General features: G+C 50.3%; 3 protein-coding genes and 1 long non-coding RNA gene across 8 annotated transcripts in view; 2 read left to right on the top strand and 2 right to left on the bottom strand.

Annotated features, from left to right (window-relative positions):
• The window catches only part of LOC122473163 (aldo-keto reductase family 1 member C1-like), a 25313-nt gene extending 20843 nt beyond the window's left edge, over positions 1-4470 (top strand). Inside the window, exons 8-10 of one of the 2 annotated variants that reach the window (XM_043563354.1) lie at positions 545-710; positions 1264-1347; positions 4239-4470. In XM_043563354.1, the coding sequence (XP_043419289.1) occupies positions 545-710; positions 1264-1347; positions 4239-4280 (292 nt within the window). In that variant the 3' untranslated portion in view covers positions 4281-4470. Of the gene's footprint in view, positions 1-544; positions 711-1263; positions 1348-4237 lie in introns of both variants that reach the window. The other variant, XM_043563353.1, reaches the window with a different exon arrangement.
• A 5509-nt stretch (positions 4471-9979) lies between these two features.
• On the bottom strand, positions 9980-24568 carry AKR1E2 (aldo-keto reductase family 1 member E2). 4 transcript variants are annotated; one of them, XM_043564784.1, is made up of 11 exons: positions 24438-24515; positions 23831-23907; positions 20509-20676; positions 18615-18731; positions 18400-18477; positions 16577-16699; positions 14371-14468; positions 12374-12446; positions 11810-11893; positions 10627-10709; positions 9980-10366 (listed from the first exon to the last, which is right to left on the bottom strand). In XM_043564784.1, the coding sequence occupies exons 2-11, from the start codon at positions 23870-23872 to the stop codon at positions 10324-10326; spliced, it is 909 nt and encodes a 302-aa protein (XP_043420719.1). In that variant the 5' UTR covers positions 23873-23907; positions 24438-24515; the 3' UTR covers positions 9980-10323. The 4 variants fall into 4 exon arrangements, with proteins under 4 accessions (XP_043420719.1, XP_043420722.1, XP_043420720.1 ...); XM_043564785.1 differs by lacking the exon at positions 9980-10366 and adding an exon at positions 10387-10534 and having other exon boundaries at positions 24438-24543; XM_043564787.1 differs by lacking the exon at positions 23831-23907 and having other exon boundaries at positions 11804-11893; positions 24438-24567.
• Positions 24569-39839: 15271 nt separating this feature from the next.
• On the bottom strand, positions 39840-41758 carry LOC122474071. The gene is made up of 2 exons (XR_006294777.1): positions 41266-41758; positions 39840-40474 (listed from the first exon to the last, which is right to left on the bottom strand). It is a non-coding gene; the product is annotated as an uncharacterized LOC122474071 (long non-coding RNA).
• Positions 41759-41857: 99 nt separating this feature from the next.
• Positions 41858-42709, top strand: LOC122474070 (malignant T-cell-amplified sequence 1). The gene has a single exon (XM_043565050.1). It carries the CDS (start codon positions 42000-42002, stop codon positions 42543-42545), a length of 546 nt encoding a protein of 181 aa, XP_043420985.1. The 5' UTR covers positions 41858-41999; the 3' UTR covers positions 42546-42709.
• Positions 42710-69974: the final 27265 nt, after the last annotated feature.

Genomic DNA, 69974 nt, shown 5'->3' with positions numbered 1-69974 from the left:
AATAAAATCACTGATTAGAACGTTCACCCAGTTCAAAAGCTTTGGGCTTAGAGAGTGGCAAAGGGAGCCCGGGCCACGATCCGAACACTTGATAGTTGAGGGACGTGAGACAAGTAAGAGCTTCTGTGAGTTTGGGTTTTTGTATCTCTTGAAGAGGAGTATAAAAATGCTCCTCTGAGCACTTGACGAAGCAGATAATTAGTTGAAAGCATTATTGAAATAGCAACTTCTTAGAAAACAGGTGGTTTATTTATTATAATGGAGATTATCGGGTCTTAGTTGGGACAAAAATTTTGCCCTCTTGGCTTATCCAGTCTTACCGAATTTCTCAGAAACGTGTAAAAAATGAGCAAATACCTGAGAGTCCCTTTCTGCCTGCCTCTCTCTGGCCCTTCTTCTTTGGATTGGCCAAAAGAAGCAAAAACAGATGTTGAGACAGCCAGAGGGTAATCGGGCGGATTTTCAGAGGATGGAACCCACCCAGCCGTCCCACGTAAGATGGGCATACAGCCTCGGACACATTGCACCTCTGCCTCCCTTCCAGGCTGAGCAAGAACAACCCAGTTCTCCTGGAGGATCCAGTGCTCAGTGCCATTGCTGCAAGGCACAGGCGAACCCCAGCCCAGGTGGCCCTGCGCTACCAGCTGCAGCGGGGGGTGGTGGCCCTGGCCAAGAGCTTCAATGAGGAGAGAATGCGGGAGAACTTCCAGGTACACGGGAGGGCTGTGGGCGGCAGGGGACTGATGGAGGCACCTCGTCTCCCTCTGGTCTGGGTCATCGGCGAGGCACCCAAGGTATATTTGGGCCAAGCTCACCTCCTTGCCTACGCTATGCACGCGAGTGCGGTGTCTAACTATCCCCCCCCTCCGTCTGCTGCAGGGAGGGAACGAGGAAGTGGGAAAGAAACCCAGAAGGTCAGCTTTGGGTCTCAGTCCTGTTTTTTCGCCCAACAGTATGGCCTTGATTTCTTCAGCTGCAGAATGAAGGAGCTAGATGAGATGGGATTTAGGCTTGAAAAGGTGTAGGATTCCTTTGCTGCGGCCACAGTCACCCACCCAGAGCCCCCGAGGGTGATCTCAGTTCAAACAGCCAAGGGGACGCACTCCTGACTCTCGTTTGGAACGAGCCCCCGGGTTCATGAAAACCGTCTCGTAAAACCTACGTACATTCCTACGTAAATGTGTGTCTGGGTTGGGGGAGGGAGGAGAAGGGGACAGTAATTGCTGCAGGGAAACTGAGTCAGTCTCCTCACCTTTCTGACAGGTTCGGGATTTCCAGTTGACACCAGACGACATGGAAAGTCTAGACAGTCTAAACAGGAACATTCGCTATTTTGTAGATCCTTTGGAAGTAGCTCCTTTTGTCTCCGTAGACCCTGGGGAGCAGGACGGAGAAGAAGTCCAGTTATTCCAATCCACAAAGGGGTTGCCTCTTCTCGGAGGCAAGCGGCTGGGAAACACTGTCTCTTCCAGCCCTTCCGTCCCCCTTTCCCTTGGGACTCTAATGTCCTGTGTCCCGACCCTGCTTGCGTTCCAGCGTCAACCGATGTGATGGCGTCCTTTGCGGGCACCCTCGACTAATGCCTCTCTCCCTCTGCCTTACTCATCGGTCTACATGAAACCTGGTTAAATCCCACTGTCTGCCTCCATCGTCAGTTTTTCCCTCCCCACGAAGTTATTCCTAGAGGTACTCAAACCTGCTCTCGTCTTTAAAAACACAAAAACCTCCCTTTGAGCCGACTTCACTCTACATCCCGTTTCTCCTTTCACACGGAAACTTCCTGAAGAAGGCTGTCCTCGCTTCCTCTAGCTTCTCTCTTCCCCCACTCTTCTGAACCCACGCCAACCAGACATCTGCTGTCCACTTTGCCAAAACTCTTCTCGCCCAGGTCAGCCACGACCTCGTCTTGTTTTAGCGGGAGGAACACTCTTTCCTAGAAACACACTCCTGGCTTGCTTTCTGCACAGCCGATCTGATTTCCCCTCGTCTCCCTGGCCATGTCCCTTGTCGTGTTCTTTGCAGGTTCCTCCGCAGCAGCTCGACCTCTTAACTTTGGGGTGACCAAGGGCGCCATCCTTGGACCCCTTCTCTTTTCCGCCTGCACCCACATCCTCAGTGGTTTAATCTAGTCTCGTGCTTTAAACACATCTAAATATACACTCCCCCAAATTATACCCGACCCCGACCTGAGCCCTGGACCAACGTTTGCATATCCCTTTATCCAACGACACTTGGGTGTGTGACGGGCATCTCAAAACCTGTCGTGTCTACACTGAGCTCCCAGTGGCAACTGCTCGCAGGTGCCCCCACCACATGCACCACAAACATGCTCACACCGAGGTCTTCCGGCTCAGGTAGGCAACTGGCTGCCGTCTGTTCTTCCGGCCTCTGTACCCGACGTCCATGCCCAGCAGCCAGAGTGACGGGCACCCCTCTTCTTGACATCCGGTAGCCTATTGCACTCAGGGAGAAGGCCACCTTCCTTACAGCACCCGCAAGGGCCAGCAGGACGCTGCCTCCCTGGCCGTCTGCCTCCACGTCCTTCTGCTGTGCCCCGCTGACCCCACGCAGCCCGGTGGCCTCCTGGCCGTCCCTCTCATACACTTGTGCCGGGGACCGTTCTCTCTCTGCCTGCGACACTCTTCCTCCCGCTCCTTCACCACGCTCACGTCCGCACTCAGGGCTCACTGCCGTGACACCTTCTCTGTCACCCTTCCTAAAAACGCAACCCTTTCTCTCCGCTCTGCGTTTTTGTGTTGGTAGTCCTCATTAGCATGCCATCCAGGTTCTTGATTTACCTTGCTTATTTTCTGTTTACCTCGATTGAAATGCTAGATTCCCAGGGTGGGATTTTTAAAATTCTGTCTCCCTGAGTGATAAACACTGGTTGAATGAATGATATCGTAAAACGATGGAGAGGGAAGGGTAAGGGAGGGTGGAGACCCAGGCAGTCATGCTTAGTGATATCAGCAATTTTAATCAATATCGATGGTGATTTAGCACTTTATGGCTCAAAATTTTATATATATATATATGTGTATATATATGTATATACACACACACACATATATATATATATATAGAGAGAGAGAGAGAGAGAGAGAAAGAGAGAGGGAGGGAGTTTACCTACCTCTCAAAATTATATTTAAATTTTTTTTTTCAACGTTTGTTTATTTTTGGGACAGAGAGAGACAGAGCATGAACAGGGGAGGGGCAGAGAGAGAGGGAGACACAGAATCAGAAACAGGCTCTAGGCTCTGAGCCATCAGCCCAGAGCCTGACGCGGGGCTCGAACTCACGGACCGCGAGATCGTGACCTGGCTGAAGTCGGACGCTTAACCGACTGCGCCACCCAGGCGCCCCTCAAAATTATATTTATATATATACAGAGAGAGGGAGAGGGAGTTTACCTACCTCTCAAAATTATGTATATATATATATATATATATATATATATATGAGAAGAGGAGTTTACCTACCTTGCTACAATGGAAGTCCCCTGATGAACTGACTTATATCATAATCACCGTATCCATCCCTAGTTCTAATATATAATTTCCCACCAAGTAGAGGCACAGATGAAATATTTCCAAGTGCTTAAAAGAAATGCAACAAGTGGTATTCTTATTACCTTCCTCATCATCACCATGAAATATTTGTTAATTTTATATATTAAACCAGACTGGCATTGTTTTCAAAGAAGCAGAATGCGGGGTCCCTGGTGGCTTAGTGGGCTAAGCGTCCAACTCTTGATTTCGGCTCAGGTCGTGATCTCAAGACTCATGAGTTTGAGCCCCACATCGGGCTCCGTGCTGACAGCACGGAGCCTGCTTGGGATTCTCCCTCTCTCTCTGCCCTTCTCCTGCTCGCACTCTCTCTGCGCCCAAAAGAAATAAACTTTTTTTTTTAAAGGGGCAGAATTCATCTCTGCCCTCTTGGGAGTTTACAATATCAACACAAATAGCTTAGCTCCTTAAGGTGTAGAATAATAGAGTACCTGAAAAAGAAGGCAACATATTGGTTTATTTTTATAGTGTGCTCATGAGCATGGAAGTGTATTTTCTACAGTGTGTTCATTACAGTGTCATGCGATAGTATGCGGTTATTAGCAAACCGGTTGGTTTTGTTCCCAAAAGAAAATTACGTTAATTTTCATCCTGAAGCCAATTTAAAAGAAACGTCTCTTTACCCAGCACAGAAACAGTTCCTTAACTAAGACTCTCCCTTTACCTTTTAGATTTAGCCGTCATCCGGATTTCCCATTTTCTGATGAGTGTTAACAGCCATGTCTGTGCTCCCTCCAGAGTTCTTTGATTTGGTTCAATCTTTGGCGAACACCAGGCACTTGGTTTATCCCCTGTTGCTGCCTCGTCAACCACAGTGTGACTCTGCAGGTTAGGAAATGAAAGTCTCTAAACCAGTCTTTTCCCTCCAAAGTAAATGAGAACACGTTTCAAACAACCTAACCTATCAATGCCCTGACTTTTTAGTCTGTTTTGCTGTTTCCTGTGTCACTGAGGTTAAAATGCTGATATGCACTGAAGTGATCACAAGGAAAATATAAAGCCCTAAAAAACAACAACAACAACAACAACAACAAAAACTAACCATTTAGTTATTTCCAAAGTCTAGCTTTTTACGTGTTCATAAGAATTTTTTTCTCTTTGGCTCTGAGAATTTACCACACTTATACAATTTTATCAGACCTTTTAAAGGGATCTAAAACTCAATTCACAGGTAATATAAAAACTGTCATATTTCCACAAAAAAATTAGTCATAATGCCACAAACAAGGAAAGTGTCAAGCTGAATGAAAAAGGATGACTGAGATCTGAAAATTATCTGATAAAGATTTTAAAGCCACCATTATAAACACTGTTCCAACGAGCAATGACAAACACACTTGGAGCTAGTGGAAAGATAGAAAGTTTCAATAAAGAAACAGAAGATATAAAGAATTACAAAATGGAAATTTTAGAGCTGAAAATTACAAGAATCAAAACAAGAAACTCAAAGGATAAACAGAGGGAGCGCCTGGGTGGTCCAGTTGGTTGAGTGTCCAACTCTTCCATTTCAGCTCAGGTCATGATCTCACGGTTTGTGGGCTCAAGCTCTGAGTCAGGCTCTTCGCCGACAGTGGGAAGCCTGCTTGGAATTCTCTCTCCCTCCCTCAAAAATAAACTTTAAGACAAAGACATTAAGGGACAGAGGAAATAATGTACTGGAAGATAAAACAATATAAATAACCCAACAGGAACAAGAGAGAGAAAGTCAGCTGGAAAAAACAAAACAAAACAACAGCCTTGTGGACCTTGAAGAAGAACAAAGTTCTAACATTGTGTCTTTGGAGTAGAAGGAATTTGGAGATGTTGGTAAAAGATACGACTTTTAAGTTATGAGGACCTGATGTTCGGCATGGTAATTACAGTTAATGATATTGGACTGTATAATTGATATTTGCTTAAAGACTAGATCGTGAGTGCTTTCACCAAAAAAAAAGGTGACCAGGGGCGCCTGGGTGGCTCAGTCGGTTGAATGTCCGACTTCAGCTCAGGTCATGATCTCGTGGTTCAAGCTCCGCGTCGGGCTCTGTGCTGACAGAGCTTGGAGCCTGCTTCCGATTCTGTGTGTGTGTGTGTCTCTCTCTCTCTGTCAAAAATAAACATTAAAAAAAATTAAAAAAAAAAAAAAGTGACCATCGGAGGTGATGGGTGTATTAACTAACCTGATCATGGGAGTCATTTCATAATGTCTATGCTTATCAAATCATCATGTTATGCCCTTTAAATACATACAGCTTATTTGTCAATTATACCTTTGATAAATGGGGGGGGTGGGAGAAGTGGGGGCAGAAACAGAAGAGGGAGGGGAATAGCTATAAAAGGGAACATGAGGACCCTCGTGGTGATGGGCACGTCCTTTCTTGATTGTGGCAAAGGGTTCGCGAAACACACACGTGAAAAAAATCACAGACGCGAATCAGTACACAACTGGGGAGGTCCGGATAAGACCAGCGGATTGTGTCAAGGTCCGAACCCTGGCTGTGATGCGGTGCTATGGGTTTTCGGGATGGTAACGTTGGGGGAAAATGAGTAAAGAGTATCTGGAATGTTCTGTATTATTTCTTACAACTTCATGTGAATCTACAATGACCTCAGAATAAAACGTTTGCTTTACAAAATAAGAAACCGGAAAATTGATTCCAGATCCACACCTTCCCTCTCCTTCTGGATTCTTTTCTGATCCCTGGTCAAAAGAACAAAAGAACGTGGGTGAGACTCTAGCCTTAGGCCCTGCCACCAGCCTTTTGTAATCCCAAGAATGTGCTGCTCAGAGCACAACCTGGAGGAAGCGGAATTAAAAACAAGAATAATTTATGGGCCACCTGGTGGCTTAGTGGGTTAAACATCCAACTCGATTTCTGCTTGGGTCATGATCTCACGGTTCATGGGTTCAAGTCCAGCATTGGGCTCTGTGCTGACAGTGCAGAACCTACCTGGGATTCTCTCTCTCTTCCTCTCTCTCTGCCCATCTCCTGCTCATGCCCTCTCTCTCTGAATAAATAGATAAACATTAAAAACAAACAGACAAAACCAGGAATGATTTAGCCCAGCCAGTGAAGCCAGTAACCCGATACACATCCCCTTCCCCTGCTCTGAAATTGAACCATGGGGATGTGAAGCCAGTCGTGGGACTTGACATTGCTAAGTTACCAAATGGTGGGATAAATGAGAATTTGGGGTGAGGAATTCAAAAGTCCAAATGAACCCCAGGGGAAGAACAATCCTTTCTGGAAACTGTTGTTAAATTCGATTTTTAATTTTCCCCCACATTCAAATGATCAACCATAAATACTTTCCTTTTTTAAAATATATTTTATTTTTTAAAGCTTATTCATTTTTAAGGGGGGTTGGGACAGAGTGAAGGAGGGAACTCCAAGCAAGCCCCCGAACTTGTCAGCGCAGAGCCCGATGTGGGGCTTGAACTCACCAACCACGAGATCATAACCTCACCCGAGATCAAGAGTTGGGACACTTAACTGAGCCATCCAGGCGACCTGGACCATAAATACTTTTCTTCAGCAACAGGAACTCTCCCACTTGAGAATATAGAGTTGGGGGCGGGGGGGGGGGGGGGGGGGGGGCACTCTTTTTCCTAAACTTCAGTGTCCAAAAGCTCAAATGCTATCAGTTCATAGACACATTTGTAAGGACTTCAAAATAGAATACTAACTTTCCTCCAGGAGATCTTTATAAATTTCTCGTCCTACTCAAAGTTAGCGAAAGTGTAATTTTTCAAAAAACTTCGCATCTATTGGAGAGTCCGAATTTCAAAAATGGTGTCATTGGTAAAGGGGACTGAGAAAGAAGGGCCATGATCTATTAAGAGCACGGCACCACACGCTTCCTCCATTTGCACCCACGCGTCTTGGGGGGAGTCTTCAGCTCCAGCTGTCTGCCACGAAGACCACGTTTCAAAGGAAACTGCATTTAGAATCAGAACTTCAAATTTCTATATCACAAAGTTATCGAATCAAGATTAACAAAAAAACAATAAAGCATATTCACACCATTGCTTCGAAAAGAATTTGTTACCAAACACAATAAATTAGCGAGAACAGAGTTTGGACCATGATTAAATTTCTTTTCAATTTTTTTTTTTATTTCATCTCTGGCTCAGCTTAACATTTTTTCTATTTTGAGGGGTGTTTTATGATGTACATAACACATGAGTAAAGAAGTGCATTTACAGAATTATGACCTAAATAAGCACACAGGTACTTGGGTGCAAGTTCCAAAACTAACAGTGGAGGTTCCAGCAAGAACGTGGACTCCAGGGGCGCCCGGGGGGCTCTGTTGACCAAGCCTCCCGACTGGGCTCAGGTAATGATCTCACAGTTGGTGAGTTCGAGCCCCACATCCAGCTCTGCGCTGACGGCTCAGAGCCTGGAGCTGCTTCGGATTCTGTGTCTCCCTCCCTCTCTGCCCCTCCCTGCTCAAACTCTGTCTCTCTCAAAAATAAACATTAAAAACAATTTTTTTTTTTAAACGATGGACCTCAGTTGAGAGGTCCGTTGGTCCTGCGAGCGCGGCGGGGGAAGGCAGTGCTGTCCCCTGTCACGGAGGCCGTGGGGAGCACGGAGGACCCCGACGGCAGCCCTACCGACCTTTGTTCGCTCCAGCAAGGAGCGGGCGGGCCGGGCCTTTCACCGAAGCGGCTGGGCGCTCGCGGACCAGGTGATGGGTGGGGCGCGCCTCAGGGAGAGCTGCCCCGCCCCCCCCGGCGCCCCCGCCCCCCCCCGGCGCCCCCGCCCCCCCCGGCGCCCCCGCGCCCCCCGGCGCCCCCGCCCCCCGGCGCCCCCGCTTCGCCTTCCCGGCCCGAGGCCCCGGCGCCGGCGCACCTGCCGACCCGCAGAGCCGGCCCTGCGTCCCCGCGCCGTGCGCGCTCTCGGCAGCGCCACGGGCCGAGGCTGAGTGGGCGTGGACGTCCCGGGCCGGGGTCGGCGGCCTCTCCCTCGACCCCCGAAGAGAGCCTCAAGTCCACAGGCGCGGCAGCGGCGCCCTCTGCTGCCGGAGCCGCGAACGCACCGCCGAGTGGGTCAATGGCGCCCCTGGCGGTCAATCCGGCGCACAGCGCGGAGCCGGGCCGCCAGACCCTCCTCCAAGGCAGGGCAGGTCTGGATGTGGCCTGGGGTCCCACCTAGGGTCAGGCCTGGGGTGCGGCCTAAGGCCCTCCTGGGGTCCCGGCCTACTCGCCTACATTTATCCGTAGGGTCCGCCCCGGTGATTTCCTGATGTTTCTCGGAGACTCAACGGAGCCTTCCAGCCACCGGAGCTGGTTTGCAGCTGAAGGAGTTCTCATTGCGTGACCACGTCCTTGACTCAGTGATTTAGGACCAGGTGTCCCTCATCTTTGCCACACTTGCTGGTGCTCTTGCTCTTTCAAGTGGCTCTCGTAAAACACGACATAAAAATCTGTATTCCTTGTTTCTGTAGAAAACAGAAGTGTCTCCACCAGGCTTGCATTACACTAAGGACTCTGTAAGATGTGGAAATCAGCAGCCGAGGGAGGAAGATCAGATCATCAGTTCAAGTCCGGTAGCTTTAAAGCTTACGAGTTAAATCTTCAGTATTTATTTACTTGCTGTCTTATCAAAAGACATGTTAAGTGAACAGGTACATGACTATACATCCAGTATATAATGCATATGCCTTTTAAAAATCAAATCACAGACCATGTGTGCTGTGGGACAGGTTTTGCGAAGTGTTCGTGCACATGTGTTATATATGTGTATGGATCACGTATTTTATGTAATTTGTTTCTCTACATGGGTCATAGACATGGGCATAGATTAGAAGGACCCACTAGAAAGAGCATTCTTCTTAGATATTGCTAGTTTAGGCCATTTTTACTTGTTATAATTGAGCTTTTCTCAGTTTTCTTTACATTCTGAATCCGGTAGAATTACTTCATTAAATAGCAAAATTCGGTAAGTATTAGTAGAAAGCACTATTAGCCTATATGGTGAACTTTTCTTTCGTTTAACATAAACAGGGAAACATCCTGCCATTCATTCATGAAAATGAACCTTTTTCGTGGAACATAATAACTTGTAGCAGATTTTTAAGACAATGGCGCAAAGCATAGTGCTCGAGTGCCATCCGGTGAGCAGAGAGGACACGAGTCACACACAGCCCTGAGCGAGCCCACTGGACGGACCCCGGACGCTGAGCGCAGGAGGGCAATGACCCACGTGTCCTCTCTGCTTGGGGTTCCCACAGCCGTATTTAAGTAAGAAAAGCCTCTGTGTTGAACTGAGACCCTCTCCCGCCTTCACCCAGCTTGTCTCTGCACGTGTGAACGTAAAGATTTTGCTTTAAAACCATCTGGGGGGATTGAGGGAACAGAGCCACACAGATGGCGGGAGGCCGGCCCAGGGTCTCAAGCAGGGCTGGGTGACACAGGTAGAGACTCGTGCTATGGTCTCAAATCCTGTATTTAAATATTTCCATAATACAACCTTTTTTCCGAGGGTAGAGGCCCGCCACACAGCCTGTCTGGTCAAAATCCTGTCACACTGTGCTCAAAGGAGCCGTAGGACTGGGGGGTTCTCCACAGAGAGCGAGCACCGCTCCCAGGGCGGCTCCCTTCCCATCACCCACCACCGGAACTGTGTGGACCTCTCAGGGAGCGCAGCTCTGTTCCAGGCAGGAATCCACCCAAGTCAAAGCCGGTCGCCCCCACCTCCCTGGCAGAGCCCTGCCTCGGCTCGGGCCTCGTGGACCCGTTGGGCCGGGCCGGGGGGGAAGAGGGAGGCTGTGCTCAGTATTCTATGTTGAAAGGATAGTCCTTGTGGTTTTTAGCTCTGAAAAACAGGAAAACAAATCAAAATGAAATGTTTATTACGTTTAAGAGAAACCTTCTAAAAGACACAGCTGTGTGTTTTCAAGCTCCCGATGTATTCAGTTAGTCTTGGGACTCATTCAGAGGCCCATCCTCCGAGGGGAAAGCCTCATGAGAAGGTTTAATTAACCTAAAATGCATACGATCAACACCTATTCGGAATCGCCTCAACCCGAATACTGTTCCCTCCCCCTGGAACGGAGGTAAAGGAGACATATTTACGTGGGCAAGGTGCACATTCGGAAATTCCTGTCCAGATCGAGGATGTCGTTCATGTCCCTTTCTGATAATTCAAAGTCAAACACCTGCACCCAAAACAAAACGTTCATGGTGAAGTCAGTCCAGTGACCATCTCGTTGAGCACACGTCGCCTGCAAAGCGCTGCACCAGACCTGCCGGGGACACAAGATGCGGAAGAAACACTGCACGCGGCACCTGCAACTTCCCCGATCATCAGCCTTCCTCCGGGAACCGCGGCTGTGACCCTGTGCCTGACGCTGGCTGCCCCGGGCTGGGTGAGAGCCCCTGCAAAGACAGGACGTGTACTGCAGTCCCCCCCACCGAGGGGAATAAGGGACGAGCCGGAATCAAGAGGTGGGAGGTGAGCAAAGAATTTTTCCCGTCGCTCAAAAACAAAACAAAACAAAAAACACAAAAAAAGAACCCCCCCCCCCCAAAAAAATGAAAAACACCAAAAAACCCCTCCAAAACCAAATAAAAGTGAAAAACCAAAAACATTCGTGCCCCACGCCCTCCCAGCTCGGACACTGGGTCCCCGGGACCACTGGCTCTGACGGTAGCCATAACACAGTGTAATTCTTGTTTCTTTCCTCATAAAGCAGAATTCTAAGCTGCACCCCCTTTGCTCCTAATACCCGTGAGGACTATGACCCCCACTCCTGAAACACGATCTGTTCTCACAGGAGAGCCAGCCCCGGTCCCCAGCTGAGGAGCCGGGAGGGAGGGTGCAGCGACTCCCGGGAGGGGACCGGCCGGGCCCGGCCTCTACCCACAGGAGACCCTCCACCCGGTCTAGCAGAAACCAAGGGCTCCGTGTCAGCAGAGGCTCTGACTGGAGGGCAGCCTTCGGTTCTGGAAGGGCCCCACGAATCCAGGCAGCCGGGCGCAGCGGTCCTGAGACTTGGGGACCAGGCACCCGGCTCGGGGGCACAGCCCTGCGAGCCTCTGGCCGGCACCCCGGCTGTTTTGGGACCTCCTGTTCGCCGGATCCCGGGCTGGGTTCGTGCCTGTCACACCCTGGGGTTCCTCGTGCTGTGGCCGCAGCTCCGCCCGGCCCCTCTGCTGCGTCAAAGCCACACAGGGCCTGCTTGTGCGGTGGTCAGACCCCCAGCTGACTACCGTGTGATCCCAAACCCTCCGAATAAAAGAAGAAAAGAACCCTTTCCTGGATATTCTCACGGATCCGTGTTGGGGTGACAGATTTGGGGATCACAATCACATTCCTCTGGATCTGAAATCGGATCACAATCTGCAGAAAAAAGATCTCGTATCAAACAAGGGGAATCACAGATTCACACTTTACTGTGCAAAGTCCCAAAGTCAGGACAGCCGGAACTTTTATTACAGGCTCTTCTGTCCCAAAGTCCCTCAGAACCCCAACTGTCATTTTCTGCACAGTTCCTCCAATGTGTGTAATGGCCACGACTGGTCCATGGAAAAGCTCAGAGGACCTGCCAACGCCTTAATGCCAGTTCACGGAGACGCCCAGCCCCCAAACACTGGACATGAGAGCAAGGAAGTCTTTTCTGTTCCACTCGGCCGGGGGGCCCCACATTTGGAGTCCCGCCCACGGGCCTCGCAGCCTTAGTGGGTGGGAGCAGGCGCCCCCTGTGCTGGTGAATTGGAAGCTTGGGGCCAGAGTGAGCAAACCCTTCCTCCGTCCAGTCCCCTGCTCCGAGAGGAAGCGGGGAGACCCCCCCTCCCCCAGCCTGCGGGTAGCCCCTCCTACCTGGGCGGGAGACCTGTTGTACTTCTGTGCGATCCTCTGAATCACAGGGTCATCCAGGAGGGCCACCCCCTCACTAGAGGGAGCAGGACAGGGCAGGGTTCAGGGGGGACAAGGCTGGGTGCCTCCTGCTTTCAGACACACAGTACCTCCTCCAAAACCAAGACCTAGGTTTATTTTTGTCTGATCACAATACTTGCTCCGGGTAGGAAATTCAAATGATGTACAGGAGCTCATCACCCGCATCCCACCATCTAGAGAAGACATTTCGGTGGGGACAGCTGGGCACGCTGCTTTTCCATGGACATTTGGTGTTTTCTCGAGAGCCAGGGGGCAACGTGAGAGCGTAGGAGGCAACGCGTTCTCCGGGCTTTGGAGAGGCCCTGGGCAGGTAGGGCTGACTTCTGAGCTCTTACTGCGGGGCCTGGGGCGGGGCCTCTAGCGCTGCTGGTAAATATTGTCGATATTCACGATGGTAATTTCAGAACAGTTCAACTCAAATACCAAAACCGAGGGGAAGCTTCAGTGCAGAGAACTGGAAGGCTGTGGCCATGGCACTATCCCTCAGGGTTTGTCCAGCAGGGACAGGCCCTGGTCACCCTGGAGAGCCATTGCTTTGGCCCCTGCCACCCACTGTGGCTCCAGTACCCCAAGTTCAGCCGCAGAACAGGACCCCGCCTTCCAGCAGCTCCCCAGCCGCTACGAAGTTCAAACACATGTGCCCCACTTCCCACAGGAGACACACAGGTCATAAGAGTCAAATGCTTTCAGCCCTTCCTGGGCCCCTAGTCTGCCCAGGTCCTGAGCCAGGGGCTGTTGGAGAGCCACAAGTTACATGCGGCCCCTGTACTCACGCAGCTCTGACAAGTGGGAGACCGAAAAGAAAATAATGGCAAGACAGTGTAACGAGGGTTATGGACAAAACCTCGATAAGGGGAGTCAGGAGGGCTTCCTGGAGGAGGTGATGCTGACTTGAACTGGGCATTAGAAATCAGAGTTAGCCAGACTTTAAAAACACAAGATGGTAACAAGATCTCTAGAGGGACGCCTGGTGGCTCAGTCGGTTAAGCGTCCGACCTCGGCTCAGGTCATGATCTCACTGCTCATGAGTTTGAGCCCCGCATCGGACTCTGTGCGGACAGTTCAGAGCCTGGAGCCTGCTTCCAGTTCTGTCTCCATCTCTCTTTGCTCCTCCCCTGCTCGCTGTCTCTGTCTCTCTCTCAAATATAAAATAAACCATTAAAAAAATATATATATAAACAAGATCTCTAGGTAAAGAGACCAACCTATGCAAAGGCACAGGCTAGAAACACGGGGGTCTACTCCGGGAGCCCCGCGTGGGTTCAGGTGGTGGGTGCACACTGTTTGCGGGAAGACACGAGGCCAGAATTAGGCCGAGGCCAGACTGGCTGGGGCTCCTAGGCCCTGCCAAGAACCGAAGGATTTTCAAGCAGGAGAGTGACCTGATCAGACTGAGACGGCTCCCTCGGCTCCCGCGCGGACAACGGATTGGAGCCGGGCAAATCGGAGCGGACAGGCTGCTCTGATTACCGGAGAGAACTCCCACTTAACTCGGGCCGTGATGGCGAGAACAGAGATCAACAGACAGATCCCGGGTTCTCTGGCAGAATCAGAGTGGATTCTGGGGGATGGGCTGGAAAGGCAGGATTGCCGGGTGTCTGGTCTGGGGGTGCCGAGCGGGTGGGGGCTCGTGAACGGACGCAGGGCGCACAGCACACGGTTCCGGTGCTGGGGAAAGAGGACGCGTGCAGATGGAGGTATCTGTGACCCATCTCGACCGGAAGGCGTAGCAGCGGGCCCGACATGCTGGTCAAGAGCTCAGACCAGGCTGCTGCCCTCCTCTGGCCGCGGGCGCCGGCCCCTCCCCCAGCCCACACGCCCCGCCCACACCTGCCTGTGTTAGGCCCTCCGATAACTATCCAAACCCAGCAGGAGGGGGCATCTCTCCCCCCCCACCCCCACCACGGACACACCCCCACCTGGAACCGCCGAGGGGCCGGTAGGCTGTCACGGTCACATCTCTGGATTGGCAAAAGTTGATCAGATTCTTCTGGGTAAGATACGGGTGGCACTCGACCTACAAGGAGAAGCACCGCTTACCGAGAAAATTCAGGTCACCGTACACGGGGGAAGGGCACACTCTTCATGTCTCGGCTGTCGCCGATGAGCTCCGGGACCGCCTCGGGGCTCAAGCGTCCACACCTAAAGTAAAAGCCACTGAGAACGGGCAGGAGGAACACCCCGTCGCCGGACGCTCGGCTGGCACCTGCTCCGGGAGGCCCTCCCTCTGACCCTTTACTTTCCGCTCTCGCCGGCGTCACCATCTGACATCTTCCACATCGTACTTATTGGCTGTTGTCTGTCTCCCGCCGCTTGATGCGAGGTCCACAGAGGCAGGGGTCTGGGCTGACTTTGTTTTGTTCCCAGACACGCCCCCAACATCCAGAATAAGCCGGCCAGAGAACCCTCTGTCAAGGCTCGGCAGGTGCATGGAGGACGCTGGGGAGTCATGTGGGACACACGTGCTCCAGGGGACTCCAGTGGACATTTTGAGAAACTTGAGAGCGGGATTTCTGCCTGCACATTCTGCAAATTCTTACGTACAATTCCAGGTCATCAGTGGGCTGAAAATACTCCTTTAGAGTGAATAAAGAGCTGCAAACAGTGCCCTTGAGGGTCAGGAACGTGCTGGGCACAGCCACCACAAATAGCAAGGAAAACTCTTCTGAGGGGACGTTGCTGGGGGCTCAGAACCCCAATTAGGAAACAGCCCCTCAGGCCCCTCCCACCCCACAGAGGAGGCAACAGCTCTCCTGCCCCCCCCTTAAAGTGCTGCTCAACAGGAACCCCGGCAGAACGGCGGCGTATATCATGCACATGAACATTCTAGGCACGCCAGGGTTTAAAGCAGGGAAGCTAAGGGGCACCTGGGTGGCTCAGTTGGTTGGGCAGCTGACTTTCAGCTCAGGTCATGATCTTGCGGTCTGTGGGTTCGAGCCCCGCATCGGGCTCTGTGCTGACAGCTTGGAGCCTATTTCAGATTCTGTGTCTCCCTCTCTCTGACCCTCCCCTGTTCATGCTCTGTCTCAAAAACAAACAAACAAACAAACAAACAAACAAACAAATAAAGCAGGGAAGCTAAGGCATGCCTCGCGTCGGGACAGGTGCCGCTCTGAGGAAGGCGGCTAGGAGAGCTTCCAGAAGGCAGACGCTGTTGGGCTTTGGGCTCCAGGCGCTGACCAGCACGCTCCCCTGTGGAAACTCGCTGAGCGATGCCCGACCTCTCCTGCATCCACGCTACACCGTGTTTATAAAAAATGGAACGTGATGCTCTATTCTCAATATCCCCAAGCGGAAACTATGCAAGTGGCGTGTGCACGCAGCAGAATCCCACGCAGAAATCAGAACGACGGACGATCGTACAGGAATACGGAGGAATCCAACAGACGCGATGTTGGAGGAAGCCAGATGGGAAAGAGTACGTAATGGGTCACTTTATCTACATAAAGTTCAAGAGCCAGTGTCCGCTGTTAGTAATCGGCACACGGGCTGCCCTTTGTCGGGGGCGGTCAACAGGAGGAAGCGTGGTGGGGCTTCGGGTGCTGGTCACGCGCTGTTTCTCGATCTGGATGTAGGCACAGAGCGAGACTCGGTTTACGAGAATTTACTGAGCTCTACTGTCATGGGTGCACTTTTTAAATGTACATGACACCTGAGCAAATGTTTAGGTAAAAGAATGTACTGCAAAAAGGCCCTTTCTGCAAGCGAAGCCCTCTCCTCACGAGCCAGCTCTCTGCACAAAAGTCCTGGCAGAGTCCGTGAACCTGGGGTCTTTCGGCTGCCCGCCCCCCAGGTGGAGGGACGGGGAGGGGCCCAGGTGCCTTCCCAGGAAGCCGCGAGCAGCGACGTCAGGGAGGGAGGAGGGCGAGACAGGAGTGTCACCACTTCTGCACGGAGAGGACCAAGCTCAGCCCGTGGCCGACCTCCCGAGGACCCTACCTAATCGAACAAGCCTTTCCAGAAGCTCTCCGGCCTCGGCACCCGTTACTTGCCTCACCGCTCCCTAAGTCACCATTTTTGCAGCTACGGGAGAAAAATGCCTACTCTGTGCCCCTTGTTTCGTTTCCAGCGTAGCCAGGGGGAACGGAACGGCTGAAAAGCCAACTCCATCTGTTAAAGCCTCACCTGGTTCGTCAGTGGCTTGAACCTCAGGTTGGGTTTATTCAAAAGCCTCTCGAGCTGCTGGTGGTTGAAGTTTGACACCCCGATGGCTCTCACCAGCCCCGTGACCACCAGGTCCTCCATGGCCTAAAGACAACAAACAGTCATTCTGCTTCCCCCTCCCCCCACCATCGCCCACGCCCCTCCCTCCTCTGCACACGTCGCTAAACCGGCTCCGCTAAACCGGCTCCACCGGGGCTTCTAAATATCCCACCCGATGCCCCACAGGCATTTCTGCCCCCAGGGCCTCTAGTGGCCGGGGACCCTGGGCACGTTGTGTGACCACACTGAGCCTCAGTGTCCTCATCTGCAAAGTGGGGACGAGCTTGTTCATGTCACAGGGTTGTTTTAAGGATCCCATCAAGTAACACACACAAAGCATTTAGCGCAGGGCTAGAATGTGGCCAACACTCAACACTTCAGCTGTTATTTCTCCCCTTCCTCTGAACATGTGCGACACAGGGTTCGGCAGGGATGCCCGTCGCTCGCCGCTCTTTCTACCTAGCGTATACGCTTCCTAAGCGCAGTGACGTGCCATCATCCTCCTGCTGGCCGTGAACTTCAGGAGGTGTCGGGCTGGCGTGGGGCACCTCGTCAACAGTAGGTCCTGGGTCCTGAGCGGCCACGGGCCGGGGACCAGTCAGCGTGCACCAGCCACTGCCTGGAGGCACCAGCATCGCCCGGAGCCTCACCCGGGCTGCACGCGGCCCGGACCCCAAGCCACAGCCCTCCTGAGGGGCAATGCCGTGGGACAGAAAGCGCTGGGGCCCCTGGACGCTGGTCCTGACAGCCCAGATCCCTCATCTAATCTGTTTTGCCGATTGCCCTGTTTAAGAGAAATGGGGGGAGGGAGAGGGTGGCCTGACTGGTGCACCTGCCGACTCTTCCTGGTGCTTAAAGGCCTTCTCTCGCCCATCTCCCTGGACTCAGCAGGCTCCAGCGGGAGCTCACTGTTTCCCAGGACTCACACCGGCCCTCCTCGGTCCCACACCGTTGGTGAGATTACACGTGCCAGGTCAGCGGGGCCCCACGGGAACACCGTCCCCTTCCACACCTGCACCCCTCACCCACGATGCCGCTGCTCGCTACTTTATTCCAGGTCTCTTCCCCCTTTTTGCCCGGAAACCTGCCACTCGGCCTCCAGCCCCACACAGGCCTGGCTGGGCTGCCGGACCTCGTTCCGAGATGCTCGAGGCCCAGCGGTCCGCAGCCACACGACAGCAGTGGTAGCTACGGCCAGGTAATGGACAGGGGGATTCTTAAATGTTCTTTCTCATACTCTTCCGTATTTCTGTAACGACCAAGTGATACTCTCTCATCAACAAACAAGTGGACACCGGGGTGCCTGGGTGGCTCAGTCGGTCAAGCGTCCGACTTTGGCTCAGGTCACGATCTCACAGTTCCTGGGTTCGAGCCCCGCATCGGGCCCTGTGCTGACAGCTCACAGCCCGGAGCCTGCTTCGGATTCTGTGTCTCCCTCTCTCTCTGTTCCTCCCCCGCTTGTGTTTTCTCTCTCTCTCAAAAATAAATAAACATTAAAAAAAACAAAAACAAAAAGTCGACACTGAGACTAAAACGGGGGGGGGGGTCTGACTTAGTCATCCCTGCAACTGACGTCCTGGCAGAGGAACCAGCCGGAACTAGGGCGGCAGATGAGCAGCCGGGATCCGGTGCTGGTTTCCCGGCCACAGCGCACACGAGTGTGTCGGGGGACAACCGCACCCCTCCCCCCACGCATGCACACGACCCGCCGTCACCTCGCCCGGGGCCGGCAGGACGCGCCTCACCTCCCACGTGTCCAGGAAGTCCGTGTCGCTGGGCAGCACCATGCCGTTGCGGTCCAGGGGCAGGTCTTCCTCCCCGGGCTGGGAGGGGCAGAGGCGGGGGCGGACAAGGGACCGTGGGGTCCTTGAGGAGGCCTGGGGAGAGCTCCCCACACCCCCCGCCGGGCCTGACCAGAGGGAAGGTGCTGCCCCTGGGCTCTGCGCCTCCCGGACGGTACCTTGAAGCCCATGGGCCAGTGCATGAGGTAGAGGTCCAGGTAATCCAGCTTCAAGGCCTTGAGACTCTTGGTGCAGGCCGCCTTCACCAAGGACTTCTCATGTCTGGTGCACCAGAGCTATGGGGGGCGCGGGGGGAGGAGGAAGCCAGCGTCAACTTCTGCCCCTCAGTCCCCCAAGTCCGGGAGCAGGAAGACAGACGGCATCTGGGACCAGACGGCAACGAATACGGCGGGGGCAGCGACATCACCCTCAGATGGTTCCGGAACTCTCTCGGGAAGGGGTCTCCAAAAGCGGGCTCCTTCTGCCTGACTCCCACTACAGGGAGACAGGGCCACTGTGAAACATTTGGGAGGGGGCGGTCTGGTTATTTGGATCCACTAGGACCAGAATAAACAACCAGAACCAGACCAAAGCAAACGGCTGTAAGCAGAGAGGAGGAGAACTCTGGAGAACTTGTACGTTGCTTCCCACCTACGTCTCCTCCACGTTCAAGGGCCTCTGTTCTCAGGGCCTCGTAATCGTGCAGGTTAAATTAGGGAAGTTAACACCCACTGCCTTGTATTGATTTAGAGATTTCCAGCCACACCCCCTGTGAAGTAGAAAATTTGCCATTTTCTCCCTCCCATTTCGTCCCCTGTTACACTATTTAGTTCTATGACGGAAGCTAATCCGAAGACTCTGTCACAGCAAGAGAAAAACCAAAAATAAATAAGTACGAGAAAGAGAATTAAAAGATATAAAAACAGACTCTCACCATAGTATATTGATGACAAAAGAGAAGAAAAAAAACCCCTAAAAATTATCATTAACAATGGTACTCTCGAAACAGCGAGTATAAAAAAAATTGTATTTCCGTGACTTTCCCGAATTGCGGGAAGAGTGAACACACTTCCCCTGCAGACTCAGAGGGTACCAGGAGCAGCGGGCCCCGGGTGACGGGGCTGATCGAGCGATCCGTCACCCACCTCGCCTCGCCTCGCCCTCACCAGCCCTCTGCCCTCGCTCCACAGGCACTGATGACTTACAGAAATCATCCGGAAGCGGAACAGAAGGGCAAATCTACAGAAACCACACTGAGTCCTGCAATTGTGGAAATTAGTCCCGGAAACTCCTCAGGAGATGATCGAATCCAGACCCCCGTTTTATACACGGTGGAGCTGTGTCATCCAGGGACTCTCCTGGTCCCTCGGGGTTTGTGACAGGAGGTGGGGCCGTGACAGATGGCCGGGCCATGAGAGACAGCGGAAATGACAACCCGTGGCTCCTGGCCTCAGAGTCCTAACAATCTGCTTCAAAGTCCAAGGCAGGGGAGTTCCGGAACTCTCCCGCGGTCTGGACCTGCCCCTACCGGGCCCTGAGCACCTGTCTCCCTCCTGAGCCGGCTCCCGCGGTCCAAGTTCGGGCTGTGAGTGTCCTCTGCCTCCCGCTCCAACGCCTGCTCCCTCCGGCTGCTGCAGTCACCCAGCTCTGACACAAGTCTGGCTTGTCCGGAACCGAGCTCCCTGCTGAGAACCCGTGCGGTTGTGCGGTGTGTGCGAAGAGTAAGCCCCTTGAAAGGCGTGACTTCGTCACCTGGCCTGTCCCTGCTGCAGCCGCACTTCTCATGACTGACGTTTTCCGATCCAGGAGCACCGAGCTCCTTCCAGGCCCCCGTCCCCCCGGTGCTGTCCCGTGCCTCGGGCCCCTGCCCATGCTGTCCCCTCTGCTTGTCAGGCTGTCCCCGACACCTGCACCTGCGCCGCATCCAGTGCGTGCACGAAGCCTCACGAGTGTCCCGAACGCACTGGTCATCAGCTCCTGTGGGACCAGAAGACCCTCCTCCCCACGCTCGGCTACCCTGCTGACCCAGCCCGCGTGGGCTGCACCCTGCTCGCCCTGCACGCCGAGTCCTACCTTACTGACGACAAACAGGTCCTGCCGGGTCACCACGCCCTCCTTGATCTTGCACTGGATCCCGGCTCCGACCTCACTCTCGTTGTGGTACAAGTAAGCGCAGTCAAAGTGCCGGAACCCCGCGTCTATCGCCACTTTCACTGCCTCCGTCACCTCGCCCGGAGCTGCCTGCAAAACGAACGTGACAGAGGCGGTCCGCCCACATCAGGCCATCCCAACCTCAGCGCTGGAAAATGTAGAGTCAAACAACACATGAGCGAGGAAGCGCTAAAATTGGGGAAGGTCAGGGGCAGAAAGGATTTAGATGCAACCTAAGTTCCAACACCTTTCTGTACCTGGGGGAAACCCTATAGGTATTTTAGGGCCTGCAAAGAACCGAGCGAGATGCCGCGCTTCCCGAATGAGCAAAGGAATAAATACATGCGGGGTGAATCGGGATAGACACTGAGACGCAAGAAGGTGTAGACTCACCCTCTACCCGAGGAGACCAGGGGGCCAAGTGTGAAGGTAAGCGGGTGTCCACTCACACGAAGACAACCCGGCACACGTGGGGCACCTCCCCAAGCCCCGAGGGGCACTACGGATTCCCTCAAGAAGGTGAGGTTCAGAAAACGCTCGCGGTGAGCTGGGTGGCTCAAGCGAGCAAAGGGATGGGACGCGGGGGCAGAGGCCTGGGGAGGACTCGGGACACAAGGCACGAGCATCCCCAAGGGCTCTGCAGCCCACAGGGCACCCCCTCGCGTGAGCCTCACTAACCCCAGGCGCCGGGCCAGAAGATTGGTCCGCCTCTGACAAGCAGCACATTCTGGGGGGCTAGAAGCTAAGGAAGCGTCCACCTGAAGTTAGACAACGATCCACCCAGGAATTAAAAGGAAAGGGCATCTGGAGACACAGACGCACATCAAGTAAAGATATGACACAGAAGATCAACAGAGCCGGGGGTTAGTTCTTTGAAAGACCTTAATAAGGTGGACAATCTTCTCACAAGACTGGAAACCCGAAAACCGGTCATACAGATACAACAGAGACCCCAAATCTCAGGAAATGCTACCAGTAACTCTCAGCTGACAATTGGGAAAATTGAAAAGAATGAGGGAAATCCCTAGAAAACCTTGCTCAAGAAGAAGCAAAAGCTGACTTCTCCGATAATTATTTCTAAAATGAAGCAATTAAACACACAGAGTTCTGCAAAAATTTCAAGGATGTAATCGTCCCAATTTAACACAAAATCTTTCAGAGAAGAGAAAAAGAGAGAATACTCCCAACGCCTTCTACCAAACCGGCATAACCCTGGAGTCAAAAGCAGACAAAAATATTCAAAGGAAAGGCCTGCGTTCATCTCACCCATGAATAAGAGTTGCAAAAATCCTAAGTAAAATGACATCAGAATGGATGCGACAATGTATATGAAAAACTAACATACCACACCCACAGAGCTTATCTTAGAGAGCCAAGGGTGGCTTGATATTAGAAAATCCATAATAATTCACCACATTAACAGATTAAAAAAGAAATCACATGGGGGTGCTTGGGTGGCTCCGGTTGGTAGAGCATTCAACTCTGGAGCTCATCTAAGGTCATGATCCCAAGGTCGTGGGTTCGAGCCCTGTGTTGGGTTCTGCACCGAACGTGGAGCCTGCTTGGGATCCTCTCTCTCTCTCCCTCTGTCTTCCTCCCCCGCATGTGTGCTCTCTAAAATTAAAAAAATAATAATAAAAAAATAAAAAATAAATCATGTCAGTCAATGTTGGATAAAATTCAACACCCATCTGTGATTTAAACTCTCAGTCAACTTGGAAAAAATGAAGCTCTTTAACCTGGTAAAGAATGTCCACATTTAAAACAATAATAAATATAATTAAAAAAAAAAAAAACAAAAAACAAGAACAAAAGCAAGCCAAAGAACAAATGGGCAAACATCATCCTAAATGTCCAAGTATCAGAAACAGTCCCTTAAAGTCAGGAACAGAACAAGAATGGTCACTGTAGTGGAGGTCCTAGCCATCCAGAAGCAACTCAGAAAAAACAATTTGGGACTTAAGGATCAGAAAAAAAGAAATGAAAGTATCATTACTTGCAGATGATACGATCATTTATGTAGAAAGCCCAAACGAATTCATAGGCAAATTAAAAGAACTCACAAGACAATTTGCCAAAGTGGCTGAAAATGTGATGAATATACCAAAGAAGGCTTTTTTCTTTTTTTTAAAGAAGGCTCCACACCCAACAGAGGGCTTGAACTCCCGACCCCAAGATCAAAAGTCCAGCATGCTCCAGCGACTGGGCCAGCCAAGCACTCGGAGATGATTGTTTTTCAATGCATCAACAGCAAACAAGCTGAAGACATAATTTCAGAGGAGTTTCATTTCCAATAGTATCGCGGACGGTCCAGGATCAGGAATGATTCCATCAAATGAAGTGTATGCTTTGTACAGGGCAAGCTGTATATACAACCAGATGAAGAGAGAGAGACGCCTTCAATCCAGGACAATTCATTAACACAGAAATACACTGGGCTTGTAGAAAGCCAGATTTAGTATCATCAAGTTGCCAGTTCTCCCAGACTGATCTACAGATTTAATGTGATTCCGCAGGCCCAGAGGGGCTCTGTCCCCACCTCTGGGACCTAGGCTGCCCTGTGTTTTCTATGGCAGAGATGTGAGCTCCAAGCCTAGGCTCCAGGATGCCCCTTGCTCTCTGGTGCCTGGGCCATCACCACGAGAATACCCCAGATTCTCCTGCTTGAGGTGGAGACTTGCGTTGAGCCACGAGCAGCCCAACGGTCCCAAGTGAGAGCAGCCAAACCCCAGACACTGAGCGAGTGGCCCGGATGCATAGAGCCCAGCTGACCACCCAACAGGCAGCAGTGATGATGCACATGCTGCCGTACACGATGGAGCTTCTATGATTGGTTGTGGGTGCATCGCTTCCGGAGCAACCGACAGCTGATGGTTGATCTGTGACGGTACACTGCTGGAAATAACTAAATCCAAGCAAGACTTTGTGTGGATCCAGAAGGGGTCACTAAGACTGGTCCATGCACCTGAAGCCCAACAACCACAAAAAGGAACCTTTGGGCCACTGAAACGGCTTCTGCAGGTTTCCCTTCACCGTGTGCAAGGCAGTACGCCTGGACTCCCACCCCCAGCAGAAGACAGTGCATAGGAGCAGGACTGGAGGTGGGCAAGAAAGTGCAAGCATGTAACCCCCTGAGCAGCTCCCGAAAGCACATCCAGGGCCACATGCTGAGAACCACAGTGAGTAGAGTTGCCTCCTTGGTCTTTAAGAGTTGGTAAGTACATAGAAGAAACGATTTAAATACTGTTTTGATGAGCAGGGGTTGATGATTCCAATGCCTACTCATCTGGTAGCTTCTTAAGTGACTTCTCAAATGAACATCTTTATTGAAGACAAAGTGTACAGAAACAAAAGAAACAAGGAAGGCCTGTTGGCGCCTGACTGAAATCACGGATAGGAGTCACAACGGCCAAAGTGCAGCAAGTCCCCGAGTGCCCCGCCTGGTTCTCACTGGGCGCTGCACGCTTTCCCTCTGAAACCCCACTGGCGGTGGGGGCACCTCCTTGTCTGTCCTGCGGGTGGCAAGTCCCGCCAGCCTCTGGGGAGGCGCCACCAGCCACGACCACCAGCCCCGACCCAGACACTGCCCCGACCACCTGCTGCTCCCAGCCACGACCACCAGCCTCGACCCCAGACCTCCGGCCCTGACCCAGCCTCACCACCGTCCCCTCGGGGCTCCCGCGAACTTTTACTTCCGAACGCCCCAGGCACCGCCAGCATTTCCGGAGAACCTCTCCCTTCAAACGGGGGCGGTGGCGCCGAGGCCGGCGGCCCTGGGGGGCCCCCTCCGCGTCCCGGAGCGCCGCGGACGGGAAAGGCCCTCCTTCCCCCAGGTCGTGAGGCCACCTCACCTTCCAGGTGCCCAGGCCCAGAGCCGGGATCTTCTCCATGCTTGCCAGCACTGACGCCGCGGCCGCACGACTCCGGGGGCGCCACTCCGCCTCTAGCTCTGCGACTGGGGACGGCGGGTGGGTGGGCGTGCGGGCGGGCGCTCCGATTGGCCGCAGCGCCAAGCGGGGGGCGGTGCCGGCGGGAGGCAGCTCTGATTGGCTGGCGGCTCCAGGGTGCCGTTAGCTGGAGACGCCCCTCGGGCCAGGGGACACACCCACAAGTCTGGAAGCGGGAGAAGCGGCGGTGTCTGTGCGCCAGCGCCAGACTTTTCGGCTCTGTTCGCGCCGTCCCAACTCGGCTCCGATCTTACAGCCACAGGTCCTGGGAGCACAGCGTCAGGAGGGGCGAGATGCCAGACTGGTGGGCTGGTGTTTCGAGGGTCCCAGGGTCGGCAGGGCCAGGCCATCCCCAGGACGGACGGCACAGGTCTGGAGCTCTGTGTCCACCGCTCTGGGCGCCTGGCACCGGGGAAACCCCTAACACCCACCCTCACGGGGAGGGGGCTCCATAATAGAGAGGGAAGACCTTCCTCCTCTGCAGCCTGATGTGCTTGCGGCAGGAATCCCGAGGGTCCCACAGGCTTCTAGGAGTTGCCGGCCTCGGTTCTCCACCGACGACACACTAGGCTGAGTCCAGTAAATGTCTACTCCCCGTGGCCCCTAGGGACTGAAGACCTGGGTAATGCAGAATGTGGCGGGGCACTGGACTGCGCCTGCCTCCGAGGACCAAGGACCCTCCCTCCCTGCCGGAGCCTCAGGTGGAAGTGGGCGGAGTCCCTGCCCTGGAGGGGCTGAGTAGGTTCCTGGGTGAACCGGACACCCCGGTACAGTGGTCGGGACTGGGGAATATGGTGCCTAGGTCCCACGCATTCCCCCCTGCAGCCCCCAGGTCCTAACCCCTTTGTCGCCTGGGGCCTGGGAACCCCACTGCCTTGGGGACCCCAAAGGTGTGTTAATCTCTAGTTTCCCGCCTGGGGCTGCAGTTCTGGTTCCCACCACCAGGCGGTGATCACTGCTCTACCAAGCACCTGGCCCAGGGAAGGGACACCCCCTTGCCTCTGACCCAACGTGGACCTTTTATTATGAGCTTCTCTGAAACGGGAGGGAGCTCCCAGACCCTCTCACTGGCTCCTTCGGCTCCTGCCTCACGCAGAGTGAGTGCTGTAAGAACCCACATGGTCCCTGCCCTCCAGGAGCTCACGGCCCAGGGTGGGGGATGGACAAAAGCATGCAAGAGATCAAGGGCTCTGTGGAAGTGAAGCAGGGTGCTTGAGGGCCAGCCAGGAGCCCCTAAGCACGGTCTAAAAGGCCTCCAGGTGGCATTCATGCTGTGACCAGAAAGACAAGAGAAGCTGGCCCTGTACAAGTCTGGGAACAGTGTGCTGGGGGAAGGGAAGCTCACAAGTGCAGAGACCCAGAGGCAGAAGCGCATTTGGCCAGAGGGGCTCAGAAGAAGCCACTGCTGCTGGAGAGAGCTGGGGAGGGAGGAGGGAGGGAGGGAGGAGAGCAGGGCCAGACGTGGGCCTGGCAGGATATACTGCTTGTCTATGTGTGAGACACTTTATCCTGACTAGTGCTCCCAAAAGCAAACACTATCCCAGGGTCTGTGATTAGGGCCCCCGCTTAGCCCAGGTGAAGCCTGTGCCTCAAGGTCTCCCAGGAGCCTGGGCTGTGGTTTCAGCTGAGGCTGGGTTGGGGCAGGGTCCCCTTCTGAGCTCATTCACAAGTTACCGGCAATATTCTCCCTGCCCCTCTCCCCTGCTCACACTCTCTCTAAAGTAAAAAAAAAAACAAAAACAAAAACAAAAAACCAGTAATATTTTGTAAGAGATTTTCACCTCCGTGGTTCGGTTCATTTCTAAGTACTTTATTCTTTTTGATGCTATTATAAATGGAGTTATGTTTCTTTTTTTTTTTTTTTTTAACGTTTATTTTTGGGACAGAGAGAGACAGAGCATGAACGGGGGAGGGGCAGAGAGAGAGGGAACACAGAATCGGAAACAGGCTCCAGGCTCTGAGCCATCAGCCCGGAGCCCGACGCGGGGCTCGAACTCCCGGACTGCGAGATCGTGACCTGGCTGAAGTCGGACGCTTAACCGACTGCGCCACCCAGGCGCCCCTGGAGTTATGTTTCAATTTCCTTTTCAGATCATTGTTTATATGGAAATACGCCTGATTTTTGAGTGTTAATTGTGTATCCTGCAACTTGGCTGAATCCTGTTTTAGTTTTGACAGTTTTCTGGTGGATTTTTCTACTTAAATGATGTCATCTATGAACACAGTCCATTTTACTTCTTCCTTTCTAGTTTAGACGCCTCCTACTTTCTTTCATTGCCTCACTGCTTTGCCTAGGACTTAAGATACCAGATTGAACAGAAATAGCAAGAGTGGGCGGCCTTGCCTTGTTCCTGACCTGACCGCGGAGGATGACATTAGACACGAGCTTTTCATAAGAGGCCTTTATTACGTTGGTCTTTATGATGGAAGAGGTTGAACCTTGTCACGTGCTATTCCTGCCTCGGCTGGGACAAGCATGAGCTTCCTCCCACGCTCTATCCACATACACTGCACATTTTTGCGGACGAGCTCTCCTACGTTTGGCTTCGTTTGCTGTGCTCAGACCTGCGCAGCATCCATATGGGGGCCTCTGGGCTGAACTGACACTTTGTCGTACTCTAGTTTGCATCACTACCCCACTGCCTCACTCACTGTAGCTGAACAAAAAGTCTGAATATCTGGTGTTGTATGTCCTCCAACTATGTTCTTCCAGGTTGTTCTGGTTCTTGGCCCTTTGTATTTCTGCATAAATTGTGAAGTTAGCTCATGGGTTTCCGAAAAGAAATACCTGCTGAGGTATTTTATGGGGATTGTATTTGTATCGCATCCATAAATCAAACCGGGAGCACTGACACTTTACCACTGTCCCGGGGAAAAGACACCACAACTTACAAAGGAAGAAACGATAAACTGGGAACGAATTTTTCTAACTCGTATCTCAGGCAAAGAGCCTACACCCCCTATAAATAGAGATCCTAGAAACTGATAAGAAAAAGAACAGCCCCGGGCAAAATACATTAAAACACACTTCACAAAAAAGAAATATAAAGAGCCTCAAACACATGATATATACTCAGTCTCGGTCATGACAAAATTACTAAATCCAAAAGAAGCTGTGTACAAACAGGGACTTTTATTCATTGTTGACAAGAATGCACGGTGCCTTTGGATGGAGGCAGTCTGGCCACACGTATCAACAATCCCAGTTCAGGGACTTTATCCCACGGAAACACCTCCACACTTTGACATCTGCACATGGTCCTGCACTGCGGCCTTCTGCATACCAGCAAAAGATTGGAAACAAGCCACTTTCCTTCATCAGAGGTCCGTGAGATAAAATGGCGACCACCCACCAGATGCAACACAACGCAGGCAGGGCAGGCGAGGAAGAAACTGTGAGGCGTGAAGCTTCTTATCTACTGGTTTGCCGAGATCTCTCCCTGGTCCTGACTGCCCGCAGGGCCAACCGCTCGCTCTTCTGTCCCTCCCACTCTGAGCTGGATTTTTGAGCACCTGGATACATGGCTTCAATGCCAGGGTCAGCGTGGCCACTGGTGGTTAAAGCCCAGGGATCCGAGCCCCGTTTGCACACTGGCCAGAAGGGGACCCTAGATGGTCTCTCGGAAGACATTACCCAGCTCCCTTGGTGAACTCTGGGGTTACCAGAGGGAAGACGGGTCATAGGAAGCTCTTGGTCTCACAGGATCAAGACCAACTTCGTGTAGGAACCTAAGGATGAGATTTCCTCACAAGCCCACTTTGAAGATGGCCACACCGAGGACCTCTGAAGGGAACGCTCACAGGGGCGTTCAGACCAGTAAGCCCACCAGCCCTCCAGCCCCACCCAGATTCGTCTCGAGCTGCTGGACAAGGTCGTGTGTACAACCTGCCAATCCCGGCAGCTGCTCCCGGAAGGGCTTGGACTGCTTGTCTGTGACCCACGTGCCCTCGCTGGAGCCCCGCTCCCGCCAGCTCCGTGCAAGCAGGGACGGTGCTTTTCCTGTGCTTTCTTCCCAAGCCTCTAGAATAGTGCCTGGTACACAGTAGGCCCTCACACGAGCGCTGAATCCGTGTGATGCTCCCAGTTCCCGCAGGCTGCTGTTACTTTCCAGATGTGGAAACCTGAGATGCAAAGTCATCCTGGGTTAGCTGACCGACTCATTCATTCGTTCGTTCATTCATTCATGCATTCATTCATGTATCTAGCACCTATGTGCCGCTCCCTTTAACGTGCAGGCATCTGGAATATAAATGTGAACCCTAAACACTCTCCCTGCCCTCGAGCTCACAGCTGAACAGGGGGGACTGTATCCACCCCACAGCCAGTAAGGGGGGCTGCAAAGCTACAGCCACGTCCAGCACAAGATCTTGCCCAGCTCTGGAGTCAGAGGCAGCTCTGGCACCAGCCGTGGAGCTCCAGGATCAGAGACCCCTCCGGCTCCCACACATGGACCAGCTCGGGGGTTATAGCCAGCTGCGGCTCTGGCGCCAGACCGAGAGCCGGGGTCAGCTCTCTCACCAATTCTGCTACCGGGGCCAGGGCCAGAGTGTCACGACGAGAGCCAGCTCCAGCACCAGCCCCGGTCCCGGGTCCCGCGCCAGTCCCCAAGCCAGAGCCAGGCATTGCCAGCGTGACGCTGACTCCCATGCTGAGCCCACCCCGGCGTCTCCCCGGCATCCGCTCCTGAGCAACAACCGGGGCCGCTTCTGGCACTAGAGCTGTCTCGGGAAAACAGTGTTTGTTTCTAAGTGTTCTTTTTCTTTTTCCCATACGTTAAAGTTTATTACATTTTATGTTTTAAAATGCACACACAGTGGAAATTTAACTTTTAATCCTTTTAAATTGTACAATTCAGTGGCATTAAGTAAATCCAATATGCTGTGCGACCATCACCACTATCTATTTCTAGAATGTTCTCATCACGCTAAACAGAAACCCTGTATACGTTACCGCAGACATCGGACTCTGCCGGGCCCCCCAGGCCCGGTTCCAGCTCTGGGGGATTCCAGAAGCTCTTTTCAGGAGCCAGGGATACTTGGCTTTTTCTGTGGGTGCAGGGTGGGAAACACTGGCACCGCCAAGGGTCCTGGTGCCCACACCGCTTGCCCCCCTGACCACCACTAATGTCCTTTCCGTTTCTGTGCATTTCCTTCTCCCGGCCTGCAGCCACGGCTGACCCTTCCTCTGTCCCTTCCCCTGCCCATCTCCCACCAACACTGAAGGCCCTGACGATGCCAACCTGCTCTACACCATGAACCCTCCCTGCCGACTGGACCTCTGTCCTAAAGAATCAGACTTGCACCAAGAGGGCAAAGGTCAGGCATGCAGCCAGCTCAACCCTCCCACCCCCTACAGGAAGCAGACAGGACTCAAAACTCACTGGCCCCTAGCGCTGGCCGCATTCCCCCAGGGGCTAGTCAAGCAGCTATGTACTTACGGACTGAGCCCCCCAGACAAACCTTCCAGCCCAGGCCACTCCCAGGGCCCAGACACCGCCCCCCCCAAAGCCCGTCTGTGACCAGACACGATGCCTGCCCTTCAACAGGCTGGCCCGGCCTCCCCTGTCCACTCACAGCCCTCCATGTCTTCTGTGCTCTCGGACCCAGAAGACTAGCCGACACCTGCCAAGGAGTGTGACCACACACGCTGCCTTCCATACACCTCCCCACCCTTGGTGAGCGCAGGTCACAGCCACGACTCGCCGCCCAGCCACGCGCTCGCCTGCTCGTGTAGAGCCCAGGACCAGGGGTGGTCCCCACTCCCAGGCCTCGGACAGGCGCAGGTGCGCCCTCTAAGTCAGCAGCTGGTGGCCCACATGTTCAGCGTGCACTGGGTCACCTCCTCCAATTCCGGACAGGAGGCCAAGGTGAGCATCTTCTTGGCATTACCACTGGCCAGTAAGTGACGTTTCTGCCTCGTCCGCTGCCCCACCAGCTCTTATCCTTCCCGGTCCCCCCTTCCTGGCACCGGTGTTTCCCTCTGCACCCACAGGAAGAGCCAAGCGCCCTCGGCTCCGGAACAGAGCGTCAGGAATCCCCTGGAGCAGGAGGCGGGCCTGCCCGCCCCCCCCCCCCCCGGCCGGCAGAGTCTGGCCATCCGCTGCTCTTGGTGTCCCCACCATTCCGGGACCCACAATCCTGTCATCCCCAAGCCTTCGGGGCACAGGTCAGCCTCCATCAGCCCCTCTTCCTCTTCAGCTTGACCACAACCACCAGCCCGCGTGGGGACATCAGCGACACGTGCAACGGCATTCTGGTGAGCGGGCTGGGCCGGGCAAGCCCCGGTCCCCCTCAGACTTCTCCCGAGCGGCTATTCTGAAAAGTAGCAAAGCTCTGGGCTCTCCAGGCTTCATGCCCATCCCTGGGAGGAGGCAGACAGCCACCGTCCCCGCTGCACGGAGGGGGACAGGGGGGACGCCTCACCTGGAGCGCCGGCCAGCTCCGAAACCGAGTGAGGAGTCAGAGCCAGGCCAGATACGGAGCTAGAGCCAGCTCGGGCTGAAGGCAGACTCACAGCCCCGACTCTGCATCTGTTACCAAGTTCGAGCCTGTGCCAGCCGCGCCTCCTGCACCTGCCCCGGTACCTGCTCCGGCACCTGTTCCAACCCTGGCTCTAGCACCTGCTCCGGCACCTGCTCTCGCACCACCACCACGAGCAGAGCCAGCTCTAACACTGACTCCAGTCAGACGCCACTCATCCCCTCTCCTGCACCAGTTCCGGCACTGGTGGTACCTCCAGAGCTAGAAGCAGCTGCAAACAGACTGCAGGTCAGGACTGGCCATCGCCAGGTTCAGAGAAAGACTCTGGTCCAGCGCCAGCTCTGGAGCTATGATCTGCCGCCACGCCAATTACAGAGACGCAGCCGCTGTGAGTTCCACGCTCCACGGCCAGCCCCGGCTCCAGCCCCGGCTCCCACCCGCACCAGCCCCAAGCCCTGAGCCGGCTCCGACCGACCGACACTACTGCAGAGGCGGGGCGAGCGGAGAACGCACAGCCAGGGTCACTAACACGCCACATCCAACCCCAGCTCCCGGACGAGAAGCAGATCTGGCACCACCTCTGGGGCCAGCGCAGGAGACCCGGCTGGCAGCCGCTCCAGAAACAGAGCCTCTCCATCCCTAGTCTGCGGCCGCATCCTGTTCTTTTCCAACTTGCGCCCCCTTTTGCCATCTACTCCACGGTCACCTGTATGTTCATAAAAGGTATGTTCGCGAACATAAAATTCATGTTAAATAGTTGACATTGAAGACATTTTAACCTGTCCAAGTCAATGCCACTCATTACATTCACTATGCGTCACACCCATCACTGTTGGTTCTAGAACATGTTTATCAGCCCAAACAGAAACACCGTCCCTACTAAGCAGTGGCTCCCCACTCCCCACCCCCGCACACCGCACCCACCCAGGAGTTTTGCACCCGTGTTATCACACAACACGTGGCCTTTCCCGAAGGGTCGCTTTCACTTAGCACGTTCCACGCTTCGTCCACGTCGTGGCCTCTATCAGTGGCTCATTCTCTTTCGGGCGGAGTAATATTGCACCGTTTATCCACTCATCTCACCGAGACCTGGGTTTCCACCTTCCAGACGCGGTGGAGAGTATTGACTGCTACGAATACTTACATACAGGTATTTGCGTAAACACCTGCCTACAATTCTTTTGGTATAGACCTCGGAGTGGAATTGCTGGGTGCTGGCTCAAACGACAATGCTACGCTCCACTTCCCGAGGAACTGCTCCCAGACTTGTACCTGTCACAGTGCCCCCAGGAACAACTGAAAATTTCTCAGCATCTTCCCCGACAGTCGTGCTTTCCTGTTTTTAAATCGTAGCCATTCTAGTGGGCGTGGCATGGCATCTCATTGTGGTTTCTTTTTAATAATTTTATTTATTTTTGAGACAGAGAGAGACAGAGCATGAGCAGGGAAGGGGCAGAGAGAGAGGGAGACACAGGATCCAAAGCAGGCTCCAGGCTCTGAGCCATCAGCACAGAGCCCGACGCGGGGCTCGAACTCACGTGACTGTGAGATCATGACCTGAGCTGAAGTCAGACACTCAACCGACTGAGCCACCCAGGCGCCCCCCCCCCTTTTTTTTTTCATCTCATTGTGGTTTTAATTGGCGTTTCCCTAACCTCTAAAGATCTGATCATGTTTTCATATGCTTATCGGTCATTCGTGTATCATCTGTGGCAAAATGTGTATTCAAGTCCTTCACTCGTCTTCACTGGACCATGTTTTGTTGTTGAAGCGTAAGGATTCTTTGTATGTTCTGGACACATGACCCTTATCATATTTACATATGCAAATATTTTCTCCCAGTCTGGGGTTGTCTTTTTAATCTCGAGGGTCCTTTCATGCAAAACAAAAAAAGTATTTAATTTTGATGAAGCCCAACTTATCTGTTTTGTTGTTGTTGCCTTTGCCTTTGCTGTCACATGTAAGATGACACAGCCAGATGGTCATAAAGACTCATCCCCATGTTTTCTTCTAATAGTGTTATTTTGATTCATTGTGGGTTAATTTTTGTACATGGTGTTGGGTAAAGCTCCAGCTACACTCTTTGACATGTGGATATTTGGTTTCACAGTACCATCTGGTGAAAAGATGGTTTTTTTTCTCTCCTTTAATGATCCTAGTACCCATCTTGAAAATCAACTGACCGTACATGTATGGGTTTATTTCTCGGGTCTCAATTCTCTCTCATTGACCTTGTTGTCGATCTTCTCTGCTAAACTCTGCTCAACATGCTTACTGGTCTAATCATTTTTCCTCCTTTATGACTTTCTACACAGAAGCACACGGCATTTCTGAATAAAGATGCTTTTACTTTCCTTTTCAGTGTTGGTATCTTTTCTTTCTTTGTTTTGCCTCATTGCTCTGGCCTAACTTCCATTACCATGTTGAAATAAAGTGGTAAAAGCAGGTATCCTTTTCTTGTTCCCAGTCTTAGAAAGAAAGCTTTCGGTCTTTCCCACTGAATATGGGGGTAGAGTTGAGTTTCTCATAAGCAACTGTTATCACGCTGAGAAAGTCATCTTCTGTTTCTATTTTATTGACCGGTCTTCATACTGAAGTCTTGCACATCGTCACTCACTTTCTTTATGTCGGTTCAGATTGTGTTCCATCATTCTGTTGATATGGTATTTGATGTTAACTTTCTTCAACAACCCCTGCACTTCCTGAAATAAATGACACTTGATCGTGATATATATTTCTTTCACTATAATGCTTAGTTCTGTTTGCGCATCGTACAGTGAGTTAAGCATTCCTTCTGCTTATATTATTTTTTGTAGGTGTTCGAGAAAGACTGAGGTCACGCCTTCTTGAATATTTGGGAGAACGCCCCAGAGAAGTCAGCTGGTTCTCTGCTTTTCTTTTTTGGGAAGGTTCTGCTAACCGTTTCCACCTCTTCACTTCTTCTAGCCTTATTTAGACTTTCCATTTCTTTCTCAGTCCGTCTGGGTAGTATGTGGGCTTCTACAACGCACTTGTCCATTTCATCTAGCTTAACCAATTAGCAGGCATAGACTGTTTATAGTACTCTTAGAATCCTTTTGTAGAATGTAGAGTCATTACTAATGTCCCACTGTCTCTTCTGACTCCTGCTTTTTGAGTCCTGTCTCTTTTTATTATGCTAGCTAAATATGTCACTTGCATAAATCTTTACAAGAAAGAACTTCTTTTTCTCAAATGCTCATCTGTTCTCCATTCCGCTTAGTTCAGCTCTAACGCTTATTATTTTCTTCCTTCTGCTAACTGTAGGGTTACTTTTCTTTTCCTAGTTCAGCAAGGTCATCTTGGAAACGGCCCCTGGCCCCAGCCGGGCACAGAGCTGGCTCCCTAGGGTCTGGGGTGTCAGGTAGGTGATCAGTTACAGACTGCAGCTGACCAGGCCACAGAGCATTTTCTGCCCCGACTGCCGGCCCACGCCACCCTCCCGTCTACTTTGACCCTGAAATTCTCCTGCTGCAGAGAAGACACACATGGAAGAAACCGGCAGTGACAGGCTGACCTGACTGCCCACAGACGGACTACTCACAGCCCTCGTGCCTTCAGCGTCCTCGGATCCAGAGGGTTTGCCAAGGCTGCCGTGGCCAAGGAGCCGGGCCACCACCTGTCAGTGTTCCCTGTGCGCTTCCCCCGGTCTTCCCGGCGGTGTGCTGCCACACCACCCCCAGCACGTGTGACCACTGCAAAGCCAGCCCTCCGTTCACCACAAGGGCCCCAGGGAGGATCCCAGGCCCAGCGGCAGCTCCAAGCCCTGTGACCGTGACAGGTACAGCCACACATCAGAGTGTGTTCACCGTGTTCAGGGAGCACTTACCAGCTCCTCCAGCTCTGAAGTGGACCAAAGCAAGAGGACCTTCATCCTGCAGTCCTCTGAAGGCCAAGGACAGCGTGCCCACCCCCGCTTCCCCATGCCAGTGCTCCCTAATCTGCACCCACAAAAAAGAGCCAAGGACCCCAGTTCCTGGAGCCCCCCAAAGCTGCCTGCTAGCGTGGGTGACTGAAGAGTCTGGGGCTTCCCAGGTCGTGGGAGTCGGTCTCCGCACGTCCCCAATGAGTCGGTGGGAGCCGCGCCCTCCCAGCTGCAGGCACGGCCCCTCGCTCTTCTCCAGTCCGCAGGAGGACCATGTGCCTCCATCCTCGTCACCCTGATGACAGCGGCGACAGTGCAGGAGCACCTTGGCCATCTGGGTGGCACAGTGCTGCCTTGGCCCCAGACTTCGTGGGGACGGACCTATCTTGAATGGCTCCTTTGACAGGGAGCCAGCTCTGGCCCCGGCAGGCGGCGGACCTGGTCCCGCAGGAGGCAGACAACTGCCTGGCCCTCACTGTGCACGTGAGGACACGGAAGCAGGTCTCCTCAGCCCTGGCTGCTTCCTAGGGATCCATGCTTTGGCGTGCTCGAGAATGTGCCCACTAGGCTCCCTCCAACGCCAGGATGCCGTGGCTCTGATAAGGTGGCCAGGATTGTGTCACCTGCCCGCCCGAACCTGCAGTGTCCCTGACTCTGTGCGGCATTCAGAGCCCTGGGATCTGGCCCCGTGTGTACCCCTAACACCGTGCTCCAGCCTCCCTGGAGCCCTCCTTACCCACGAGGTCCTTGCTCCCACGGAACCCCCTGCCTGCACTGCCCCTCTCCAGGACCCCTATTCACGACAGACTCATGGCCAAGGCTGGGCTCAGAGGCCACCTCCTCAGGCTCCCGTGCACAGCACACCTGTGGGATCAGACGTCATAGCCCTGTGGCAGGCAAGCTTATGCGGTGACTCCTTAGAGACTCAGTTCTGCAGGGCTTGGTCCCTGGAGTGACCTTGAGCGCTGGTACCACTGCTCATCTAAAACGGGGTGAAGGCACTGAGTGCCCAGGAAGGGCTCCCTAATAACAGTGACTACCCCCAACACTGGCCCTCTGTCACTGTGGGCCCCTCCTGGCTCCCCCCATCCCCTCTTATGGCAGGGGGGATGGGCTGGACCTGTGTCCCCTGGGCCTGCCGGGAACACAAAGAAAAGAAGGTAGAGGAAGAGGGGGAAGGGGTGGACTGACCTCCCTGCCGGGACTCAGCTTTTCCTGACCCGGCCATGGAGCAAGCTGACCTTGGGGCGGACTTTGGGGGCCAGCACAGCAGGGAAGGCAGTATTCCACGACGCCCGTGACCCCGGGTCTCCGGCCTGCCTGGCTGGAGCGGGGTGGCCTGGGGGTCGTGGGGTCTCACGGCGGCAGCCAGCAGGGACGCGCGGTACCCGTCGGGCCGGCAGCCGTTGGAGCTCCTGATGCGCGTGCGCGCAGCAAGGCGGCTGGGCTCTTGTGCACGTGCTGTCTGCGGGCAGGGGGCTGGGCCGCCCGGCGGGGTCCGCTCCAGTCTGCAGGCGGGAAGGAGGCCCTGTGCATCCCACAGTACACCCCACCAAACCCGCCGAGGCGCTGGGAGCCCAGGCCGCACCCACGGGGGGACGCAGGTCTGTGTCCAGCGCTCAGGAGCCAACCGGAAAACTGAGGCCAGGAGAGGCAGGGACTGGCCCGGGGCACACTAAGTGGACAGAGTTTAGAGAAGCAGGGGAGGGGTGGGGGGGTTCAGGCCACCCAGGCCAGGGCTCAACCCTCTTGCGGGGTTTTGTTTGGAAACGGAAGCCCCTAAGATTGGGGGGACGTCTGCACACCTCCCCCATGTGGGGCCCTTTCCTCTGTGCATCCCCAGGGGAGCCTGCCTTCTGCCTATTTTGTGTGCCTGGCCCGTACAGGGCACTGCTGGAGTAGACGAGAAACAGCATTACCGGGGTGGGGGGGGGTGGGGAGGGGGTGGGAAGGGGGCAGTGAGTTGGCTGATGTAATTAAAAACATTTTGGATGTTGTGAGATTATTTTTACAACACACGGTTAACTTTTTAATCTTCAAACATCGTTCATAAATTGAAGCAATGTGGAAAGAGATATTTTTTATTTTTTAAAATTTATTAAGAAAATGTTTTTAGGGGCGCCTGGGTGGCTTGGTCGGTTGAGCGGCCGACTTCGGCTCAGGTCATGATCTTACGGTCCGTGAGTTCGAGCCCCGCGTCGGACTCTGTGCTGACAGCTCAGAGCCTGGAGCCTGTTTCGGATTCTGTGTCTCCCTCTCTCTCTGCCCCTCCCCTGTTCATGCTCTGTCTCTCTCTGTCTCAAAAATAAATAAACGTTAAAAAAAAAAAAAAAAGAAAATGTTTTTAATGTTTATTTTTGAGAGAGAAAGAGAGACAGAGCGGGAGAAGGGGAGGGGCAGAGTGAGAGGGGGACACAGACTCCCAAGCAGGCTCCAGGCACACAGCCCTACAGGGGGCTTGAGCTCTTGACCTGTGAGATCATGACCTGGGTAGAAGTCAGAGGCTAACGGACTGAGCCACCCAGGCGCCCCGAAAGAGGGATTTTTACATTGAAGCATAGTTAACATACAGCGTGATACTAGTTTCAGGGGTACGACATGACTCAATGGTCCTGCACATCCCTCAGTGTTCACCATGAGGAAGCACAGTCATTATCTGTCACCAAATGTTCTCACAATATTATCATGTATTTTATGACTGGCAGTTTGTATTTCTTTAAGAAGAGCCAATAACACGGGGTTAACATGTACTTTTTAACAGACAGCATTTCAGAAATAATCGCCTTACTGTTATTTACAGATAAATATAGAGAAAAAAATTCACAAATTGTAAATCAAGTAGAGGACTATTTAGAATGTGCTTCGCCCGAGCTTGGGAATGTTTGGTGACTTTGTGGAGATGGATTTATTTATTTCGGAAACAGACGTGTATGGTAAAAGTTCCCTATTAGTTGAGAATATTCCCCCCAATACGCGCGGTTCCAATCTTGGAGACCCTCCTGGGGGCTTCAGTTTGGTTCTCCTGCCCTCTAGTGGCCATTCGTCAAAATGCAGACAAAGCTGTAGGGAGGTGAAAGGTTTGCAACTCTTAGAGGACAACCCCGGTGGGTGGTGAATTGTACTCCAAATTTTGAAGATGCGAAGAACCTGAGATATTTCCTCGTTCACTCTCCTCACTTTAATTCTGCAACATCACCACTGTGTCTCCATCACAAAGTCCCTTGAGATTCCTGATACAAAACTCAATTCTGGCATCTCTTAACTATTTGACTTAGCACCTTTATCCAAAGCTACAGAAATTTCCCACAAAAATTTTTATGTATTCACTATAATCTTAGACCTTATAAGTACCACACAAAGGGTGTTTTGCAAATAAACAAAGGAAACACTTGTAAATGTACTTGCTCTGTTTCTTACTATAAGTCATTTGTATACTGTATTTTTTTTTTTTTTTAATTCCTCGTCACTACACCACACCTTGTGAAGTATACACTGTATTTTTTCAGATTCCATGGGAATAAAATGACACTCAGGGAGGCTGACAGAACTTAGTAAATAGTACATCCTGGGCCTGAGAGTCTGACTTCAGGGTCTGCGCCATAACTTTCCTCCTTTTTTAAAAATGTTTTTTAAGTTTACTCACTTATTTTGAGAGACAGAGAGAGTGCGAGCAGGGTAGTGGCAGAGAGAGGGAGAGAGAGAATCCCAAGCAGGCTCTGCACTTTCAGAGCTGAGCCCAATGCAGGCTCGAACTCGTGAACCGTGAGATCATGACCTGAGCCAAAATCAAGCATCAGATGCTTAACTGACTGAGCCCCTCAGGTGCCCCTCTTCCTTCTTAAAAAAAATCCAGTTAATTAGTTTTTAGTTGATTTTAAATTATTTACGAGAATGATTGGTGATGTGTTTCAATGTTTTAACCTGCTCACTTAGGAAAGCAACATTTATGTGTCGTATTTTTTCCTACGCCGATGTAAGTCAGTCTCAAAGACCTAGACTCCTCTATAAAGTTTGAGACCAGGCTCCATGATTTTTGAGAAGCATAGATTTTAGAAAGACTCAGGATAGAGGTTTTTCATTTTTTAACTTTAACTTCTTTAATTTTTTTTTTAAGAATTTAAGGTGAAAGTAGTGTTTAGCATCCTTTTCATGGTAGATGAACCAAAGCTAGTTGGCCAAGATCAAGTGCACCCTGGGAAAGAGTTACAGGGTGCAGATTGAATGTGATTTCAGATAAGAATGATTACTAACGTGGCTTAGTCGGCTGAGCATCGGACTTTGGCTCAGGTCATGATCTCACAGCTTGTGGGTTGGAGCCCCACATCGGGCTCTGTGCTGACAGCTCAGAGCCTGGAGCCTGCTTCAGATTCTCTGTCTCCCTCTCTCTCTGTGCCTCCCCTGCTCATGCTCTGTCTCAAAAATAAATAAAACCTTAAAAAAAAAAGAATGATTATTAACTTCAAAAAGCTTTTCGTTGCTATGGAACTTCAGAGTAAACTTTCTTAGAGTCCCTTTTCAAAAATAACTCCATTAAAAAAAATCCCTTGGACATTCCTCAGACAGACAGTTTCAGGTCAAATAATTTCTGATTAAGCTACTAGTCATCTAAAGACAGGTCACCCAGCCACTAATGACTTTTCCTCCCTTGAATTTCTACATCTGGTTCATGCTGCTCATATGGCCACTGAACAACCCAACCCATAAAACCCAAAGAAAAAGAATTATCCTGTCAGGTTAAGCACACAAAACCCATACATGACAGACAAGGTTAGCTGCTCATATACTAACAGAGCTGTGTCTAGAAACGTGCGACTCTTCTCGGGATCAAAGTCAGTGGAGTGAAATCTCAGGGAGGCATATCAGAGACCTGGCCATAAATGGGAAAGCTCAAGTCTGGCCAGTTATACTTTATCCTGTGTGAAGAGAGTATTACAACAGTCATGTAACTGTTTTCATGTGAATTTAATAATTATCTACATGAAATACTTAAAACCCAATTATTCTAAGTTCGAATTCAAGCAATTCTCACCCGATCCCTAAGAGATGGGTATCCTTGTTAACCACACTTTTGTAATGAGTAAACTGAGGCACATACACATTCAGTCACTTTCAGGATTTCAATCTAGTAAGTGACGGAGCAGGATTCATTCCTGGCTTCTAAGGCCAGGACACGCCAACACCCTGCCATCCTGCCTCACGTGACGGTCTTAGTTGTGATGGCTGATTATATGTGTCAACCTGACTGGTCCACAGGGTGCCCGTATATTTGGCCAAACATTGTTCTGAGCGTTTCTATAAGGGCGTTTCTCCATAAGATTAACATTTTAGTTCACGAAGCAGATTACCCTCCCTGATGAGGACAGGCCTCATCCAAAGCCGGAACAGAACAAAAGGCTGACTCTCCCTTGAGTAACAAGGGGTTCCTCTTGCCTGATTGCCTCCGAGCTGGGCCATCGGTCTTCTGCCTTTGGACTTGGACTCAGACTGAATCGCAACAATGGCTCTCCCGGGTGTCCAGGTTGCTGCTCATTGAGGATGTCAGGACTTCTCAGCCTCCATAAGGGTGTGAGCCAATTCCCTACAATAGATACATATATCCTGTTTATATATTATTATTTATTATGTAGTAATATATATTATATATTAGTTATACCTAGATGTGTATACATATTTCCACATATTTATATATATAAATATATAATTTATAATATGATTTACCTATCTATATTGTTTCTCTGGAGAACCCAGACTAATAGATTTTTGTTCTGAGAATGGGGAGATATATATATGTGTGTTTATATATATATATATATATATAAACACATATATATATACATATATATGTATATATATATTACTTATACATTAAATTATATAAATATTAAATATATAAATATTAAGCTAATATTTATATATTAAATATATATATATTTATTTATAACCCTGATGTGCTGTAAGCTTCCCAAGAATGGGGAAATACGTGCTATTTTCCCACTGTATACCCAGCACCTGTTATAATTCCTGCTGCAGGATAGGCTTCCCAAATTAAGCATGTGTTCACTGGAGAGGAAGTGCTAGGTCAAAGAATACAGACATAAAATACACAATTCCTGCCTTCAGGGGCCTCACACTTCTTAGGATGACAAAATCCACATGGACAAAATCTAATTAACTGGCTGGCTTCCATATTAATCCCAAATGGGTATAGACCAGATAATGGTTTCAAAATATACGAATCCCAAGTTGATAGAACTGAAAAGGGAAACACATCCGCGCTCGTAGCTGGAGATCTCAATACGCTGCTCGGTAATTTACAGAGTAAGCAGGCAGAAAATCAGTAAGGCTCAAGACGTGAACAACCCTACCCACCTGCGGGACACAGCACTGCACCCAAACAAAGCAGGATGCACACGGTTTACAGGAGCACGTGTGACATCGGCCAGAAGACACCATATTCTGACTAAAAATGAGCGTGGACATCTCGGAATGGATTGAAATCCTACAGGATGTGCATTCCTCCCGGCCGGAAGCCTCTCCTCTCAGGTTCAGGTGCAGAGGACTCAGAGGGAGGAGGCTGCATTCAGGGGTTTGCAAGGACGGTGTCAGAGGGCGGTGGGGAGAAGGGAGGGTGTGAGCGAGGGGAACCGGGAGTAACGACGGGGACTCGGCTCGTCGCGGTGACTCCGCGGGGCCGGACGGCCGGGCCACTCCGGCCTGCTTTCCCGGGCCGTGGCCGGGGTCACTGGAGGGACGACGATTCCGCTTACCGACAGTAAAAGTAAAAACTACCGGCCCCCCGCGCTCCTCTCTTCCGGCCACGGGAACGCCCGCTGCCCCTCCTCTGCCGCCAGCCCCGCCCCTTTACGCACCCGCCCGGCAGACGAATCTGCGGCCGCAGAACCGCCGGCGCGGGCGCGCCGCCTCCCGAGGGGCGGAAGTCGATCGCACGCAGAGCCGTAAAGCGCGCTCCCTTCCGGTTAACGACAGCCGCCGCTACCTTCCCAGCCGGCCTTCCTCCGGTGAGCGCCTGTGCGGGACCCTCGGAATTGCCGTGTTTTCCCAGCTCGGGGCTGTTCGTGTCGCCGCCCCCTGCGCCTAGGATCATGTTCAAGAAATTTGACGAGAAAGAAAATGTGTCGAACTGCATCCAGTTGAAAACCTCCGTTATTAAGGGCATTAAGAACCAGTTGATAGAGCAATTTCCAGGTATTGAACCATGGCTTAATCAGATCCTGCCTAAGAAAGATCCGGTCAAAATAGTGCGATGCCACGAACACATAGAGATCCTTACGGTAAACGGAGAGTTACTGTTCTTTAGACAAAGAGAAGGCCCTTTTTATCCGACCCTGAGGCTACTGCACAAATACCCTTTCATCCTGCCGCACCAGCAGGTCGATAAAGGAGCCATCAAGTTTGTACTCAGTGGAGCCAATATCATGTGTCCAGGCTTAACCTCTCCGGGAGCTAAGCTCTACCCGGCCGCGGTAGATACGGTTGTGGCAATCATGGCCGAGGGGAAGCAGCATGCGCTGTGTGTCGGGGTCATGAAGATGTCCGCAGAGGATATTGAGAAAGTCAACAAAGGCATCGGCATCGAGAACATCCATTACCTAAACGACGGGCTGTGGCACATGAAGACCTACAAATGAGCTGATCGGAAGGAGCGCACTCGGACTGGCTATGGACGTTGTGCTGTGTCTGTGTCTGTGTGTGACGGCACGAAGATGGTGCCTCTGTGGTTCTGCCTAAGTTCAACAGATGGTTATGCTACGGGAAACAGAAACTAAACGGAAGTAAAGATTTGGAACGAGTACATCTGCCTGTATGCGTGTCTTTGTGAGTGAGTGTGTAGGAGTGGGTGTCTGTGTGTGTCTGCAGAGGGGCGGTTAGTTTCGATTTGCTGCCTTACCTGCCCAAGCGGGTGTGGGTCCAAACACAGGTGGAGTATCTGTGGTAGAAAAATAGATTTCAAAGTGGTGAGGGAAGAGCTTAGAGAAAAGGACTGGAGAGGGGCCTCCGCAACTGTCAGCAGTAGCGATTTAAAGGATAAGCAGAGGGGCGCCTGGGTGGCCGAGTGGGTTAAGCGACTTCGGCTCAGGTTATGATCTGCAGTTGGGTTCAAGTCCTGCATCCGGCTCTGCTGACAGCTCAGAGCCTGGAGCCCGCTTCGGATTCTGAGTCTCCCTCTCTCTCTGCTCCTCCTCTGCTCAAGCCCGCGTGCTCTCTCTCTCTCTCTCTCAAAAATAATAATAGTAATAATAATAATAAAGGATAAGTAGACACTCCAGTAAAAAAGTGTACGGCAGGTGTTGGTGAGCGTCTGCCCAACAAGCATCACTCCCTCCCTCCTTGTGGCAGAACTCTGTCCGTCCCTTTTCCACATGAAAATCCTGATTAGTCCAGGCTCATCACAGCGGTCTATTTCCCAATGAGACTGGGTCATTTATGGGTGGGCATGGGACCAAAGGCCAAATAGGATCTAACTATTTAGAAATCCTTAGGAAAATGGGCATCTTTTCTCCCACGGTTTTGATTCATTATATAGGTGGTGGACGTGACCTGTGTTAGGAGGGGCTGCTTAAAGATTTATGGAAAAGGTTTTCAGGCTCTCAAAAGAAAGATGCTTGGGGAGAAACAGTCTCCCTGCTTTGGGTGGATGTAGGCATGTGTGGTTTTGTTCTTGTCACGCACATGCATGTGCACGCACACACACACAAAACCTTGATAAGCATGAAGTCTGATCACGCAAAAACTGAACAGGAAGAAACGGTGCCTTTGATGATTTATGAGCTGATGATGAACCATGGAGACTCCATATATCGGGGCCCTCTATTAAGGGATGTGGCAGTTATGTGAGATAACACATTTTCCTTATAAACTACTTCATTTTGAGTTGAGTTTTCTAAAATTTAAAGCCAATATATCTCAATTTTTATAGAACGACATCACAGACCCCCAACTGAAAAATTGCCAATAAAATCGGTCAGCTGGAGGCTCATTGGTGATGTCCCTGTGATCGGTTTCAGGATAATTCATACGAATTGCAGTAGATTTGGGGTGAATGGAAAGTGAAAAGGTAAAATGTGGAAATGTAGACTCCATGTTATTCCTTACGGAATTTCAGTTGTGAGTGAAAAGATACTGGATAAAAGCTACAAGGAAATTCTAGTCAAGATACTGTGTTTTGGAGTTCAATTATTTTGCTGTTATTTTTATTGTTTTTGTTGCAGGTTGTTAATGGGATAGTTAATATGTTTATATGTTGGGAAAGATTCACTAAAGGTGGAAATGCTTGATGGGGATCTAATCAGTGCAATAGAAAAGCAGGAAGGAATGGCTTCAAATGGAGACAAGGATGTCCTCAAATCTGTGCGTTTGGATTATCTCTTCACTACAGGGTTGTCCTGTAACAACCGTTAAACTCTCCTCATTAGACCATTATTTTTGCTCAAAATATTAGGGCTTTTGCCTCTTAATTCTCTACCCCAACCAACACCACCAACTCTGGCCATTGGTGGACACCCGTGGAGGACCTGTAAACTCATGGTAATATTCTGGAGCATCGGTGACTGACGAACACTGAGGGAGGCACTCAAGGTAAGCAGCCCACAGTTCTCTTACCATATCCCCACCAACTGTCTCCACCAAAAGTTGAAAGAGGGCCCCTGGATCTATTCTAAGCCTTCTTTCAGTTTTCATTCATGCACATGCATCCTGTCTCCCGTTATTGGATACTAATCCTTATACCGATACCAAGCCTACTAAACAACTCAAAATGGGAAGCCTGCATACACATTGGAAAGAAGGGAGGGGCCAAGCTTTTTGAACTTCCTGGAATTTCACATAAAATTTGGTGTGTATATTCAGAGGTAGATCTATTGGTTAAAGCGTTCTCTACATTCATATGTTTAAGGTGATCTATGAGCCAAAAGGTATATATGAACAATTTAAGTAGAAGAGGTTCGTCTCTACTTACTCTTGGCTAATACCAATGCTTAATTCGATGGTGAGGATACTGGCTAATGAAATACAAATAACGGTCACATCTTGCCTCAAGAATCGGCCTACTCAGTGCTACTTAACCCCAAATAGTTCAACAGACATTATTGGGTACATACTCTGGGGCTAGACGCTGGGTTTAGGAGTAAGATGCAGATATATAAGTATTTTTATATTTACTTGTTATACTTACTCGTTTTTCATATTTATATTTGTTATGTTTATTCTTATATCCTGTTTTCTGGGAGCGTAGTCTCGTTAGGAAAGCAAACGTAGAAATACAATTTACTTTCACATATTTGTGTGTGTGTATACACACCTATATATAGTAAATATATGAATTACCTATTAGAATACCGTGTAAATGAATGAGGGAGAGTTGTCTTTGCCTAGAAAATCAAAGAAGATTTCTTAACTAGGGGCTGTCTGAGTGGGAAAAAAACAAAAAACAAAAACAGGGGCTCCTGGGTGGCCCAGTCAGTTGAGCGTCCGTCTTCGGCTCAGGCCATGATCTCGCAGTTGACAAGTTCGAGCCCCGCATTGGGCTCTGTGCTGACAGCTCGGAGCCTGGAGCCTGCTTCGGATTCTGTGTCTCCCTCTCTCTGCCCCTCCCCTGTTCATCTCAAAAATAAAATAAACATTAAAAAAAATTAAAAAAAAAATTTTTTTTTTTTAACATTTATTTTTGAGACAGGGAGAGACAGAGCATGAACAGGGGAGGGGCAGAGAGAGGGAGACACAGAATCCGAAGCAGGCTCCAGGCTCCGAGCTGTCAGCACAGAGCCCAATGCGGGGCTCGAACTTGTCAACTGCGAGATCATGGCCTGAGCCGAAGACGGACGCTCAACTGACTGGGCCACCCAGGAGCCCCTACACATAAATTTCCTATAGGACATCCCAATGGACAACCCCACAGACATACAGGTAATAAGTCCAGGCAACGGCAGGACTTTGATACAGATTTGTGAGTCGTTAGTATGTAGATGGAGTAAATCCTCCGCGAGCCATAAAATGGGGAGGCTGAAGAAGGAATGGGCGGGAGCACCAACACTCGTGTGTGACTGCAGGAATGCCTATCCACTTAGAAAACGAAGAGTGGGTGGGACTCTTAATCCGATGACCAACCGTCTAATTCCTGGGAAGAGTAGAGCGGCCTCCTTCAGCTCTGGAGGACTGAGCGTACCGGTAGAATCGGTGCTCTGTAGGGTCTGAAAAAGCCCTCCGGAATTTCGAGCGAGACTCATTGGGACAGAAGGAGGCCCGTCCCTACCCAAGGGGCTGATGCCCGCTGGTAGCAGAAAAGGGAGATGGGCGTTTCCCACTAGAAACGGCCAATCCCACTAGGCTCGGAGGCTCCATGTTCCTAATTCTGGCCACCCACCTTGCAAATCTATGTCATTCTTAAGATTTAGAGAAAGAATTGTGTTGGGGGGGGGGGGGGGCAGCCACCAGGGCGCTGAGGACGTGGCAGGACCGCAGGGCTCTGACCACTGGGTCATTTTCAGGGCCGTGTAGGCAGATACTGGCCGTGACGGAGGGGATGGGGCCTTCCTCCGGAGAAGGAGCGGCCCTGCCTCTGCGGACCGCGCCCGCCAGCTAGAATCCTCCCCCTGCAGCATGACCCCCGGTCCAGACGACAGTCCAGATGCCCGAGGCTGGACTCTCCGCTCGCGGGCTTTTGGCTTCTGTAACCTTGTTTGCCCCTGTGCCCACCAACTGCCCGGAACGCCACTGATAAGGGCGCCCTCCCCTTTTCCTTTTGCGCCCCAGCCCCCTGCCATCCCAGCCATAAAAGGAGGCCTCTGCCAAGGGTCAGGCGGGACTCAGCCTTTGGAGGTGACTCCGCGGCGCCGGCACCGGGGCTGATTCCCCGAGTGGGGGTGGCGTGGCTCTTCCCGGGCGCCGAGTGTTTGCCGCAGCACCGCCTGCATTCATGCTGATGACATGTGAAGTGGGGTTCGCGAGCAAATGGCCAACAAAGAATGCTTGAGACGTCTGTGGTGCAAAAAGGTGATTTTTAAAATTATTTTATTTATTATTATTTTTTAAATTTAATGTAATTTATTGTCAAATTGGTTTCCATACAACGCCCAGTGCTCATCCCAATCGGGGCCCTCCTCCATGCCCGTCACCCACTTTCCCCTCCCCCCCCTCCATCCACCCTTTTTGTTCTCAGTATTTTTTTTTTTTTAAACATTTATTGATTTTTGAGACAGAGAGAGACAGAGCATGAACCGGGGAGGGTCAGAGAGAGGGAGACACAGAATCTGAAACAGGCTCCAGGCTCTGAGCTGTCAGCACAGAGCCCGACGCGGGGCTCGAACTCACAGACTGCGAGATCATGACCCGAGCCCAAGTGAGACGCTTAATCGACTGAGCCACCCAGGCGCCCCTGTTCTCAGTATTTAAGAGTCTCTTGTGGGGCGCCTGGGTGGCGCAGTCGGTTAAGCGTCCGACTTCAGCCAGGTCACGATCTCGCGGTCCGGGAGTTCGAGCCACGAGTCGGGCTCTGGGCTGATGGCTCGGAGCCTGGAGCCTGTTTCCGATTCTGTGTCTCCCTCTCTCTCTGCCCCTCCCCCGTTCATGCTCTGTCTCTCTCTGTCCCAAAAATAAATAAAAACGTTGAGAAAAAAAAAATTAAAAAAAAAAAAAAAGAGTCTCTTGTGGTTTGCCTTCCTCCCTCTCTGTAACTTTTTTTTCTCCCTTCTCCTCCCCCCTGGTCTTCTGTTAAGTTTCTCAGGAGCCACATAAGAGTGAAAACATATGGTATCTGTCTTTCTCTGCCTGACTTATTTCACTCAGCATAATACCTTCCAGTTCCATCCACGTTGCTACAAATGGCCAGATTTCATTCTTTCTCATTGCCAAATGGTATTCCATTGTATATATAAACCACAACTTCTTTATCCATTTATCAGTTGATGGACATTTAGGCTCTTTCCATAATTTGGCTATTGTTGAAAGTGCTGCTATAAATATTGGGGTACAAGTGCCCCTGTGCATCAGTACTCCTGGATCCCTTGGGTAAATTCCTAGCAGTGCTATTGCTGGGTCATAGGGTAGATCTATCTTTAAATTTTTGAGGAACCTCCACGCTGTTTTCCAGAGCGGCCGCATCAGTTTGCATTCCCACTGACAGTGCAAGAGGGTTCCCGTTTCTCCACATCCTGTTTCTCCGCTACAGGCAGCATCTGTAGTTTCCTGATTTGTTCATTTTAGCCACACTGACTGGCGTGAGGTGTAATCTCAGTGTGGTTTTGATTTGTATTTCCCTGATGAGGAGCGGCGTTGAGTATCTGCAAAAAGGCGGTTTTATTACAGCCCGGCGACAGGACCCTGGGCAGGGAGAGCTGCACAGGGGTTGTGGGGAGTGACTGATTACATAGATATACTTTCGAGTATGTGGAGGGAGGGAGGTATAGATACCGTAAGTCTCCAAGGAATTTCTGGATGCTGAAGATTTAGCTATCGTCCAGATAAGGTTGCTTTTAGTTTGTACGGAAGTGTGAACGTGAAGGCATTAAGGCAGCATAAACGTCTAGGGGCGTGTTACACGCCGCAGGTCCCTGCCACCTGTCACTGGGCTGCAGGAGGGAAGGGAATTTAATTTAAACTACGTTTCTCTTGCCTTTGCTTCCCTCATCAATGACACACGTTAGCTTGTTAGTTTGCAAGTAGGATAGAACCGGAGACCCTGCACATTTTCTGACCGTCCTGGTGATGAGGACGGGATGCTGACTGAGACATGGCTTCTGGAAGAGAGAAAGAGAGGACCCCACAGGCTAGGCATCGGAAGGCATTAGAGGGCATTAGAAGATCTCAGGACGCCGTGTAATGCAGGCCCTTGTCCTACTGGCGGGTGAGAAGCGGGAGGCAGGGGATGCCCCTCCCCTAGCTGTTCAGGAAGTTTAGAGGCTAGGCAGCAAGAGGTAGGATTGGGACCAGCCTCTCAGAGGGTACCTGGGTTGTCATTCATTCTCTTCCGAATGAAAGAAGACAGGGATGGGGTCACTACCGAGGGCAGGCCAGGACTCGACCTGACAGGTGATATGGTCTTGACTGCTGAGTCAAGGGGTCTCCAATGCAGAATTAAATGCCGTCTCTAAGGGGATATAAGGTTCTGGAGAGAAAAGTTTGTTTATCGAGCTGAATGGGCAGCCTCTGGAAACCAAAAGTAAATGATGCAAAACCTTACTTCCTGGCGAGACGCTACTCTTTGCTGAGGCCCTAACACCTCCCTCCCTTGCTTCTCCTGCCTCTGCTGCTTTCGGAGCAAAGCCGGATGATTTAGCCCTTGATGTACATACAGGTGTGGGGGGCACCTGGGTGGCTCAGCCGGTTAAGCATCCGACTCCTGATTTCGGCTCAGGTCGATGAGAGGCCATAGGGCAAGCTGAGGGCCCAGCACAAGCTAGCACGCCCCTCCCCGCTGTGGGACATGTGTCATTATTCCTCAAGCTCTCCTGCTGCCCAAGGACAAAGGAGAGGAAAGGAAACAAATGGTTAATTTACCGAGATCACAGACTCAGGACTGAGTCTCCATCAGTTTACAAATGTCTGGGTAAATCACAAGACAAAAGACAATCTTATCAACAGCCCAATCTCCAGAAACCTGTGGCCTCGGTTTCCTGGAGCCCCAACATCACCCCTCCATAGTGATGTGGGGAACAAAGGTAGAAGGAAATGGCAGATAAAATTCAATTTCCTCATTAACCTGCAGCCCACTGACAAATACTCGAGGCCAATCCAGAGAACATTTCTCCAGGAACCCCCTACCGTCCTAATGGTGATGCCTCACTGTTATGCCCAGATTTCGTGATCCCCAAAGACCACCAGGGAGCTGAGTCCGATGCAAAAGCAAAGAGCCTTTATTCGAGCTAGCTCGAGCTCAATCCCCTACCTGCACCGAGGCAGCGGTGAGATACCAGGAAAGAGAGCGAGTTTCAAAAGGACAAAGGTTTTATTGGGGCCTGGGGGCAGTTGGTGAGGTAATGGCTATGGCCTCAGCCGATTGGCTGGGGAGGGGTCCTGGGGAAGGGTCTGGCAGGTGAGGGAGGGTTTACTCAAGGGGAGGAGGTGTGGTCAAGGTGAAGGACATAGAACAAGATGGAGTCGACTGGCGTAGGCCCGCCCTTTCATTCCCCCCTTGCCATGTAGCTTACGGACCCAATCATGGGACCGGCTGCATTTATGGTGACAAGGAGAGCAGAGTCTGGAGGTTTACGCAAAGTTCTGGGAACCAAGTGTCCCTGGGGTGGCTCTGGGAGGTCTGATTAAGTATTGTCCCCGAGCTGGTGTCTATGATCTGCCAGGTGATGTTTTGGGGGGCGTGGGGACTCCCGGCAGCATGAGCAATGACAAGCAGAGTTAACAGAGTTACCAATATTAGGTAGGTCGAATGCGCTGTAGCTTGAGCTTGAGCGGGTTGTGTTGGTCCCGACTGATGGCCCATCGCGTGACAAGTCCTTCCGGATCGAGGAGGGGTCCGCTGGCTGAGCGTGGGTGTGATGGACCCAGGTCGCGATGCCGTCTACCTTGAGAGCGGTGGGGGTTGTCAACACCACGATGTAGGGTCCCTTCCAGCACGGCTCGAGAGTCTCTCGGTGGTGCCTCTTGACGTAGACCCAGTCTCCCGGCCTGTACTGATGAGGTGTCGGGATCGGGCCAGCCTCGTAGATGGCACGGAGGCGCGGCCAAATGTCCTCGTGCGCCCTCTGGAGCCCGCTCAAGGAAAGGAAAAGTTCTTGATCTTTAAACTCAGCAATAAGTCCAGCTCGAAGGCTGGGAATAACAGGGGGTGGCCTGCCAAACATGATCTCGTAGGGAGTAAAACCCAGAGTGTAAGGAGTGTTTCTAACCCGGTAAAGGGCGTACGGTAGGAGAGTCACCCAGTCCCCGCCAGTCTCCATGGTTAATTTGGTAAGGGTCTCTTTTAGGGTTCTATTCATTCTTTCTACCTGTCCTGAGCTCTGGGGCCTATAAGCACAATGTAATTTCCAGTTTGCCCCCACCGCCTTGGCTACTGCCTGTGTTACCTGTGAGATAAAAGCTGGTCCATTGTCTGATCCTACCAGGGCAGGAAAACCATACCTGGGTAAGATGTCTTCTAGTAGCTTCTTAGCCACCGTCTGAGCCGTTTCATGCTTGGTTGGGTATGCCTCCACCCAGCCAGAGAAGGTGTCTGTAAATACTAAAAGATATTTAAAACCATACCTTCCTGGTTTGACTTCAGTGAAGTCGACTTCCCATTGGGCTCCCGGTCTGGTGCCTCTGAGCCTGGTTCCTTTTTTATTTGATGTGGCCCTCGCGTTGGTGAGTTGGCAGGTCTTGCAGGCAGATACAACTTGCTCTATTTTGGTGTCCTGTTGGTGAATCTTAATTCCGGCATGTCGGATTAAGTCTTTTAATTTTCGGGCCCCCAGGGTAGCCAGCAGGTCCTGGGTCCCTCGCTCACAGTCTTTGGCAGTGTCGGCAGCAATCGGGATGTCATCTACATACTGTAGAAGGGTGAGGCCAGGGTGCTCCCTTCTGTACTCACCCAGGTCCTCGTGTAGTGCCTCGTCGAAGATGGTGGGTGAATTTTTGAATCCCTGAGGTAGCCGTGTCCAGGTGAGTTGTCCACTGTAGCCCTCCTCCGGATCATGCCACTCGAAGGCGAACAAGGGTTGGCTCTGGGGTGCCAGCGGCAGACTGAAGAAGGCGTCCTTTAAATCTAGTACAGTATACCAGACCCTGGAGGGCGCTAAGGAGCTCAAGAGAGTATATGGGTTGGGAACAGTTGGGTGTATGTCCACGACCCTCTTATTTACTTCCCGGAGGTCTTGTACCGGTCGGTAGTCATTTGTGTGAGGCTTTTTGACCGGCAGTAAGGGGGTGTTCCAGGCAGACTGGCAAGGAACTAGTACCCCTAGGCTTCGTAGTCTCCGGATGTGTGGCTGGATCCCCTTCCAGGCCTCCTGAGACATGGGGTATTGTTTGATCCTTACCGGACTCTCTCCTGGCTTGAGCTCTACCAGGACTGGGGTCCTATGAGCGGCTAGTCCCATCCCCCCCGTCTCTGCCCAAACCGAGGGGAATTCTTGTAGCCATCTGTCTATATTATCCTCTCTCGGGAGCGCCTCCTGGTGGAGGAGGTATTCATCCTCCAGTTTCATGGTCAGGACCTGGATGGGGTGGCCCTTGCCATCGGTGACCTGAGGCCCCCCTTGTCTGAAAGTTATCTGAGCTCCAATCTTGGTCAGTAAGTCCCGTCCTAACAGCGGGTAGGGGCATTCTGGTATTACCATAAAGGAGTGGGATACCCGGCCCGTTCCCAAATCTACTGTTCTTCGGGTAGTCCATGAATACTGGCTCATACCAGTTGCCCCTTGTACCCAGGACTTCTTGCTAGCTAGTTTTCCTTGTGGGGTGCGGAGGACCGAATGTTGTGCTCCGGTGTCGACAAGGAAGTCAATAGGGGTCCCCTCCACTTTAAGAGTTACCCTGGGTTCGGGGAGAGGGTCCGAACCCTGACTCCCCTAATCACTTAGTTCATCCAGCTCTAGGACTTTTACTCGATCAGTCTTGCTTCCCTTCCCGCCGGCCCTTTTCGGACAATCTCGGGCCCAATGCCCTATCTCCTTGCAGTATGCGCACTGATCCTTCTGCAGCCTCTGCTTCCCCCCCTTGGTGGTTCCTTTACCTTTTCTTGTGTCATCTGCCAGCTGCCGGAGACGGCGGTCTCGTTCCTCGGGGAAGTCAGCAGTGGTAGCTAGCAGTATTCTGGCCAGGTCTCGAGTCTGCTTACTGCTGGCAGCCGCCATGGCGCGAGCCTGCTTGTCCTCAGGAGGCTCCCGGTTATTATATACCTTTTCGGCTACCACCAGTAAGTCCTGCAGACTTTTTTCTCCTAGTCTATCTATTTTCTGTAATTTTCTCCTAATGTCTACGGCCGATTGGTTTACAAAGGCCATGATAACAGCTGCCTTGCTTTCCGGAGCCTCTGGATCCATGGGGGTATAGGTACGGAATGCCTCCATGATCCTTTCTAAAAAGGCAGCCGGAGATTCATCTTTTCCCTGTTGTACATTTCCTACCTTGGCCAAATTGGTTGGCTTTCTAGCAGCCATTCAGAGACCCCCCATTAGAGTCTGGCGGTAGACCCGGAGCCTCTCCTTACCTTCTGCCGTGTTGAAATCCCACTGGGGCCGAGTTAAGGGGAAGGAGGCATCTATCTGAGCCTGGTTGGTGGTGGGATTCCCGTCTGCGCCCGGAACTAGTTTTCGGGCCCCATTGAGGATTCTTTCTCTTTCTTCAGTCGTGAACAGGACCTGCAAAAGCTGCTGGCAATCATCCCACGTGGGCTGGTGGGTAAAAAGAACAGAGTCTAATAAATCAATAAGCCCTGCCGGTTTCTCGGAAAACTTAGGATTCTGAGCTTTCCAATTGTAGAGGTCACTAGTGGTGAAAGGCCAATAGTGATGGGGTAGGACAGGGTAGAGGGGTGCTGAAGGCTGGGTAAGACTTTTCCTCTTCTCTGTCTCCTGCAAAGCAAGAATGGGTTTTGGCTCCGGAGGGATCAGGGTTAGGAAGGGCTTAAGCCAAGAGGGTGGGTCTTCTACAAGGTCCTGCCAAGTGATAATGTAAGGGAGCTGATCAAGATGGCCCATCTTAGGCTGAGAGATGATACTCCTGACTCGGTGGATGGTAGGGAGGTCGAAGGTCCCCTCTGGTGGCCATCCGACATTGAAAGTTGGCCACTCGCTAGAACAAAAAAACTGCAACCGACCCTTTCGGACTTCCACACTGAGGTTGTTAGCTCTTCCCCTCACATCCTTAAAGTGATCAATCATAATACTTAGAGGAGTAGTCCGAGTCTGTCCCATAACGTCTGTCCAGTAAGTCCACAGAGCAAAACAGAGAAACACAAAAACAGACAAACAGAGGGCCCCTAGAAAGTCTTCCAACTCCATGGAAGCAAAACGGAAAGCTAGCTTTTGAGGGGATTCCATGTCCCTCCAAAACCGATGAGGGGATTCCACGTCCCTCCAAAGACGACGGCCTCACGCCGACCAGCGGGAGCGACCCGCCTCGTCTCAGACCTTTGAGGGGATTCCACGTCCCTCCGAAACAGATGAGGGGATTCCACGTCCCTCCAGAAGGGAGAATCGGAACGTCTTCCGAACCTCCCGGCCCGTGGTCCTCCAGTGCGTCCACTTAGACCGCGTCGGGCACTACCAGAATTCCAGAAATGAGCTCACACAGAAAAGCCAGAACAAACAGACACTAACCGTGGCCAGTCAGGCTCTCCGGGTCGGGGGTCCCTTGGGGGTCTTGGGGATCCCGGGCCGAGCCCCCAAATGTTATGCCCAGAATTCGTGATCCCCAAAGACCACCAGGGAGCTGAGTCCGATGCAAAAGCAAAGAGCCTTTATTCGAGCTAGCTCGAGCTCAATCCCCTACCTGCACCGACGCAGCGGTGAGATACCGGGGAGAGAGAGCGAGTTTCCAAAGGACAAAGGTTTTATTGGGGCCTGGGGGCAGTTGGTGAGGTAATGGCTATGGCCTCAGCCGATTGGCTGGGGAGGGGTCCTGGGGAAGGGTCCGGCAGGTGAGGGAGGGTTTACTCAAGGGGAGGAGGTGTGGTCGAGGTGAAGGACACAGAACAAGATGGAGTCCGCTGGCGTAGGCCCGCCCTTTCATCACTAGAGGGAAAACCACCTTGGCTTGACAACAGCAAGGCCTCTTAGAAGTCCTCTTTAGCACATCACAGTCCCTCTGGAGGCCCCCCTTTTGACTTCATCTCCCCCAACTCCACAGTATATAACAAGCCATCGGCCCAACCCCAGTGTCGCTCTTCCTGCCCACGGGTCCTGTCCCCATGGTTTAATCAAACAGCCTTTTTGCACCAAAGTGTCTTCAAGATTTCTTTCTTGGCTGTTGGCTCCGGACCACCCCCATCACCCCAAAACCTCATCAAGGTCATGGTCTCACGGTTTGTGAACTCGAGCCCTGCATCAGGCTCTGCCCCTCCCCTGCTCACACTCGGTCTCAAAATAAATAAACATTAAACATTAATTAATTACACATCCTTGATCCCTGTTACCATTCTGGGGGGTGGTTGTGGGGAGCGGCATCCGAATTCAACTGGCAAGGTCTCAGAAAACTCACGAAGAAAGAAAGAACGGTAACCAAGTACCAGCTCACTTAAGAATGTTGTGCAGGAACGATTTCACTTGTGCCCCTCTGGCTTCTGCGGCTGGTCAATTACAACGACATAAGACAGGTTAAGAGGAGAAAACCAAATTTGGTTATGTATGGGAGCCCCGCAAAGATAGGAAGACTCAAAAGGCAGCTGGGCAGTCGAAGCTTATAGAATATCCTGAGTGAAGGAGACGTGTGGGGGTAGGGAAGGAAGGCCAGTCACAGGAAGGTGGAGGAGAGGTTGGGAGAACAAAGGCTTCCCAGTTACCGGGTAAGTTTCTTAGGTAAACCGGTTATCTCTGGTAATAGCTCTCTTCCTGGTACAAAACCTCCTTTCCAATGTAAATTTAGGCAGTTGAAAGCAAGGTAGAGAGCTTTTCCTGAATCTGCTGGGTTTTGATCGCCTTTAGCTCAAAATAATCTTCATACCAATGTGGCTTATATCGGGGGTACTCCTGAAACTGTTAGTTCCATAGCTATTGCAGTAGTTAAATTTGTAGTTAAGGTATTTCAAACAAAGAAAACTCCAGACCCAGGAAGCCTCGCTGGTGAATTCCACTAACCGTGCAAGGGGGAAATAATAAAAATTTTACAGAATTTTTTTCTCTAATAAAGAAGTTTAGGGGACACTTCCCAATTCAATTTACAAAGCTGGTGTTACTCAACAATCCAAACCAAAGGCATGACAAGAAAATAAAGTCACAGACCAATATCCTTCATGAACAGAAACACAAATATCCTAAAAAAAATATTAGCAAAGTTAGCCCGAAATATGTAAAAATGGCAAAACATGGGGTTTATTCTGGAGTATTCAATATTCAGAGATTCATGTAATGAACTGTATTAACAGATTAAAGAAGAAAAGCATATGCTTATTTTATTAGATGCAGAAAAAATTTGATATAATTCAATATTAACTCATTCAATAAAACAATTGCCTCAATCTGGTAAAAGAGATCTACTATATACATGCAGCTCACATTGTATTTATTGGTGAAAGACTGAATGCTTTCCTCCTAAAATCAAGAACACGACAGAGATGTCTCCTATTAGTCATTCTACATAGTGCAATAAGGGAAGAAAAAGAAATAAAAAACATACAGCTTGTAAATAAAAAATAAAACTGTCTACTCACAGATACTATGATTGTCTAAGAAAATCCAAAAGAACCTACAAAAACGTTTCTAGAACAGCTATAAGAGATTAGCAAATCGATTGATCTAAGAATCAATTGCATGTCAATATGCTAGCAATGAGTAGTTGGAAATTGAAATGGAAAAACAGACCGCTTTCAGTAGCATGGAAACCTTGAAGTGATTATGTATCAATCTAACAGAGCACATGCACCATCTGTATGCCAAAACCCCGCTAAGGAAAGGAGCCCAGATTAAAGGAAACTTCAGCAAACAGAGAGGTATGCTCTCTGTTCAGGAACTGTAAGACTCGATAAGGTGGTCATGTCAGTTCTCCCCCAGTAAATGTATACATTTAATATAATTGGAGTCAAAGTCACACAAGTTTTTCATAAGAACCGACAAACTATTTCTAAAAATTTAATGGCAATTCAGAGGCACGGAATAGCCCAAACCGTTTTGAAAAGGGGAGAACAACAAACTTGGAGGGCCCACACCACCTGTCTCCTGGGCCTACTATAAAGCTATGATAGGGGGGCCTGGGTGGCTCAGTCGGTTAAGCATCCGATTTGGGCTCAGGTCATGATCTCGCGGTTCGTGAGTTCGAGCCCGCATTGGGCTCTGTGCTGACAGCTGGGAGCCTGGAGTCTGCTTGGGATTCTGTGTCTCCCTCTTTCTCTGCCCCTCCCCTGCTTGTGCTCAGTCTCTCTGTCGTTCTCTCTAAAATATACATTAAAACAGCTATAATAGGCAAAAGGACAGACACTTGAATCAATGGAACTGACAAGAGAGTCCAGAAACAGACCTGCACTGTCAACTGTTTTTTTTGTTTGTTTGTTTTTTTTTTTTTTTACAAAGTTGCAGGGGTAGTAGAGTTGAGGAAAAACAGTCTTTGCAATAAATGGTACTGGGAATGCAGAAATACTGGACTTCAGGTTATACCTTGCAATGTATCAGGAGGTAACTCAAAATGGATTATAGACCTAAACGGTAAAGTGTATTGAATTTCTAGAAGTAAACATAGGAGAAAACCCTTTTGACCTTGAGACCAACGATTTCATAGACCTAACAGCAAAAGTGCTACCCTTCAATGAAAAGAGAGAATTAATTGAAATTAAGAATTTCTGAGTTTTGGAAGACCGTTAAGAAAATGAAAAGACCAATATACTAAAAGAAAATGATAGCAAAACACGTGTTTAATAAAGAACTAGCCTTCAGAACATAACAAACCCTCCAAATTCAATGGCGAAAAAGCAGAAGCATTAAAAAACTGGGCAAAAGATTTGAACAGACCCTTTACTAAATAGGATATACACACTTTAACCATGAGAGACATTCACATCAAACCACAGTGATATCTGCAAAACACTGCATATCTGCTAGAATGAGGGACAACAACAAAAGACTCACCATGTCAAGTGGTGGGGAAAATGCTGAGTCATAGGAATCCAGCCATTGCTGGTGGGAAAGCAGGTGGTAGAGTCACTTTGCAAAGGAAATGTTTACGTGGGTTTATTTGTAACCTTTTCAAATCAGAAACACAGGAAGGAACGTTCCTACCATTGCCGGCTCTCAATCTGCGTTTTACTAGGAATCTTTTAATGGGAAACCATACCAATAATGGCCAGTAGGGATTCTGAACATCACAGATGGAGGTTTTCAAATTTCGCGGATTAGCGATAATGTACATGTTGGCACATTTTTCTTTTACTTCTATGCACTTTCTCATTTAAAAAAAAAAAATCAAAGTCTACGTTAACTGTGGCGCCCCAGTGCCTTCATTTCATCCTCACGTGATAAACTCCAGGAAAACTTTAAAACATTTACAAAGAACATGATTGCAATTCTTGCATGCTCTTTCAGCAGAGCTAAATTCAGGATATAATTATTTTCTTTAAAAATTCAGTTGGCTCAACATATTTTCAAAAGAGGAAATTCCAAGGCTTTGAAAAGCACATCTGTGTTACAGAGAAAACATTTTCTAAGCAGGAAAAGTCTTTCTGACTATGCAAAGTATCAGATTTTCAATCACATGTTTTGGGGTTATTTCTATCCAAAGAGTTTTTTTTTTTTCCTTTTGGTCAGAGTGACTTAGAAATGTGGGCAAGCAAGTCATGGTAATGTCAGAAGCTTAGCCAAGCAAGCGTGAATACTATATTAAATGATTTTCTTAGGGCAAAATAGAGGCTTTTTAAAGTAAGCTGTATATTTCCGGTGTGTTGAGAAGTGGGTGCCTGAAGGCAACCGTGTCTTTCAAAAGCATGAAAATATGCAGATCCTCCGTGGGCTCTGTGTGTGCACACACACACACACACACACACACACACACCGGCCATTGGTAATTATGTCTGTCTTCCTTTGAGGTCAAATGTCAGTTGATTCTCTTAAGTTTGTATTTATCTCCCTAACTCCTTAAAAATCTACACCTGGGTGGCTCAGTCGGTTAAGCCTCCACCTTCAGCTCAGGTCATGATCTCACGGTTCGTGGGTTCAAGCTCCGCGTGGAGCTCTGTGCTGACAGCTCGGAGCCTGGAGGCTGCTTCCCTCTCTCTCTGCCCCCTTCCCTACTTGCGCTCTGTCTCTCTCACTCAAAAATAAATAAATATTTTAAAAAATCTATAAGAAGGTCAAGTAGAATGAAAAGGTTAGATGGAACTCCCTTTCACAGCAACATGGGTGAACCTGGCCCTCCGTTATGCCCAGGGATGTCAGACAGAGAAAGGCAGATACTGGAGGGGTTTCACTTATACGTGGAATCTGAAAAAGACTCACTGATACCGAAAGCACATTGCTGCTTGCCAGGGGCTGGGGATGAAGGAAATAGGGAGATTGGGAATCCAAGGGAACCCACTTTCAGTTATAAGATGAGTAAGTTCTGAGGATCTCATGCACAGCACGGTGACTCTAATTAATGACACAGGAGTATATATTGTGCTTGAAATTTGTGAAGAGAGCAGATGTTAAGCATTTGCAGAAAAAAAGGTTAATTATGTGAGGTGATGGGTATGTTAGCTCGACTGTGGCTCTTGTTTCAATCGTCCCGGTGTATACCTTTGCTATATGATCATTTTATTTATCAACTATACCTCAGTAGAGCTGGAAAAGAGGAATAGTGAGTGAGATGAAAACCTGATGTGGACAGTCTATCGTTGAAACTTTGGAGTGTGACGCTTCCCCCTGCTGGTCACTGGTGTTCATTACATTTCTCCGCCCTTTATGGAAGGACGTGTGGCCCACAGGCCAAACCCATGGGTGGCCCTTGTGTTCCCTGATAGGGGGGCCAAGAGATATTCCAGTCCCCTAGTCTGTGTGTCCTGTTCCTTGTCCACTCCTCAGAAGGAACCAGAACCCAGAGCTGTGACATCACAGCTGGGCCTACGCAGCACAACTCTGTAACTCTGCAATAGCCAGTTTTGAAAAAGTGCTGATCATCGTTTTTGCCAAGAAAAATGTACTTACACTTGTGCCTTGTTGCAAGATGCTGGAGATGATCTCCCTTCATTGAGAGAAAGAGAATACTGAACCACGGGAAGGTGAACAAACTCCGTCCCAGGTTTGGATACCCTGAGCTGCGGAACCTTCTGGAACCATCGGGTTAGCTGGTGATTAGCTCTTCAAAGCCGCTACCACCATTCTCAAGCCTTCCTTTCCTGCTGCTCCTTCTCCAACACCTACACAGCCTCTCCTCTGCAGCTCCCCTCTCTCCCCCAATACCCCTAAAAACATCCAGAATTTATGAGAAAACCCCTCTGTGATAGAGTCAGCACCTTTTTGGTGATGACAGACTTGAGGCCCAGAGTGGCTGAGCTAACCACCCAAGGTCACAGAACCTGCGAGTGGTGCCGAAGCGATTATTTCCAGAATCGGAGTGCCAGCCTCTGCGAGACATCGCAGAATCGCCTCTACTGATCCGACTTGTTATTTCACTCGTTAACTCACCCCCAGAGATGTGCGAGAACTTCCATTAGCTTCTCATTGCTTACTGGAAAAAAAAAAAAAAAGTCCTAAAGTCTTAGTTTTCAATATGCTTATCTGGAAAAGCTGACCTGCTCCAGTCCCCCCAGCCTCCCTTCCTCCCTCCTTGTCTGCACTTTGTGTGGACGCTTTGGAGTCTGTTTCATTCAAGTTAGTCTTTTATCTTGAGTTTGCTATTCCCTCCTGGCCTAATTACATTGTTACTTGTCTTCAAAAATTCAGTGAAAGTCCTACCCGTTTTCTATTAGATCCTCTTGCATGATTCCCTGCACCCAAAATAAAATCTCCTGAAATCTTGGTAGAACAGAATGTCTGTGTATCTCATTGTATCACATCGGCCTCAAGGAATCAAATAAAAGCGGCCTCGATTGTTATCTACTTGGAAAACCTCAGTGCTGGGTGTGATCAGGTTAGCAAACCAGCTAGAACTGGGTCCTTGCGCTCAGCAAATTTATACACACGAAGGAAGAAGACAAATTATATATATATATATATATATATATATATATATATATTTTTTTTTTTTTTTTTTTTTTTTTTTTGACCACGAAGCCCGGACGGCGTAAAGGCGCATCTTTTGGGCAGAAGTGGAAGGTCAAAATGGAACAGGTGGATTAAAACCACACAGGGGTGAACTTGGAGTTCCCAGTCACTGAGTTCACTGAAGGCAAGAGCTCACCTGTTCTGCTCCCACCGAGGGAGCTGAGCGGTTATTGTGGGTTATTGTGAAGGCGCTTCAGGAGGGACAGGGATAGAAAACTCCAGGTGCCAAACGGGGGCGGAGCCACGGAGGGCTGGGGCCCTGCGGGCCGTGAGGGAGAGGGACAGGGAAGAGGGGGGACAAAGTGATGGCTAGGAGTTATCCACACATGGCTGTGCACGCGGGAGTGTGTGCGTGTGTGTGCACGCACATGTGTGCGCCCGAGGGCACACGTGCTTTAGCAGCAAATATCTGAGAGTGACACAGGACAGCTCCCTCCAGAATCCCCAAATAATTGGTGATTCAGTAGGAATAATAAAGTCTGTTCTCTGACCTCATCTCTCCCAGAAAGAACTACTCAGTGGAGACATTCTTTGCTCCGTCACCTGAGGGGCTGAGGGTGTCCCCTAGTATCTGAACCGTGTCTTTTTACCCCATTCTATACTGAGCACTGGAAAGAGCACCACCCATATGACTAGGGAACAATTTGTTTGCGTGTTCTTTTCCTTTAAAAGTTTTTTTTTTAATGTTTATTTTTGAGAGCGAGAGAGACTGAGGCACACAGAGAGAGAGGGAGAGCTCTGAGCTGTCAGCCCAGAGCCCATTGTGGGGCTCGAACTCACGAACTGTGAGATCACGACCTGCTCCAAAGTCGGGCGCTCAACCAACTGAGCCACCCAGGCGCCCCTCTTTTTCTTTTCTTTTTTTTTTTTCAACGTTTATTTATTTTTGGGACAGAGAGAGACAGAGCATGAACGGGGGAGGGGCAGAGAGAGAGGGAGACACAGAATCAGAAACAGGCTCCAGGCTCTGAGCCATCAGCCATCAGCCCAGAGCCTGACGCGGGGCTCGAACTCACAGACCGCGAGATCGTGACCTGGCTGAAGTCGGACGCTTAACCGACTGCGCCACCCAGGCGCCCCTCTTTTTCTTTTTTTAAAGGCAATGTGAACTACAAAAGTCTAGATCCTTCTAGCATTAGGAACACGAGGGATTTAGAACATGTGATTGAGTTCAGGTGAAATAAAATTAATGCAGAAATATGACTGTGAAAAACAATAGCAGAGAAAATACCATATGATGTGCAGTGTTTACCCCATAAAACTCTAGTTCAGGGACTATGATACATATGTTCATATATTTTAATACCTAAAAATTAAGAAATATATGACATAAAATGTTCACAGAAGCTACAACATAAAATTATGGTAGAATGGGTGTCTAGTATCGTTTATTCCCTTAGAATACTTCAAAATCTGAATTTAATAATGCATTAAATTATTAATCATAAAACAATTTTATAAAATTGTTTAATACACAATTTTAATACACAATGCAACAATCCAATAATGGAGAAGTCCCTAGCCCTTCTTATAGCTTTTAAAAATTATCATCCTTCATTTTACATCTATAGGCAGATCTGTAAATAAGAAGTAACTATTTAAAAAATTTTTTTAACATTCATTTTTGAGAGACAGAGTGTGAGTGGGGGAGGGGCAGAGAGAGAGAGGGAGACACAGAATACGAAACAGGCTCCAGGCTCTGAGCTGTCAGCACAGAGCCCAATGCGGGGCCTGAACTCGTGAACTTGGAGATCACGACCTGAGACCAAGTCGGATGCTTAACCGACTGAGCCACCCAGGCGCCCCCCAAATTAGCTATTTTAAACATTAGAAAATACAATTTTAAGTACTTCATGTTGGAGACTTCTTGCCTAGTGAGTTATGCAGGAAAGGACCCTTGCTCCCCCCACACAACATACTACACAGAGTCTTTCCATTTAAAACAAGTCTTTTGAGGGGCGCCTGGGTGGCTCAGTCGGTTAAGAGCCCGACTTCGGCTCATGTCTTGATCTTGTGGTCCGTGGGTTCAAGACCCACGTTGGGCTCTGTGATGACAGCTCAGAGCCTGGAGCCTGCTTCCGATTCTGTTCTCTCTCTCTCTGCCCCTCCCCAAACAAGCTCTGTCTCTCCCTCTCAAAAATAAATAAATAAACATTAAAAAAAAAAAAACAAACACCTTTCGAGCAAGGTAATCACAATAGTACACGAAAGACAAATTGCTCCTTTGGGGGGAGGAGAGGATGGAATTAGGAAAGAAAATGTAATCAACAGATTTAGATAATGAGTTGGAAGAAATCATCAAAAGCCTTATGTTGGTAATGAAAATTTCAAAACTCACCTGAAGTCATTGGCTTAATATATGCATTCATTTATTCTTACATTAATTCATTTAATAACTATTAATTAACATCCACTATGAAATGGAAATTAAAACACTTAGGCAAGTCTTCTTGGTTGCAATTAACAAGGCCCCACTGCTCTAGTAGGAGCAAAACACTGAGGGGCCGTTTTAAAGGTCTGAGGCATCTAAAGGAAGGCACGGGTGGGCAGGGGGTGCTGGTTGTCACCGGGGACCATACCTGCACATCTGTCTTGACCCAAGGTGACAAGATCCTCTCCCTCTCTTGTCTGTTTGGTTGTGTTCTCTCCTAGCGAAACAACCTGCTCTGATTTTGGTGTGCAGGATCAAAAGTACCAGACCATTCCCCTGAACAGGCATGGGTACCGGCCCACACCCACGGACAGTGACTGGCATCTGAAATCAAAATCCAAATTCCAGGAAGAACGGATATAGTTGGCCCTGCTCTGCTCTCATTACACCTCAGACTCATCAATGACAGTTAGGAGCAGAGTCATGCAGTGTAAACACTGCCCCAGGATCCTAGCCCCAAAGATGAGTCGTGGGTAGTTCTCAGAACAAGAACTGAGGTGGAGCCCAGGGGCTGTAAGACCTTAGAAACCTGAGGTTTCGGGTGCTATCACCAATACCCTCCTTTATGAGCTTCATGCAGAACCCGCAGATTATGTTATGTAGCCAGAAAGATGCCTTTTCAATTGTATTCTTTCTTTCTTCTTATTATTTATTTTGAGAGAGAGCATGAGCATGAGCAGGGGAGGGGCAGAGAGAGAGGGAGAGAGAGAGAGAGAGAGAATCCCAAGCAGGTTCCATGCTGTCAGCGCAGAGCCTGACATGGGGCTCGATCCCACAAATTGTGAGGTCACGGCCTGAGCCGAGATCAAGAGTTGGGCACCTAACCCACTCAGCCACCCGGGTGCCCCCAGAAAGATGGCCTTCAAAAGTCAATATACTGCCCTATATTATAATGTAGAGGAAAAGAAAAGGCAATTTAAGATGAAATGGTATGCTTTGACCACTTAAATACCTTGCAAGTATGAAGACATAGGCAGGTACTGCGACCCTTATACTCACAGACCCAAATTACTGTGAGTGTGGCAGTTATGGACACAGTTCAAATGCAGGCGAGTTACAGTGAATCCTCAACTCAGATGCTGCAACTAACAGCGTTCCCTGGGATGTATTTTTCTGAAGTGTGGAGAGTTTGGGGTCCATTTCTGAAGCAAACTACATCTTCTCTTGATTTGCACGTTAATTGAATTTCTATAAAATTGAGTGTGTGTTGGAACCATGCAGAAATGTGTGTGTGTGTGTGTGTGTTATTTACACTTGGATGGGCTCAGAAAAACAGAGTTTTCACTTGTATGAGTGTCCAGCAGCACCCCAGAAATCTGGGTAGGACGAAGAAGGCTGAAGAAGGTTCTACGTGGTGCCCGAGGCTCCCTGTGCACTGTGGGACGTCCAGACCCGCTGGCCGAGTCTGCTAAATGCCAGTCGCACCGCAACAGTTGTGACAACCCAAAGCTTCCCCGTGAATCCCAGACGACAGCTCACATTAGAGGTCATGGGCTTAGGAATGTATTTCTTGAAAGAGTTCAGATGTACAATTCCATTGCTCATCTGCTCAACTTTCGTTCTCAAAGTCCGCACTCTTTTCGCAGTGACCAACGCACGCGTGAAATCCACTGGCAATGTTCAGCCATCACTGTGTTTGGCCTGTCATCGCTCTGCCCAAACCCAAGCGATTCTTCTTCGGACCTCCTCTTTTTAGGGTGGTGCTCCTCAGATCTCCTTCTCATTCCACATCCTCCTTGGATAGTCTGTCCACTCCCAGACCTTCTGGAATTAACTCCAGGCTGATGGTTCTAGTATTTATACCTTTGGTGCAGAGCTCTCCTTAGAAATTCAGAACAAGGGTGCCTGGGGGGCTCAGTCAGTTAAGCATCCGACTTTGCTCGTGATCTCACGGCTCCTGAGTTCGAGCCCCGAGTGCCGACAGCTTGGAGACTGGAGCCTGCTTTGGATTCTGTGCTCCCACTCTCCCTGTCCCTTCCCCACTCATGCGCTCTCTCTCTCTCTCTCTCTCAAAAATAAATACACATTAAAAAAGAAATTCAGAACATGTTCTACTGTCAGCTGAACTGGCCCTCGGACGGTCCCACGGGGAAACCAAATGCGACATGGACAAAACCAACCTTACGATTCCCTACCACCCTTCCTCTCCCCAATGCTGACTGGTGACCTTACTGTGGTTTCATGCGGCCCATAGCGGATGCCTGTAACTAAGATGCTACTTGCTGCACGGGGGGTAGATGGTCACGTTACAGCACAGTTATCTTTGATTTTCTCATTCATCTCAGTGATCTTCTGGGTTATTTAGACGTTAAGACTAGTAGAGACCCAGGCCCGGAGTATAGATGATACTACGGTCTTCTGGGTACAGCAGAATGCGTATGCACACGGTTTTAGGAAAAGCTGAGTTTCCCTGTGGTGTGCAGAGCCCGTGGGGGCGGGGGGGCAGTGTGGGTAAGAGGCAAGGGGGACCTGCAGGGGAGGCCTTGAGATTCCCCCCCCTTCTCCCCATGATGGATGAACAGGCACCTGGAGGGTCAACCTCGGGTCGGCCCTGCTCCTCGAGCTGATCGGTACAGACCGTGCTTCCCAGCATCCTCTTATCCCCGTGACTAAGTGTAAGCCTCCGGACGGGGCAGAGATGTCTGCACATCTGGCCACCCCGATGAGTCAGAGCTCACTGCTGGGGACTTTCTTGTCTCTCCCAACATGGGGCGCGGGCATGGCCGTGACCTGGAGTCCAGACCGCCACACAGAACGAGCCTGTGGAGCAGAGATGCCTGCCCCAGGTTCCCAAGAACCTGGTCGTGGAAAAACAGTTACGGTAGCGACTGACAGCGCATTGTCTATGCGCCTTGCTGCTCGGATGATGGTGCTAATAGGTCTTCCTCTGGACTGAGGTTTGAATGTCTAATTAAGGGCACACAAATATTACCGTATGCATACCGTGCTCCAGCGGCCATAACAAAATAGCACAGACTTGGGGGCCTAACCAACGGACATTTAGTTTCTCAGTTCAGGACGCAGGAAGTCCCAGATCAGGGTCCTAGCTCATTTGGTTTTTGGTGAGGCCTCCCTTCCTGGCTCACAGATGGTCGCCTTCTTGCTTCTGTGTTCAGGCAGCCTTTCCTTGGTGAGTGCACACGCAGAGAGAGAGAAAGAGAGAGAGAGAGGAAAAGAGAGGGGGAGTGAGAGAGCAGAGAAAGCGAGCCAGGGCTTTGGTGTTTCCTTTTGTAAGGGCACTAATACTATGAGATGGGTCTCCACCTTTAGGACCCCATTTGACCTTAATTATTTCTTTTTTTTTTTTTAAGTGTATTTATGTTGAGAGAGAGACAGAGAGACGGCATCAGCAGGGGAGGGGCAGAGAGAGAGGGAGGGAGAGAATCCCAAGCAGGCTCTGTGCTGTCAGTGCAGAGCCCGACACAAGGCTCAATCTCACGAACCATGAGATTATGACCTGAGCCAAAATCAAGAGTCAGATGCTTAACCGACTGAGCCACCTGGGAGCCCCTCTCCCCCCTTAATGACTTCTTTCCTCAAAATACAGTCACACTGAAGGTTAAGGCTTCAACGTATGAATTTCGTTGGTCGGGGGCAGGGGGTGTGGGTTGTGTGCAGACCATAACATTTAGCCCATAACACTACACTGCAATTTCACAACATGTTTTGTTTTTGCGGCTTATAATTTGATAACTGTATTCATATATCGTGTCCTTTTTTTTTTTAATTTTTTTTTTCAACATTTATTTATTTTTTGGGACAGAGAGAGACAGAGCATGAACGGGGGAGGGACAGAGAGAGAGGGAGACACAGAATCGGAAACAGGCTCCAGGCTCCGAGCCATCAGCCCAGAGCCCGACGCGGGGCTCGAACTCACGGACCGCGAGATCGTGACCTGGCTGAAGTCAGACGCTTAACCGACTGCGCCACCCAGGCGCCCCTATCGTGTCCTTTTTAATCTTCCGTATTTCATGATCCACACTTAAAATAACTTTTGAGGAGCCTATAGTTCTTGTCACGCTGACGCAGCAGAAGACTGTATAAAACAAAGTAAGGACCCTGTCTAGAGCACGATTGTAAAATACGACAGGAAGAACTTTAGTGTCTCAGTGACTCCATGGATCCCAAGGCACCATGCCCCCTGCCTTTGGGTTTAATTTCTCTGTTCTTTCTGCATGGAACACACTCCCTGACTTTGGGGGTAAACTCTTACCCCTCCTTCTGCGTTAATTGCAGACTTTCCTATCCCAAGCCTGAGCTGATTGCCCCCACCCCCCTCGCCCCAGGCACCACAGCTCGGCAGCTCTGGACATTTGTACGGTCGTTGTCTGTTCACATGTTTGCATAATCCATGAAAACTTGTTTTCACCTATGGCATACTGGGTTCTCAATTAATATTGATTGAATAGGTAAATAGTCAAACAAATGGATTCCATAATAAGATAATGAGATTCTCAGAAGGGAAGCAGACCTGAGTATCGACTGCCCCTCGCGCCCCCCCCCCCGCCCATGCTAGGCAAACTAACTATGGAGGAATAGTGTTGTTTAAGGGAAATAAACTGATGATTTTAACTCAGAAGAAAACAGAGTGGGTGTGAGAAGTAAGGGAGAGGAATCATTTTCAGAAATACCAAATAAAAGCTGCACTGTCTAGTTAACAGGTTATAAAAACCTATTGGAAATATGTACAAACCGCCCTCCCCCAAATGGAGTCCCGAACCCTTAGACACTTCACTTCCTGGTTCTTCTTCCCCTTTCTGTTTTTAGGGCTTATTTTCACAGGCTTTGCAATGAGCAGGCACCAAAGAACAAAGGGAGGAGGGACTGAAAGTCTCTGCCTCCCTCCAGGGAAGGTACGGTTGTTCCAATCAGACTACTGTTTGCCTTACATGGGCACAGGCGACATCCAGGTGAGGTTGTAAGCTCTGTAGTACCAGCCAATGAGGAGCCAGAGGAGGGACTTGTGTGCTAGGAGCCAATAAAGAATCAGAGGAGGGGTTTGTGTGCTAGGAGCCAATGAGGAAGCAGGGGAAGGACTTGCGTGCTAGGAGATAAATTGTCTGCTGTAACTGCCCGAGTGTGCCTGTCCCTCAGACACCCGCTTTTGTAAGAATGTTGATTAAAGCCTCCCTTCACCATGCTCCAAGTCTCCATGTCCCTTCTTTGATTGGGTTGGTGGGCTTATTTGTTACAGTGGGTGATAGAAAACAGAGGGTTAACTGTAATGTGGTAGGCATTTGAAAAATACTGTGTCTAATCCTGGTTCTTCGTTAACTCATTGTGAAAAATTAGTCAAATCACTTATACCACAGTCAGTTTACTCAAGGGTAAAATATGGCAGCCTCACCAACATCTCAGGGTTATTATAAAATTTAAGTCAAATGACATAAGTATTTAGACGTTGTAAGGAGATCTCCCTAAATAGTACAAAGTCTAACACACACTTATTACTTTAATCCATATCAATCAATAATATAACAAGTCCAGGGAACCTGGATGGCTCAGTCAATAAAGCATTTAAGCCTCTGACTTTGGATCAGGTCATGATCTCACAGTTCATGAGTTTGAGTCCTGGTTTGGGCTCTGTGCTGACAGCTCAGAGCCCGGAGCCTGCTTTGGATTTTGTGTCTCCCTTTCTCTTGTCCCTCCCCTGCTGGTGCTCTGTCTCTCTCTCTCTCTCAAAAATAAATAAACATTAAAAAATTAAATAATATACCAAGTCTAAAGGGTACCTGAATAACTTGGAGATCGATATTCATGTAACACCTAAGGTATTATTAGATCTTTTCTTGGAATTCCTGTGCTCAGAAAGCCAGTCTCATGCTTGTTCTGTGTGGTGACAATCAATACACGTTTTCTCCATTCCTACTCTGCATTGGGAATCAACTGAGAGACAGACAAACAAATCAGGCAGATGGGGATTCAAATATTTATTACCGCAGAAGCTGTGAGCAAACATGGCTTAGTTGTGTGGCAACAACATTCTTACTAATACTATGACAAACCCACAAAATTTACTGCCAACTGTTGAAATTAAGGCTTTGAAACTTCTTAGCTCAAGTTACGTCCTTGTGTGCACCTTGATTTCATTATCTGTAAATAGAAAGAAATGTAATACCAACCTACACATAGCTTGTAGTTTTGTGTGTGTGTGTGTGTGTGTGTGTGTGTACCACATCAAATGTGAATATATTACAGGTACTTCTAAATGGTGTAAACATTTTGTTAATTGAACACCAAAACAGAAATAGTAAATAGTAATACTTCTGAGATGATAGATTTTGTAACTCAAGAGACGGAGGGGTACTGGCTATAGGGCATTTTTTTTTGCACTAGGCTCTCTCTCAGTGTATACTTATTGTGACAAATTTATAGTTCCAGAATTTGAAACTTGAATACTTTCAGGAGCATAAGCATCCAACTTTGGCTCAGGTCGTGATCTCGAGGTCCGGGAGTTCCAGCCCCGCATCGGGCTCTGTGCTGACAGCTCGGAGCCTGGAGCCTGCTTCGGATTCTGTGTCTCCCTATCTCTCTGTCCCTTCCCCACTCACACTCTGTCTCTGTCTCTGTCTCTCAAAATAAAAATAAACATTGGGGCGCCTGGGTGGCGCAGTCGGTTAAGCCTCCGACTTCAGCCAGGTCACGATCTCGCGGTCCGTGAGTTCGAGCCCCGCGTCAGGCTCTGGGCTGATGGCTCAGAGCCTGGAGCCTGTTTCCGATTCTGTGCCTCCCTCTCTCTCTGCCCCTCCCCCGTTCATGCTCTGTCTCTCTCTGTCCCAAAAATAAATAAACGTTGAAAAAAAATTAAAAAAAAA

The sequence above is a fragment of the Prionailurus bengalensis genome, chromosome B4, assembly GCF_016509475.1.
Source record: "Prionailurus bengalensis isolate Pbe53 chromosome B4, Fcat_Pben_1.1_paternal_pri, whole genome shotgun sequence".
Classification (NCBI taxonomy): Eukaryota; Metazoa; Chordata; class Mammalia; order Carnivora; family Felidae; genus Prionailurus; species Prionailurus bengalensis.
This window is presented reverse-complemented; position numbering and strand designations above follow the sequence as displayed.

Excerpts from the sequence above, each read along its gene's own strand:
- AKR1E2 (XM_043564785.1), bottom strand. The coding sequence starts at position 23,872 with ATGAGTAGGCATTGGAATCATCAACCCCTGCTCATCAAAACA. Across the intron at positions 10,710-11,809 it reads GGATCCGTGAGAATATCCAG|GTGTTTGACTTTGAATTATC; the intron begins GAAAGGGTTCTT and ends TTTTGGGTGCAG. Across the intron at positions 10,535-10,626 it reads CGAATGTGCACCTTGCCCAC|GTTAATTAAACCTTCTCATG; the intron begins GTAAATATGTCT and ends TATGCATTTTAG.
- LOC122474070 (XM_043565050.1), top strand. The coding sequence starts at position 42,000 with ATGTTCAAGAAATTTGACGAGAAAGAAAATGTGTCGAACTGCATCCAG.